This window comes from Triticum urartu, unplaced genomic scaffold (assembly GCF_003073215.2).
Source record: "Triticum urartu cultivar G1812 unplaced genomic scaffold, Tu2.1 TuUngrouped_contig_248, whole genome shotgun sequence".
NCBI classification, from domain to species: Eukaryota; Viridiplantae; Streptophyta; class Magnoliopsida; order Poales; family Poaceae; genus Triticum; species Triticum urartu.
The window spans coordinates 4,463-75,684 of NW_024112961.1; the positions used below are offsets into that span (position 1 = coordinate 4,463).

Here is a 71,222-nt window from a genome sequence, read left to right on the forward strand (position 1 = left end):
TGCAGGTTGACCCTCACACTAATCATATAGATGTATGATTGTAGCACAATATTGTACAATGACTAACGTCCACATTTTGCAGTTTTGGTTCTGGGAGAAGCGTCGTCTAGATAGATTAGACAGAACAATTGATTACAGCAAACGAGATAGACCACTCGTCCAATACTGGGACGAGCTGAAGGTGCGCAAAGTCTGTGCTATTTTTGATAAGCACGGCCTTGAGGCCGGAGAGGTACATAAATTACGTATTGTACAACATTTGTATTTATTCTTCCATATTTATTTTCATTATAAAATAGGAACCAATTTCATCAATTTATTTCAGACCGTACATGACCTAAAGGAGCCATGGGAGGTACCAAGGTCGCCGACACCTGAGTTGTTTGATGAATTGCCACCGACAGATTCAAAGGTAATTTGTTATTCTTCAGTTTTGTACTTCTTCGTGCACCAAAGGGTTAATAATTTTCTCATTAATATGCCTATAGATGGTGATGAAGCTTCATGATCTCGTTTGCCGAGTGAGAAGAGACTTGATGGAGCAGCACCTTCAGACCCGCGTACAAATGTTGCGCAAATTCAGGCACCTAGAGCAGGAAAATGCAAATATGAGGAACTGGCTATACACAAACCTGAACGGCAATGTAAGTTCCCTACCATCCAAACACGCACTTAATCACTCTTTCCTTCCTATGTACAAAATAATGACAACTAGGTACCTATGCAGGACTATTGGAGCCGACCAGAATACGAGTACAATGACAGCGACAAATTTGTTGCGTCGCCCCTTCATGGCCGTGACTTGGCCTCAGACTTTGATGTAATTTAGTAACTATATTTATTATATGAGTTATTTTTCTCATTTTACAAGCTCCTCCCTACCACTTGCAGGGTGCTCAGGATGACATCACTAGTGAGCAAAACTTCCAGGGTGCTCAAGATGACATCACTAGTGACAAAAACTTGCAAGCTGCTCAGGATGACATCACTACTGTGCAAAAGGAGTTTGAGAGAGACGATGCATGAAAATCAGACGTAAGTAAGTATATTAATTGTGCGAGTCACTATTTTTTTATTAAATCTCCTACCTTGGATACGCAGGGAACAGGAGGGTCTACAATGAGAGGGCAGAAGAAGAGAGACAGGAAATCCGCATTTGCAAATAATGAGGATTTTATTTATTTTGATGAACCCAAAAAACCTAAAAGAGGCAAGAAAACTCCGAAAGACATGAGTACTCCCAGAACAGGAACGGATGATGCTCCAGATGAGAAGATTGTTGAAGAGGTCATTGACTATGTCAATACGTCCCCCTCTTCGAAAGTGTTGGTACAAATTGATGAAATTCATCTATATCGCGCTGATCTTAGATGCTTGACAGCACCAACCTTTCCAAGTAGTACGGACGGATGGCTGCAATGCAAGGTATGTGCTAACATCTTAAATAGTTAACAAATTGTTATTTTCTATTTCGATTCCTTACTGCTTTGCGATTCAGATCTTGGATGCAGCCATAACATGGGTACGCCACATGCGCCCCAATCCAGATGTACGGGCCGACGGGAATATCTTCCTAGAGAGAGCATCAGTAAGCGGTGTGCTAGTCAGAGACGGAAGTGTTCCAAGTTATACCCATGCTTTACGGAACAAAATGTCTACTAGTACTTTAGGCAAAAAGTACCTTTCCCATGATATGGTAAGTCACAGTAGTCTAAGTCAATTACTAAATGGTACATAACTAATTATGTCTAAAATGCAGGTTTCTCTTCCTGTGAATATGATGAATAAGCATTGGTACGTGGCGGTTGTCAATGCCAAAAAAAGAGCAGTGCAAGTTCTGGATTCGATGCCATCACCAATAAAACAGTTTAAGAAAGGCCACCCGGAACTAGAAAACATGGTACATTTTTCAATGCTTAGTAACTACATACCGAGAGTCAATTCTCATATTATATGTCTTATGCTTCTTAATTTATTATAGCTCAAAGGCATGCAACTCCATATGGAAGCAGCATATAGGCATGGTGGCCGAAAAGTCGATACTTGGAAGGATTTCAACATCAGCACTTGGAAAGTTCAAGTTATCAAAAACATACCACAACAGAAAGACAGGTACTGTACACATCACTTAAAATCACACATTTAGTATTCATAGTAAAAAAATATTTATAACAATCCATATGATTGCAGCATGTCATGTGGGCTTTTTGCGGTAAAGAATATGGAAAAGTTTACAGGCAACAATCTAGATGGAGCCTACACAGCGGTACGATGTCCACACTTAATTTAACCATACCATTCCCGTTGTTACAACTATAAGACTGACTCAACCTATTACGCAGGATGACATCCCCGGGTTCAGGAAACAACTCACTGCCCTCCTAGTGAAGTCTCCACTGAACATGAAAGGACGGCGAAATGGCGAGGACTAAGATAGTGAAAGTCGTGAAGGAAGGATGAAGAGAGCTGAATGCTGTTACAATTTGCTACTTTTTCTAGAATAAAATTTGGATTATGATTTGTTTAAACTTTACGCTTGTATTTTTGAAGTTCTGATTGAACTTTAGAAAGTTTTACAATTTAGAATTTGCCACTTTGAACCATCCACTTGTAGGATTGCAGCTTACTTTGGGAGATGAACTAAATTTGTCTATGAACTATTGCATTTCTAGGCTTTCTGTAATGCTCTATCATGTATTTTAAAACGCATGCCTTGGGCAAGCTTCCATATCACCACCCTTCTCCACACAAGGCATGTTCAAGTCATAAGCTAGTGTTGGTGTTGCTGTAATTCGTATGGTCAATCAGGTAATCAGTGGGAACAGATACAAAGTGGGAACATATGTTGTGAATAAAATGTTGTAGACATCATTACAAAGTGGGAACAGATACTGCAACGATGAATTTATGTTTACCTGCTAGTACAAACCAATCATTACTTTCTGCATTTCACCATATCAGTGTTGCATTGCCTAGCCAAGCTCGTAGCTTTGTCGCATGACCAGCGTGTTACCGAGCCATGCTCTTAGCTGCGCCGCCTGGTCCAGCTCTGGAGCCGCCCCCTTCTCGTTGCTCACGCAAGTAACCTAGCAAGGTCTCAGCCTGCAAATCACACAACTGAACATATAAGTGGCTACGAAATTCAGGAACAAGTTTTAGCTTGATCTAAACTAAATAGAAGGCAGTCATGGGGTGCGATCCCTATTTTTGAATCATTTAGTCATGACAAAGTAGACAGACTCAACTGGAGAAACTTATAATTATAAAGCACGTACATGAGTATTTCAGTGGGAAATCTCAAGCACATGGTTTCGCACAGAATTTTAAGTTTGATCGGTTTCTAGTGACAGCAAGCATTGTTTGACCTGGAGGCCTCTTTGACTTGTAGGACAGAGAGCACTCATCCTCCTGTACTTGCAAGGTTTAGCAGATCCTGGACTGTAATTAATAAGTGTGAAGTTAAACAAGTGAATATCTCGGCCATGTGAACTGAATGTACAAGTCAACACCTTCTTGATCAGTACTAGCATGACAAAATACGCGTCGATTTAGGTATTTTTGAAGACCAGAGAGAAGAAATCTACCAAACACTCAAGTACAGCACGCTCTAACTGACGAATTCATTCGACACTGTTCAGTCACAGTTGCATCACAAGCTCAAACCTTAGACTGATATGTCAATAAGTACTCATACCAATCGCCAATTGTTGCAAATAGAATAAAACAAGAATTTTGGGACGAGGGAGTATATACTAACAGTCAGTATTTCTAATCAAGCAACCAATTTCAAAAAAATAGATGGCAGGAAAAATATGTTCAAAATACTTAGTAATTGTCTACGGAAAAAAAAATCTTAATGATTGGCTTTCCATCTCAGGTACTCAACCATGTGGTGTACTACCATGAGCCACAACTCAGGCTACATATTACACAGGTGTTGATCAATCCTAAAGTATTATTGTTGTTCAGATCAACGATAAAAATAATTACTTGAAAACCCTCTTCTCATAAAAAGCACTGAAAACCAGAGTATGCACGATATCCCTCCAACAGGATTTTCTTGGTGTGAAGATCAATTAATGACAGGAAAAAATGACACGGTGCAAACCTATATATAGAGGTACCTCATTTAGTATCACAAACAGGGAAGGCCCTGCTAATTACAATGTACATACATGGCCCCAAATTTCAGATGTGACATGAAGAAACTGCACGCACCCAAGACTGAAAACTACAGAAAAAACTTCGAAGAAGTCATGAAGAGACATTTTCCAAGTATGGAGTTTTCTTAGAGCAGAAACAAATGGAAGAAACATAGCAAGAGAGAGGCTCCAATGAACATCATTCTGTTTTCTACAGAATGCATTATATAGTATATCACAGATTCAAGAAATAACTATAGAAGATGGAGCTGAGCTGCTTCGTGATGCTTTTCGTCCATTTGCTGCTGGAGCCCAAGAGTGAGAAGGGAGGATAGCACATCCAAGAGCTGGAGTACGAAAAACTGATCACCAACAGATAATAAAATTCAGACACTAAAAAAGGTGTATGTATTTTGTGAGGAATGGTATTAGAGGTAGGCAAATACTGAACGACAACTATTCAAATTGGAAGTATTTTGCAAGAAATGGTACTGCATAATGGAAGTCGAACAACACCACCTCTGTTCTATAACTTCAGCAATAAGGTTTTTCTTTATTCAGAGATGTACATGTGAACTTGTACAATCAACGGCAAAATACATGTCGTAGTAGGTACAACTACTGCTCTAATAATCTCTCATACTACGTGCTCGTGCTATGAAATATATATTTCTCAGAAACTACTACTGGAATTAAGCAAATCACATCCAATTTCAGCCTAAGATTTGCAAGGAGGATTAGAACCGTATACCTAGAGCTTGGCACGAGCAGAGCCGGACTGTGAGAGCGCAATATTGAAATTGCCGACGCGGCCAACTGGGTTCGGGCGGCGCGTGCTGCCGGAGGGGAGGTCGGCCCAAAGCTCCGGCGTGGGCCGTCGGCAGGGGAGCTCCATGGAGAAGACGAGGCGAGAGAAGTCGGGGGTGAGCGCCGGCCTGTCCCGGAGCGCGACGGGGTCCAGGGGAGCAGCGGCGTCGGGGGACGGCGAGTCCTCCTCGAGCGCCTCAAATGGCAGGCCCTCGCCGGCGGCGGCCGGAAGGGGTGAGCGCCGGCCTGTCCCGGAGCGCGACGGGGTCCAGGAGAGCAGCGGCGTCGGGGGACGGCGAATCCTCCTCGAGCGCCTCAAATGGCAGGCCCTCGCCGGCGGCGGCCGGAACCCTAGAGCGCGGTGGAGATCGGGGCCAAACGATGGGGACGAAATCGGATTTTTTTTTTGAGGGGAGGGAACGAAATTGGATGGGAAGGGCGGGGGGGGCTAGTTGGACACGAGGGACGGAAGGGCCTGTTCGACACGCGGCCGGGCTGATTACCTCTGTCGATTTTTTCTTCCCAAAATGCCCTCAGGATATCTATACTGAAGGACGGGAGCTCACCAGTGCATGGTCTACCGCTCGCGAGAACTGGAGCAGTATATGTCACCACACACCGTACGATTTCATGATCTGACGGTCAGAATTTACCCCAGGGTACCATAAAAGAGCTCAAATTAAATGGACTTCTTTCTGGCAGAAAATTCTGAATTGTGTAGAAGACACATGGGGCCGCCATGTCCTCCACCTCAAACCAAATCTCGTTACATGGATTCGGAGACATATATATGTATGAGCGATTATGACTGATCAACTTCCTCTGACGGACGGCCCTACAGGACTGAAATTTGGTCTGAAAGCGATTCCTTGCTTGACGACAGTCTCTCTATCCATAATAGTGGGCGGAGGCGCCGACGCCGACGACGAGGACTGGCAGGAAGCTTCATCAACGCTGGGCGTACGCGCTCGACGACGTACGTAACACAGTTTGGACGCGCGTCCTAGTTGTAATTGGCCTCCAGACAACAACAGCATGTTGCACACGTCGAAGCCTATTCCCACACACATAAATCTCAGTCTCCTCTCCTATCCGCCGATATATGTTTTTTTCTGGCTCTCTGGTCTCTGCAAGTCTTCGGTCTTCACCAAAGGGTGAGGCTGTGTTTGACATTTCTAACGCTGGCCGCCTAATCAGCGCAGGTAAGCACCGGCGTACGGCGTTTGTTTATGCCAAAATAAATCTAGTCCAAACAGGAGGGGGGTGGAAGAGAAGAGAAGGTCGAGGCCATGGTCTAGGCGTCTAGCTAGCTGCCTCTCTCCCTATATATACAAGGCCATGGCAAGGCTCGTAAAGGGCTAGAGAAGAAAGGATTGGAAGGCTACGGAAGCTAGCTGGTGAGAGAGGAGGAGGAGAGGGACCTTTGCCTTGCTCTAAGGAGAGATAGCTTGTCTTCTGTGAAGGAGATCGAGATGATCAAGGGAGACCAGCGGCAGCTTGGAGCTCATGAAGAGCGGTTGAAAGATCAGGTTTGGAACTGATTAATTTCTTCTCTTGATTTTGTATTTGTGCTGTCACATATGCTTCAAAGAGTTTGATTTTTTTTATTGAATGCTTGTTCATTTATTTGGATAAGTATGGTTAGGACTAGTGGTTAGGATTTGGCTGAGTTTCTCTCTTCTTTGGGTTGTGGCTCTTGATCCATGAATGGAAGTCAGGGACTTCTCTTTCTCATGTCAAAATCAGTCAGATGATCATCTTTAGGGACCACAGATCCTGGTACTAGTAGAACAGTCAAATTAAACATATGGATCAGCCAGGAATTGGATTTTTCAACAGCTAGCTGCTCGTCATCCAATAAATTCATGGTGTTATTAATTTTTTGATCATCTTATGCTAATATAGACTTTCATGCTGGCGTTGCAGATGAGAGATGATCATCGGGCCTCAGATGGCAATTTTTTCAAGTTCTTGCAAAACCAGTCAAGCACAGAAAAAGAGGTACATAATTATCAAACATGTTCAACAAACATAAACAGCACAACTTTTCTTAATTTGTTACATAAGGCAGGGCCTGGTAGGCAGTAAAAACTAGTAATAAGTAGACTTTAAATTTCTTAATTATCCTGAAATTCCTCAACTTATTCATGAAAAAAGTACCTAAATCTATTAGCTATGTATATTTGCCTATAGTTTTTTTTCATCTAACTAGGTACCAAACTAGTTAGCTCCCAGTAGTCATATATACAAACCCAGCCAAGTAGCCAACTAGGCATTATCATATGTGATTTGCTTAACTAATGAGAAATGACTAATTGAAGTGTCTCTGATGTGATGGTTTCATTCATTCAGGCTCAAGAAGACAAGATTGCGTCCACAAGGGCAGAGATGGGCGAAGTGAGAAAAGAGAACGAGAGGCTGAAGATGATGCTATCACGGATGGTGGAGGACCATCGCTCCCTTCAGAAGCAATTCGACGTTCTCCACCAGCAAGGGCGAGGCAAGAACCTCGCCGTTGGCTCACCGGATCATACATCACCGGTCGACGGCCCCGGGTTCGTCTCTTTGCGCCTTGGAACGAGCGCCGTCATGAGCAGGCAGAACATGGGAGAAGAGATCAAGGACAGCACTAATAATCCAGATGGCAAGGGCATCTTTCTTGGACTTTCATCAGCCTGCGGAGCTGTTGGTGCAAGAACTGATGGAAGTGAGACGAAGGTGCGGCCAGATGTGGTGACATTGAGCCCTCGAGGCAGCTCCGAGGGGGAGGCCGCGGAGACGACAACGTCAGCCGCAGCAAGCAAGATGGCGAAGAACCCGAGAATCACCGTCAGCGGCGCGGAAACGGAGGAGGAGGTGGCCCGGCAGCCACTGGCCAAGAAGGCCAGGGTGTCGGTGAGGGCAAGGTGTGACACACCAACGGTACGTACATCTACATATACTCTAGGATACCTAATTAAGAACTTGAATGGTAAATGCATGAAAGGGATGTGGAAACTCATATGCGTATATATGATTTGAATGTATGGTTTGTTGGCGATCGATCAGATGAACGATGGGTGCCAGTGGAGGAAGTACGGGCAGAAGATATCCAAGGGGAACCCGTGTCCACGCGCCTACTACCGCTGCACCGTCGCAACAGGGTGTCCCGTCAGAAAACAGGTATGTATATTCACTGCAATACATCCAAAAGAACCCCAAAACATGGTACCAAAGAATCTGCGGCGAAGTGTGTTTCGCAAACCAAACATGATGAAGAACCTGTGTTTTGAATTTCGGCCGAATTTCGGCCATCTCGGCCTGGGGCGAAATATACTTTCCAGCGAAAAAATAGATTTTGGTCAAATTTCTGCCAAATTTTAGTCAAATTTTGGCCGAAATTCGGCCATCTCAGCCTGGGGCGAAAAATTTCACAAACCCAAAATCAAACCTTGCGAAGAACTATACATGTGTTGCTTCCAAACATTGCAGTGCAACTTAATTAGCACTCCCTCTATTTGTAATTAACCCTAAACCAAAAATGCTTCTATGTTCCGCAAACCAAACTTGACCAAGACCTATACATGTGTTGCTTTAATGTCAGGAAGTTGGCGCCGGCTAACAGATGTATTATATACAGCTCATAAAAAAAATTCAATGCTGAACTGTTGAAGCTCGACACTTACAGATCAAAAATGTATACAACCCCAAATACCCTTTTGTAAAATTCAGGGAGATCCTTTTTTTTATACATTGGTTTCCAGCGAGATCTAATTATGTCGTATTGGCAGAGCCATAGTACGTATTCTTATGTTTGCCCAAAATTAGCAAGATGTGTTCTCTTTTCTCGTATATTTCTCAAGTGGATGCCTAATACAATTCATATTTAAGGTTCAAAACTAGCCAGTATCAAGTTCCCCTTCAAAAAAGTACTAGTACCAAGTGGCACAATCAACTAAATTAAGCCGCCATGTGCATATGGTCCCAAATCCGGCGTCCAGACTCCATTAATCAAGCGTTGGAGCGCCACCGGGGAGGGAGGGAGGGAGCTAGCGGGCCTAAACAGAAGAGCACGTAGCCGGAGATCGGAGCCTGACCTGATCACGGGGGAGGGCCGGAGCCGCCGGGGCGGTGATCGGGTTCCCTCCCCTCGCTTGCCCGGGCGTGGCTTCTCCGGCAACGGCAAGGGCGCTATTGGGTTTTAGGGCGTGCTGGGAATGGTAGTAAGTAAATACGGGGGTGTATAGTTTACACTTGTATCTTACAGGCCGCGTAGCAAAATTGGGCTGGAAACCAAACGACGAGCCGAGACCTATATTTATTTTACACGTGTATTGGAGGAAACACGACAATCCAATCAAGGCCTTAGGCTGATCGCGTCGAAACAAATTGGTCCAGGTCCCACATGCCAGTGGCCGATGGGGGTTTAGTATGCTAGAGCCTGGAAAAGACTCTGATGGGCTTTGGGTTGGGCCAGCGTTGCCACATGTGTGTGTGTGCTGCATGCCATTTCAAGCAAGTCCAACCTTTTTCCCCTAAAAAAAGCAAGTCCAACCTTTCCCTCAAAAAAAAGCAAGTGCAACCTCCCCTCATGGAAAAAAACAATGTCCAAAATATATCCATGGTAAAAGTTCCCAATAACTTTGAAAAACACTGAGTTCATAGACATAGCATCTCTCTCTCTCTCTCTCTCTCTCTCTCTCTCTTTGTGGGTAAGACATAGCATATCTCTAACATGGCACAAGATTTCCAATATAAGTTCAGCTTGGGAAATAGATATGGCAGATTCAAATGCGGTAGCATTAATATGCACAGTTCACATATGTATGTGAATTTCTTCTTCATAGCATGATTTCTTTTTTGTTTCTCAGGTTGCCAGTTCAATATATAATTGAAAATTCATGACATGATAGACCTAAATTGTGTCTACGTGGCCGGAGGTCGCTCCCCCCCAACCCCCCGTGTCGCTCCCGCGAGCGGCGGGGGAAACCCTCGCCGCCACCGGTCCTAGCCCCCCTCCCCTCCTCCTCTCTCCTCGCCGCCGCCGCACTCGCTGGCGGGCAAAGCACGGCCGACCACGGCCGCGGCGGGGCCTCCTCTCCTTCCCGAATGGTGGTGGGCGGCGCTGGACGACCTCGCCGGTCGGGGATGCGGTGCTTTGTGGGGCACGGCAGCGCAGGTGGCTGCTGCCCCGGCGTGGTGGGCTACGTGCGGTGGTCGTCGGGGTTGCGCCCGTGGTGGCAGAGGCGGCGGTGCGGGCTTGGCGGCGGCGGAGGCCCAAATCGATCTGGATCTGGGGGCTCTCCTCTGGCTGGCGGCCCGGGGGCTGGCCAGGACCGGGCATGGTCATGGCGCTGGGCGTGGACAGCGGTGGCATGCGGCCAGCTACTACAGGCGGCTTCTTCCGGTGCGGCGGTTGTCCTCGGTGGATTTGGGCTGCCACGGCATGGTGGGAGCCCATGGTGGTGGCATGGGTCGGCTCGTGGCGGCGGTGTTGCGTCGGCGTGGTTCAGCTCATGGTGGTGTACAGGTCGTGGCGTTGGGCTCTCCGGCGTCGGCTCGTCTGCGTGTGGCCCTTAGGGATGTTGTTGGTCTCTCTCGTGGATGCAGACGGTTGTGGCCGGTACGGCTCCTCGCGCCGCTGAGTGGGTGGCCGGTTTGGGCCATGTGCTGATCCAGGCTGGGATTCCGGGTTGGTCGTCGGGGGTGACGTTTGGAGAGGTGGTGGGAGAGATGGGTGGCGCCGATGCGGTCGGGCCACCCGTCACCGGCAGGGGTGCCGGACGTTGACGTAGTCCACTCCCGCCTCGCCTCTTCTCCGACCTGGCCACTCTCTAATCGATTTGGCCATTCCTATCGCTGGCGGCTCTGTCGGTGGTAGGAGCTTGCCGGTCGGCTCATCGCCTATAACCATGAAGGACCTTTCAAGTGTCTTGTTTCTCGGGCGGCGGCACAGGTGGTGGGAGCCGCAGTGCTCGTGGGCTGATGCCACGGCTCAGGTGTGGGCGGCTAGCCGCCATGGCCGCGTGGGCGGTGTGGTGGTAGGCGTTTCATCGTCCTAACGAAGGCGGAGTATACTTACCGGGGTGAAAACCCTGTCTGGTTTAGGCCAGACCGACGGAGGTGGCGTCTGTGGGCGTCGTCATCTTCCTGGAGTCTCTGTTGTGGTTGCTCCCTCCCTTTGTCGTGCTCCGGATGAAAATCCGATCTCTGGATCGGGCGGTGGCGGCGCTACGGTGTCGTGCCCTTCCTGAAGGCACCGTCTTGGTGTGCATGGTGTCGGCGATTCTCAACTTCACCTCTTGGTGATCTCATCGGAAGGGCATCGGCGGCTCCGTAGTGATGCTTACTGTCTTCTCTTGTTGTCTGCGTCGAGTATGTCGGTGTGGTGTTGTTGTAGCCCTTTGGCACCTATGTATCTGTCCCTGGGAGAATGTGGTTCTCGTGTTGTGTGTTGTGGTTTGTATCGGATCCGTTTGTTGGTGGTTGGTGCTTTATATATAAGGCGGGGTGAAAGCCTTTTTCGATAATTGTGTCTACGTACGTACTCAACTATTTAAAGGATTTTCAATAACTTTTAGCATGGGTTTTTTAGCCAGTTGCACAAGAACTTCATGTATAAAATGAGTGTGCACATTGTGCGCTCGGTATAAGAACAAACAATCTTCTCACCATGCATTGGATTTGCACTTGAATTAATCAAGTTTTGAAGTAAAAAATTTAACTAATCAAAGATGCTTTAAAACTCTTGCTCATATTTCTTCAATGGCGCCATCCACACACACACTACACACATCATTCTTCCTTGCCATGATGACCAACCGAGAACTGACCGTGCACTCTTTTTTCCTAGGTGCAAAGATGCGGGGAGGACATGTCGATCCTGATCACCACCTATGAGGGTGCGCACAACCACCCGTTGTCTGCCTCCGCCACCGCCATGGCATCCACCACCTCGGCCGCGGCATCCATGCTCATGTCAGGCTCCTCTACCTCGCTCGGCTTCCCCTCTGCCGCCTCCAGCCTCCACGGCCTTCGGTTCGGCCTCCCGGGGGCGGCCAACAGTGCCTCCTCTAACAAGCTGGGTGGCCGACCGTTCTTCCTCCCGGCCGCCACCGGCGCGTCCATCAGTGCTACCCCATTGTACCCCACCATTACACTTGACCTCACCTCGCAGGCCGCCTCACAGCAGGCCTTCTCCCTCAGCAATAGCAACAGGTTCTCCTCCAGCTTCACCAGCTCTCATGGCCACAGCGGTAACACTGGTAGGTACCCTTCGACGAGCTTCTCCTTCTCCGGCTCCGGCGCCAGTAGCCTGCCCGGCGCCACCGCATGGCCGGCCGGAGTTGGATCGTACCTGAGCTACAGATCCTCGTCCGGTGCGCCCTACAACGGCGCCGGCAAGAGCTCGTTCGAGGCCGCGCTGAGCAGCATCAATGGAAGACAGCAAGGCTCGGCGGCATTCCTCCACCAGTCGGTCACTACCAGAATTTGATACGTTGCCGAGGCCCATGACCGTCGGCATAGGGCCAAAAGCCGTCGGCAAAGGGTTACGCCGACGGTCCCCGTCGGCAACTCGTACGTCGGCGTACCTCAGGTCGGCCGTCGGCATACAAAAACCGTCGGCATAGTGAGCTAAGCCGATGGGGGTCGTACCACCGTCGGCATACATACCCCGTCAGCAACATTTTCCACCTGACGAACGTTGACGGCGCCACCTGACACGTGGCAGCTTCTGGGCGACCGTGGCCTGGTGGTACGCCGACGGTTAGGCCGTCGGCATAGTTTTGGGCCTATGCCGACAGCCCAACCTTCGGCATAGCTCCGTGCCACGGCTGCCCAGGTGCTGCCACGTGTCAGATACGCCGACGATTAGGCCGTCGACATAGGCCTATGCCGACGGCCTAATCGTCGGCGTATCTGTGCGACAGGGTTTCCCAGGTGCTGCCACATGCCAGCTACTGGTATCACAGAGGCACTATGCCGATGGCCTAACCGTAGGCATAGATGCAAACCTATATTCATGAATGAATAATACAAATGATATTGCAAAAATTGAATAAAAGAACTATATTCATAATAAATGGAACATTTCAATTATTTGGTCTGAATAATAAACAATAGACTTTATTAATATAAATGTCAATTACAAGTATTTAGGAATTACACTTGGAGGAAAAAGAAATAAAAGAAAGGAAAAGTCCTAAACTAAACCTATACTAAACTATCTGGTTCTTCATCTTCTGCTTCTTTCTTCCAGTTCATCAACCTGCAAAAAAAGAAACAACATAACCGTCGGCATAGGTATGCACTGTTTTTATTTTTAAAATTTTTGTGCTGCATTTTTAAAATTTTTATATATGTAAAACTGTGTCTATCATAGCTTCCCACAGAACTAGTTAAGTGTCCCTAAACTTTTAACGGTTCAAAAGTTATCAAAAAATATGAAATAAATATGGGAGCATCTCTCTAATGTAATAAGATGATCCAACGGAGGGATTGTCAAAATATGCATCTGTGTGTCCTCGGCAAAAATAATATGTGTCCTCGGCAAAAATAATAAGCATTTCAGCTCACTGCGACATAAATATATACTGAACTATTTGTTTTTTTGTCCAGGACACATATAGTCGTATTTTTTTAATCCCTCCGTTGGATCATGCTATTCGTCACCCCGAGCGAGGAATAGTTATTGTTCACCCCCCTCTATTTTACCATCAATGCACCGTAATTTTACGTTCCGTAAGTTTTGTTTTATTTCTGATGCAAAAAAGGGACGGTAAGAAAATATATAATCTCCGTAAAAATATTTTATGTTACGTAAAATTACAAACATAAAAATATAGTGTAAAATACACATAAACGGCAAATTTTCCTATCTTATGACCTATATTTTTATTTTCTTATGTCAAATTTTATGTAGTGAATCAATAAGAATGTAACTATTTGAATTTCAAACATGATTTAATTATGAAATGATCGTAAGATTACCTCGGGTAAAGAATAACTTATTCTACATCTGGGTGATGAATAGTAACACTATATATATATATCATAAATCTCGAAAATTCTGACTAAAATCCATATATAATTTGTGTATGTTTAAGTTTATATAAATTAGATTTAAATTAATCAAATCTAAAGTTTAAAAAATGCAAAACGAGAAACATATAATATATACGCCGACGGCATGGCCGTCGGCATAGTGGGCCCACGTGGTTTTTTGCGGAATAAAAAAAGTGTACAAGCTATGCCGACGGCCTCCGTTAGGGCCGTCGGCATAGTGGTGACGGCGTCAACCCTTCGTCTGTACCTTGGTCGACGAACCCACCTGCATGCCGACGGCGTCTCTATGCCGATGGCCCCCGTCGGCATCGTGGAAGATACGCCGACGGCCCTCCTACGCCGACGGCCCCCGTCGGCATAGATGGAGGTTTGCCGACGGCTTTAGTATGCCTACGGCCTTTCCAAGGCCGTCGGCATACCACCATCTATGCTGACGGGGGCCGTCGGCGTAGAAAAAGCCGTCGGCAGCGGCTATTATTCTGGTAGTGGGTGCAGCAGAGGGTGGCTCCCGTGAGCGGCGGCAGCACGACGCCGACCGTGCTCACTGACACGATCGCCAAGGCGATCACGTCAGACCCGGGCTTCCACACAGCGCTCGCGGCCGCCATCACGTCTTATGTTGGCAAGCCGGCTGCAGGAGGCAGCAAGGGGCTCGAGTGGGGTGAGCACCTCGGGCTGGGGCCATCCAGTGCGGCAGCCGCGGCATGCTCGTCGGCAGTGCTGGCACGATCGTCATCAACGGGGGCCGCACAGAGCGGTTCCCCGAACGGGAGGATGACGTTGCAGGCGTCGCTGGCGTTGTCGGGCTCCACGAGTGCTACTGCTTCGACATTGTGAAGAACAGGGAGCACATTAATTTGGTAGCTGAAGGTTCTGACTTCTGAGTTATGTTTGTGGATTGAGTTGAACATTTCGTGTAGATATATACTGACTTAGCATAACTGCTGAAAATGTGTTGATTGATTCATCATTCACAGCCTAAACACACGCCACGAGTTCAGGCCTGCACGAGTTTTTGTACGCGACAAGTTATTTGCAAGTTGCCTGAAAAAAATATGTTTGCAGTGATCATAACTAGGCCTGCCGATTTCCCAAGTGTCCACCATTGCTTACAGCCCTCTGCCACTATCAATCTAGTCTCCTGTTGAATTAGCACGCAATTGTGGTATGAAACTGCAGCAGAAAATCAGGTCCAAAACATGAATCAAACGGAGCCTAAGATTACTTTGTTTTTAGCGCAGTGTATTTTCCACAGCCACATGCAGCCGCTCGACACTTGCTACCACCGCTGTGAGGGCATACATTTAATGAAAATTACCCACCTGCCATTCCATTAGTCATTGCTCAACATGAATTCAACTATTTAAGGATCGTTGCTCAAGAAACCATGGAGAACCTCCTTAGAAGAACTACCAATTTCAGATAATGACCAGTTTAGACGATTTAAACGTGTTTATAACAGGCGGGGCTCATCTGTCAGCACTGACGTGGCGTCAAAGCCAACTTCACAGGAGAGCGGACGCCGGTCGCCTCGCCTATCCCCGAGATCTGGGGCGTCAATGGAGTTTCGCCGGCGTTCCACCCGGCTGTGACGACCGGACCGCATCAGGGCTGTCCCCGACGACCTGCTCCTCCTCGTCCCCGCCCGCCTCCGCTGCGCCCGGGCCGCCGCGCACACCGGCCTCATCTCGCGTCGGTGGCGCGGCCTCGCGGCCCGCCTCCGCGAGATCGTCTTCTGTGGCGTCGCCCTCCACAGACTCGAAGCGGCTCGGTCGTGCTCGCTGCCTCCGCGCCGAACGCCACCAACGGCCTCGCCGACGTTGAGGTCGGCTCGGTGAGCTCGTACGGGCCGCGACCGCCGCCGAGCGTCGGCCTGAACGTCACCATCACGCCCAACCGGTCGTCGCCCGACGCCGACACCAGCCAGCTCGCCGTGCGGATCGAGTACGACGCCCCCGCGCACCGCCTCTCGGTCTACGCCCACGACACGGCCGCCGGCGACCCACCCGTCAACGACACAGCCACCCTGCTCCTCGACGCGCCGCTCGACCTGGCCGCCCGCCAAGGCCGCGCTGGTGGGGTTCTACGCCTCCACGTCCCACGCTGGCGTCCGGCAGGGGCGGCTGCGTCGGGGCCGGTGCGAGGAAGCGGCTGCGCGGGGGCACGATGCCGGGCCCTCCCTTCTAAGCCCGGTGGATGGCGGCAGGTTCAGCTGCTGCGCGTGGGCGCGACGCTGGGCCCTCCCTGCTGAGCCCGGTGGCAGCAGCACCATGGCTCTGGCCTCCCTCTCGCCTCCGGCGACGACCGCCGGGGAGCCAGGATGCACAGAAGTTGTTTGTGAAAATGCCAAAGAAAGATAGAGAGGAGGAAGAAGAATGACGTGTGGGTCCCACCTGTAATAACGGTCAACTGAACGGTCAACATGTTTAAATCGTTTAAACTGGTCATTATCTGAAAGTGGTAGTTTTTAGTCACAAAATTAGAGAATTTTGGTAGTTTTCGGTCACTTTTTTTAAACTGGTAGTTCTGTGAGACGCAAACCCCTAAAATGGTAGTTTTTTGTCAAACACTCCTAGATCAGGAGAACCTTTGAATTGTAGTCTGTAGGGTTGTATAGGCTGAATAGCTGAACAGTCACAAACAGTTATACCGTGACAGTACGTCTGATTTCAGATTCAGAAACAATCTTTGTTGCTAGTGCAGTAAAAACTTGGTAGGTTTCTGACTGATGCATTGCCATGTTTTTTTCAACTCATAAATGCTAGTGGACTCCGTAGGTCGAGTTACATGGAATCTAATATATGATAGAATGGGACTTTTCTTGCCATTTGACATCTTACAATTCCGTCATGCAGAGTTTAGTATTGAATTGTTAGACATTAGACAGTGAAACTCACACGGTCCTATCCTCAGAACCTGATAAGTACGGAAATTCTACAACCACGGGACAACTTGCAATCTTATATCATTGGTCTGCCGTGCCGTACATTGCCTGATTTTCTTATTAGAGGCTGAACTTGGTGGTTGACAATTACTAACGCCTAATTAGCAGAGATAATTTTGGGAATCATTGACATTTTGTATTACTAGGGGAGGACAGGACAGGACAGCTCAGTATGCTGCAATCTGCATGTTCAGTTGACCAAATTCAAAGAAGTGGTCCGCCAAGGATACACCTCGATTAACAAAACTCTGTTTGATTTTTTTTGATTTTTTTTTCAAAAAGGGGACTCCCCGGTCTCTGCATCAGAACAATGCATACAACCATCTTATTAAACCAAATAAATAAGTTCCAACAAGGTCTTAAAGTCTTCAACTGAAAATTGAAAAAACTCAGACAGAGCCAAAATGGGATAGAAACACAAACTAGCGAAATAAAGGACGTCACAACCGGCTGGCAAAAGAGAGATAGGTAAACTAATTGTCTATCCTATTACATGACCGCCATCCAAACCGGTTGAAAATATTCCGAGCTACCATCTCCCAGCGGATAGATCCAGTAACCAAACGCTCCCTGGCCTCCGTCGGAGTGAGTAGCGACCACGAACGGATCAACACCGTGGCTCTAAAAATAACCTGCAAAAAATGAATGTGTGTTGTCCTGTTAAAAACCAAATCATTTCTGCAATTCCAGAGCTCCCACACCAAGGCACAGACTCCTACACGAATATGTCTCGCTAATTCGGGCTCTACCCCGTTAAGCCGCATTCCAAATAACGTGTTGACTGAACTCGGTGGAGTAATATTAAAAGCAATATGGACCGTCCTCCATAAAACTTAGCTAGCGGGCAATCAAGAAAAAGGTGCTTGATCGTCTCATACCGATCACAGAAACTACACCTAGTAGGTCCTGTCCAATTACGCTTTGTCAAGTTGTCCTTGGTTAAAATAACTTGTTTATGGTGAAATCACATAAACACTTTGATTTTCAAAGGGACTTTGACAGCCCAAACATGTTTGGAACTAGGAATCGAGCTTGAATTGATAACATCAACATACATTGATTTAACTGTAAATACTTCAGACCTAGTAAGCTTCCAGCGTAATTCATTGGGTTGTTGGGAAAGCTGAACGTCCATCAGTCTACTTACTAGATGTAGCCATTCTTTCCAACGATTACCCACTAACGCCCTTTTGAACTGAATATTAAGGGGGATAGATTGTAAAACCGTTGCAACAAAAAACTCACATCATTGAACAATACGATACAAAGACGGGTATTGGATGGCTAAGGGTGCCTCTCCGAGCCAAGTATCCTCCCAGAATCGCGTACTGGCACCGTCACCAACAATAAACTTTGTCCTATTAAACAAGGAAAGCTTTACTTTCATAAGCCCTTTCCAAAAGGGTGAATCAGTCGGTCTTACTGTCACCTGAGACAAAGTTTTGGTTTGAAGATACTTGCTACGGAGGATTTGCACCCAAATGGCGTCAGTCCCACTTGATAACTTCCACAACCACTTGCTGAGAAGACATCTGTTCTTAACTTCAAGATTCTCAATACCAAGACCCCCTTGGTCTTTCGGTCTACAGATGATATCCCATTTGACTAAACGGTATTTTCTTTTTAGCTCATCACCCTGCCAAAAGAAACGCGGTCGATAGAAGTCCAGTCTTTTCCTAACTCCAACTGGGACTTCGAAGAAAGACAAAAGAAACATAGGCATACTAGTGAGAACCGAATTTATCAAAATTAATCGGCCTCCGTATGACATGAGCTTGCCCTTCCAGCAACTCAGTTTCTTTTCAAATCGGTCCTCGATGCACTTCCACTCTCTATTTGTCAGTTTACGATGGTGGATTGGTATTCCTAAGTAGGTGAAAGGCAAAGCCTCCAAATCACACCCAAACAATTGCCTATAAGCCTCTTGTTCATCATTGGCTCTACCAAAGCAGAACAACTCGCTTTTGTGAAAGTTAATCTTTAACCCAGTCAATTGTTCAAATAAGCATAACACCAGCTTCATATTTCTCGCTTTTGCCAAGTCATGCTCCATAAAGATGATTGTATCATCGGCGTACTGGAGGATGGACACACCTCCATCAACGAGATGAGGTACCAGGCCACCCACTTGACCAGCCTCCTTAGCCCTTCCTATCATAATTGCCAACATATCAACTACAATGTTGAACAGGATAGGGGACATCGGATCCCCTTGTCTCAGGCCCTTTTGTGTCTGGAAATAATGACCGATCTCGTCATTCACTTTAATTCCAACACTCTCTTTTTGCGTATATGATTCAACCTGGCGTCGCAAGACTTCATCAAAACATTTCATACGCAACGCCTGTTGTAGGAATGGCCATTTTAATTTATCGTATGCTTTCTCGAAATCCACCTTAAAGATAACTCCATCCAATTTTTTCGAGTGGATTTCATGGAGCGTTTCATGCAGGACCACCACCCCTTCTAGGATGTTTCTGTCCGGCATGAAAGCAGTTTGGGAATGCTGCACCACAGAATGCGCAATCTATGTGAGCCGATTAGTCCCAACCTTGGTGAAAATTTTGAAACTAACATTGAGAAGGCAGATCGGCCTGAACTACTCGATTCTCACAGCATCCGTTTTCTTAGGAAGCAGTGTTATTGTTCCAAAATTTAAGTGAAATAACTGAAACTGTCTAGAGAAAAGATCGTGGAACATTGGAAGTAAATCCCCCTTAATAATGTGCCAACATCTTTTGTAAAACTCCGCCGGGAATCCATCAGGCCCGCGAGCCTTATTGTTTTTCATCTGCGCTATAGCATCAAACACCTCCTTCTTCGAGAATGGGGCAACCAGAATATCATTATCATTAGTAGTTAGTTGAGGCACATCCTCAATCCTGGACTCATCGAGGGATACACAACTATCCTCTGGAGGTCCAAATAACTACTTATAATACTCGGTGATGTAAAGTTTCAGGTTGTCCTGCCCTACAATCGTTCCTTCATCTTGCTCAAGCTGAAAGATTCTCTTCTTTCTGTGCTTGCCATTAGCAATCAAGTGAAAGAATTGAGTGTTTGCGTCCCCCTGGACCACTCTGCGAACCTTCGCTCGCAACGCCCACTTCAACTCTTCTTCGCGGAGAAGTTCTTTCAATCTCATCTCCGCATCTAGCTTAATCTGGAACTCTGCAGATTGCAAAATTGTGGATTCGGCTTTTATATCTAGGGACTGAATCAGAGAAAGGAGCCTTTCCTTTTCAATCTTATAAATCCCACTAAGGTGTTTAGCCCATCCTCGTAGGAAACTTCTCAAATGCCTAATCTTGTTCTGCCAACGCTTGACAGAAGTCGTACCTCCTACATCTTTAGCCCATTCCCTGGCAACCAGATCCAAGAAACCTTCTCATTCAAACCATGCAAGTTCGAAAGAAAAAGGTGTTTTTGTTTCCCACGTGGTTTGGCTCACCTGAGTCCACGAATAAAGGTGTGTGATCCAAGATTTCGCGCGAGAGAGCCTGGACCGTTACGAGAGGGAACTTCTGTTCCCACTCGACACTCGCGAGAACTCGATCCAGCTTCTCATACGTCGGGTTTGGCAAAGCGTTAGCCCAGGTAAATTTTCTACCGGAAAGCTCTATCTCTCTCAAATCCAAGATTTCAATATTGGTATTGAACATAAACGACCATCTGCCGTCAAAATTATCATTATTCTTTTCCTCTCTCCTCCTAATGATGTTGAAGTCACCCCCAACCAAAATTGAGAGCTGCTCGGATTCGCATATTCGAACCAGGTCCGCCAAAAACTCCGGTTTAAGCTCGGGTTGTGCGGCACCATACACCGCCACCAGAGCCCAGTTAAACCCATCAGCTTTGGACCTGACCCGAAATTTAACCGCGAAGTCACCCATCACTACACTTCGGACTTCCAGTGAATTGCATCTCACTCCAAGCAAGATCCCACCCGATCTTCCTCGCGGAGGAAGGCAATGCCAATCAAAATTGACACCACCCGATAAAGTGTTGAGGAACTGTGGCGCAAAATTATCCCTACCAGTTTCTGAGAGAGCAATGAAATCTAATCGATGCTCAAGAGACGCCTTAGCAAGAAACCTTCTTTTAGCCAAGTCCTTCAGACCTCTGCTATTCCAAAAGATTCCTTTCATATGTCATCATGAAATTTTTTGGCCGTCCGAATCCTAGCACTCCTATGAACCGCGGAAGCAGGATAAACCTTCCGCTTCCACTTACGCTTGGGTTTACTATGGTCCTCCATCCGGTCCTCATAGCCGGGCTCAGTTGGTCTTGCTACTGCATCCTCTAGAATTACATCCTCTTCCTCAGATTCAAGAGTGGATGGTGCAAGATCCGCACAAAAATTATCGAGCACTCTTACCCTGTCGGGTGGTAGGTGCGACATATGCCAAAGGGTGGCTTATCATTGTGGGAGCCAGTAAGACGTCGCCGGTGCCTGGAAACGGGATGAGGCGAAGACATGCACGCCGACGAATCTTACCCAGCTTCGGGGCTCTCCGTGGAGATAACACCCCTACTGCTGCTCTGTGGGGTCTCCGCATGATCACTAGATGGACAAGTAGCTACACAATGCTCCTTGAGCTGTTCGGTGGGAGGAGGAAGAAGGGCACGGCTAGCTTGCTTCTTCTCCTTGTGTGGTGTCTAAAACTAGCTGGGGGCCCAACCCTTTGCATGGGTGCCCCGGGGGGTTTATATAGGCCTACCCCCCGGGGGTACAATGGTAATCCGACTGGGCGCGGGGCCCAGCTGTCTGTGACTGCGCTCGCCGGCTTCTGCGCCGGCCGCTGGGGCCCACCGACTGGTGGGTCCCGCCGGCTGCCGGCTCCTCGGTCGACAGGCAGGCCCCACTGTCCGGGACCTGGTCGGCAGCTGGCTACTGTTGCTCCATCTTGGTGACGTGGGCTTCGTCGTGGTAGGCGTGGCTACAGTACCGCCGCCCGGCGGGCGATTACTGTAGCCTCACCACGTCTTGTCTCCTTAATGGGGCGTCTCCTTCGAGGAAGATGGCAAGCCGGCTGCGGGAAGCCGGCTCTCTCTTGGGCCAACTGGGGGAGGTGTGGCCGCCTTCGGGTGTCTCTCTGCCTGAAGGGACCCACCGCGCGTGGGCCGCGCTGGTAGTCCGTCGTGGATGGCGTCAGGGTCGGCATGGCAACAGTGTTGCGCCGGGCGGGTCATGGTCACCCGTACGGCGCACTGTGCCGATCGTGCTCTGGGATTTGGGGGTGGCAGGCTTTACTATAGCCACGCCCCGTCACATCGCCGCTAGGTGGATGCGAACTTTGGGGGTACGGTCTCGACTGCTTCAAGGGAGCCGGCTTCTTGGAGTCGGCCTTCTCGCGGCCGGCGTCTCGAAGTCGGCCCTCCCGCGGCTTTCTTCGCGAGGGCTAAAGTCGGGCCGCCTTCCGAAAGCCGGCCTGGATGACAGCCAGCAAGGGGAAGGCGGCCCCACGTCTTGGATTCTTGAGAGTCGGACGGGCTCGTAATTTTTTCAGAAGGGCCAGGGGAAGCCGGCTAGGCTACCCATGGCTATTTACTCTGACATACCCCCAACGCATCAATCTCTGCATCATTTATAGGTTTTACTGTTGCTAGGTTTCGAATTGTTTCTAAAGCGCGTTCCGCTTCCAAATCTAGGAGATCATTAACCGAGTTGGAAATTTCACTATCAGTACTCCCTAGCGAAACTCCTAATTGGTTGGCATTATTTATAATCTCATCTTTAGAAAAATGCAATATAGAATTAGACATGTTGACGGACATACCAGTAGTGACCTCAATGTCACGAAGCTTGGCCGCCCTCATAGCGCACCTCTGCTGCATGTCATCAACCTCCGGGTGGTCCTAGAGACGAGAACTCATCCGTCGCCCCGCAGAGACCGGGTCGGGGATCCCACCAAAGGCAATGACCTCCTCCCGAGTAATACCTCGCGCTGAAGAATCAACCAAAGATACCGGAGGAGGCTGCGGAGGGCTCCCAAGCCCCACGGACGGTAAGCCGGGCGAGGGAGGCGCGGGCGCCACCTGCCCGAACACTCCCCCCGCCCCAACTCTCTGGCCTGAGGGCGTCGCTGTCCTGACTGCCGAAGGAGAAGGAGGGGTCAAGGCCACCTGCCCTAGACCCCCACCCAGCACCACTGGAGATGTGGCCGCTCTAGCCGCATCCGTAGGAGATGGAACTGGGGCCACCTGACCCAGACGGCCTCCCCTAAGGCCGGACATCGTCGATGTCACCGGCGTCGCCGGCGCCAGGATAGGAGGAGAAGAAGTCGAGGCCACCTGCCCCAGACTCCCCCCCCCCCCCAGGCACAACCTCCGAAGTAGACGACATCTCCCGGCATGTGACCATTGGGGGAGCAGGGGAAAGCGAAACCACCTGAGGCTCCACCTCCCCTCCCCCCTCCAAGGTCGTCGTCGAGTGCGTCCTCACCAAGCCTCCCACCACGGGACTATCAGCAGCATCAAACTCCAACACCGGAAGCGTGCACTCAAAAACATCATCAGATTCCACCCGGTCGCTCCAAAGTCTGGGAGGGGCAGACGCTGGCTCAAAGGACCCAAACCGCAAAGTACTCATCGGCACCGACGGAGCTGGGGCCGGCTCTACCCCGGGCCCATCCCCGGGCAACTGAGCAACAGGTCCCGATCCGTTGGACCTCTCTCGTCCAGCCTCATCAGTCGGTTCCCCACTAGCACCCGCGCTGTCGTCGCCCTCGTGCATATCCACATCAGTCCCATTAACCGCCTCAGCAAACAACTCTGTATCCTCAAACTCAATCTCAAGAGGAAACACCTCTCCCCTATAAGTCCAGTTGACCACATCCGGGACGAACTCAATGTCTAGAACACTCACTAGAAGTCAGGCCACCCCATGGGCGCGGGTGAATGCCATATTCATTTTCTCAGTTTTTCCAATCATAATACCCAGACTAGCCACAACTCGAGCATCCGTCAAAGGCTTAGAGGGAGCCCTGGAAAACCGCAGCCACACCTGAGTGAGGGGCTTTCCCTTAGGCTCCACCTTCTTCCACTCGTGAAATTCCAGAATGCATTTAGTGCCAGGGACCTTGCACAACCCAAAGCTCAGCAACCTCTGCAAATCCTCCACCGTTGGGAAGTCAGCCCTGAACACACTGTCCTCAATATGGACAAGCTCCCACTGAAAATCACCTGGAGCCGGTTCCTGAAGTCTCTGCACAATCTGAGCCTCAGAAACCGCTCCCTGGGTAGCTTTCACAATTCCAGTAGTCAAGCTCTGCGTCTCTACCGGAATCTCTCTCGCAGCCGGGGACTCAAAGAACATCAGCTCAGCACAATATACTCCATACATTGTAAGAGCCGGAGCCTGATCACGCAGAAGCGGGCAATCCCCCATGGCATGTGCTGGCTTACCACACGAATCGCACAGCTCCGCCACGCACTCAGCAATGAAGTGACCCTTCTCACCACATCGATAGCATAGCATCTTCTCCTTCTTACGCGCCCACTTGGACGCTCTCTCAGACTCTGTCCTGTCGCCTTCCTCAGCTGAAACACCAGTACCAGGAACCTCCGCGTTGGCCAATGCCGTCACTACCTCCATCACCTGGCTAGGAAGTTTGGTCGACTAAACGGGATCGGCTGCCACATCAGTAGCTTGATGGTCAACAACGACCGATAGCGGAGGCTGTCTGCGGTACCGACCACGACCACCACGGTGACCACAGTAGCCACCTCTCTGCCGGTAGTCCGGGCCTGAAGCTCCCTCGACAAAACCACTCGGAGGGCCGAGAAATGGTCTCTCAGCAGAACCATCACTCTGCCAGACAAAACCACGTCCACCTTCCGTAGACGACGATCCACGGTGTTGGCCATCCCCATAAGCATCATAGCCATCGTCCCCCCATTGTCCCCGGGGCGGATCATTAGACTCTCCAGCAACCGCGTTCTGCCTCGTCTGCGTTGGGCCCGATCGTTTTTGCATCGGCCTCACGACGTAGCGCGGCGGCGGCGCGGCACGAGGCTGCGGCGGAGCAGCACCACGCCCCACAGCCGCAGGTGTCGGTGGCCTCGGCGGAGCAACGCCACGCCCCACAGTCGAAGGCAAAGCAGTAGCCGGCGCCGGAGGCCGTAATCCACCATGCCCGACCGCCGGCGACACCCCCGCCGCCAGCGCAGGTCGCGGGCCGAGTGGAGTTCCCCGTCCAGCATTCCCCGGGGCCTGAAGCGGCGGCCAAGAACCAAGGCCAGACCCGCCCCGACCCGAGGGAGCAGCAGCCAGAGTCGGCGGTCTCAGGCCGTTCACTCCTCCACCACGACCCACGGCAGTGGGACTTGCACCGGCCAGCGCCGGCGGTCGCGGCGCAGCCTGCACCGCGCCCCCGCGTCCAGCCCCAGCCACCGGCAGCGTGGCAGTGGCACGCGTGACGGGGTCCGCCACCGGCTGTTTCTTCCCAGGCGGCCCGCCCGCACCTCGTCCTGCCATAGCCCTGAGGGGAGGGATACGAGTCGCACGCCCCGAACCACACGGCCGGAACCCCGGTTTCGCCCAACGCCAAGGAACCCTAGCTGCACGTGATGGCGAACGAGACGATCGAAGAACGATCGAAGACGTCCCTATGTCGGCGCCTCTCAGTTGGGTTGGCACCGGTTTAGCCTGGGCCTCATACCCAGCTAACCCCGGCCCAGCCGAACTCGGCCCATGCACAGAAAGGAACGGCCCAACAGAGCTAAGCAAAGAATTCAAACGCAGCGCTCGGGCTGCTGCGATCCCGACGGCCGGATTACCAGGCGTGACTGGCGCACACGCCGCGGGCGCCGATCTAGCCCCCGTCCGGCGGGCATTCTTCTTGCTCTTAACTACAATCCAAGATTCCGGCGGAATTAAATCGAAAACGGTAAGATTAGGAAGACTAACCTTCGGGAGAGGACCTTTCCAAATTCCAAGGACTGACCGCCGTCGCCGCCGTTCTCCGATGAACCACCCGGCGCACCATCTCCTTCTTCTCTCCCGCGTGCAGCCCTATCCTGGCCGGATCCTCAATAGGCAAAACGTTGTTAATGGTCGTCACCACTTCATCTTCGTTATAACCGGCGTGGAAGAAGTCACAGATGTGATCAGAAGCCGTCGGTGACGGCGGAGATGGCGGAGTCTCATCCTCGTCGTCGTCCGCATCGTCCTCGTCAGCATCCGCAAGCGCCCAAAACCGTCCCCCCACACGCCGTCGATCGCCGGAGGAAGGAGGCGGCACACCCGCGGCGCCCCCCCTGGTCGCGGACATCTCCCCTAGCACCACACTCATCTAGATGCACTGTGTGTCCAAATCCGGCGAACAGTCTGTCTGATGATGTACCTCATATGCTTTCAGCTTCTTATGCTAATTCAAATAATGGCATCCGTGCTAATCAATCAATTGAGAGGTTTTATCTAGCTAGTAGTCTTGACATGTACCATATGCACAGCTTCTACATGGTTTTGATGGGTTCAATCTTTTGCAATATGCCACGCTATCTATTTACTACAGCATCAAAGACTAAACTGATACTGATGTTCTTCAAACGAACAAGAATATAGTTACAGTACATGCATTTTCTAGTCCGGGATAAACAAATAATAAGCGTGGTGAAGAAAAAGGTTTCCTTCCACTAATAATACTGAACATTGAATATGTAAATTTGTGTTCATTCATGATGTGCTTTCGAACTAGATCTGTTTTGGAATTAGGATTTGCATTGTCCCCATCAAAGGAAGCAAACCATCTTCAGTTTATCCCTTGTCTGGAGGCTTGAGATAAGCACATGGAGATGGAGATGGAGATGACCTTCAGGTTTGTCATTTTCCGTTGAATAACACCCGGTCGAAAGGCTTCCATGGAAAGGGTTCAAAGATATCTTAGCTGGTTTATGCTTCGATGCTGTGGTTATAAGTTGACTCCTTTAATGTTGAATATCCACTTGTCATTTTCATATATATTATGTATAGAGCCAGTGAGTTTTCAACTTTGATAATTTACTTTAACTGTACGGAATCAAATCTAAAGTGTAGGTCTCTGCGATGCAACCAAGAGATGATTAAAGAAGTTTGTGCTGGTGACATCTCAAAAAATTCAATGCTTAATGGAAACATTGACCTTCGTCAGTATAATAGCTGTTGCGTGTCGGTGCAAACTACCGGGATGATTTTATTAATGAATCCGGATCGTCATTCCGGTTTAGAATTATATGAGGGCTGCTGTTTCATTCGCTCACTTTTTTTAACAGTCATTTTACCACTCTTGACTTTTAGAAAAACTGTAGCCTTGTATACATCAAGGAGGTTTAAATATATTGTTGAGGATGAACCTATTGGATGTACAGTTAAACTTTTATTCTTGAAATCGAGTAAACATGACTTCGATGAGTCATATTCAGGGTATGGTTCAGTTTGCGCCAAATTTCTGTATATGTATGTAAAAATGTACTAAATGCACAGGCATCCTTGTCAGGCACAAAGTAATCAGCAGCTATATATGGATGTCAATTCCTTTCTTTTCTTACTAGGTTCAGGATACGTATTGTGGTCAGGATTATGCTTTGATCTTGTCCATCATGAGCAGCTTCTGTTACATAATTCTATTTAGTTAAAAGTAATTTGGTGGACATTAAAAAAATGAATTATGTATACAACTAGCCACAGATGGTTTAACTGACAGCATGCGTTGTAGCTTTGTTTTCATACTGTACTGCATAGTCCACCTTGGGCACTACTCTCTGATATGCAATTCCCACATATTAAAAGTTCACAACCACTATAAGCGGCAGATACTAAATTTCGTTAAGGTCACGAAATGATCGATGATCGAAAGCAAGACTCCCCTTGATATATTCCCAGAAAAAAAATAGAAGGATTGAAAAACTAGACTCTTCTGACTCTATGTATACAACTGGACCCCATTTGGTCAATGATGTGAGATTCTATCATCGACGCCACTAGATCTAGTCTATTCAAGACACATGATGTAGATATATAGTCAAATAGGACGTTTGGATATATAGTCTCCGACTGCTACCAGCCAGAGCATCAAAATTCTACATTAAACTCTGTGGACTACCAAGTCATACATACCAACTCTCACATGGATCTACAGAGAAACGATTGCAAAGCCCAAACAAAGCAAAACCACCGCCATCACAGCCAACTCAATTGCACAAAACTCTAACAGCGAAAGAACATTAAGTTGGAACAGGGTCTGCATGGCCTAATTACCAGAAGAAGATACAATTTCCATGGGAAAAGGCGAAGAGCATGTTGCCCCGAAGCTAAAGGTCATGGCACGAGGGGAGATGCACAAATGATGAAACCACCTAAACGGTCTCATGCCCGGACAGGATTCAAATTTTTTAGACGGAATGATTTGTTCTTCATTCATCTCATCGATTTCACACATATACATGGCTCTTGATGCGGATGCACGCACCGGGAGAAAGGTATGGTTAACTATGGAAAGGCTTACTGAAGCTGAAATGTTGAAGAAATATTTTGGCTACGAAGATCACCAATATTATCTGTTGAGGAAACAAATTGTCATTACTACTGATGACCTGTCATGAACTGCATTTGAGAATGTTGAGCTAATAAACAACCGGAACCTCAGACTCACAAGAGAATTATGTAATGGGTGACTATGACCATACGATGGACGCCACTTGCGGTCGAGCAGTTCATGAGAGATGAACACGTCTTCTCATCAACTCGACCACCTACAATGAACCTACATAATTCCAATACGTACTCAGAATTCTAATTAAGTTCAGAACTAGCAGTGATTATCTTGACCATCCGATGCCACTTGCGCGCATTATAATGGAAAAAAATTAATCAATCAATAGTTGGCACATGGAAGTTGACAGAAGAATACAAAAACCAGGCATGTGTCATGGAGTCATGGCATGGGTAAGAGACTTGCCTTCAGCCAAGCAACAGCTTTGAAACTGGATGATTATTACCCCAAATTTCCCAATTGGCTGCCTACTTAATTCTATCCCACCAGTGGCAATGAGTAGCCCTTCCCTTGTCTCCATGTGGATTGCACTGTTACCAGGCTCCACTTGTTGACGTTATTGTTGAAAAACTCGGCCCCGAGTGCCGCTACATGATGCATCAATGTCGACAGAAGAATCAATATCGTAAGTTATATGATAAAAATCTGCATATATATTGGATCCTTTACACATTTTTTTCGCAAGGAGATTAATTATCAGCAAAGAAATTCTCAAGTTAATTATTCGTAGATTTGACCCCTCATCTCTGCCTTAATTCTCTAAAGAAGGGTTGCTTTCTGATCTCAATTTGTCCTACTAGCTAGGACACTTGCATGCATGTTGTGAAGCCAACAAGGGCACAGCTAATCTTTGATGCTAGCATAAAAAAATTGGTTCATGTCACATAAGCATGACATAGCTTGGGCATCAACTTGAAGCTTCCATCTCATCATTGTTGGCGCTTACTGATTTAATTAATTAATCGAGGACACGTTATTTCTGTCATGTCAATGTGCTCGTGTGAGCGATCTGTTCTACATGGAGGACCCAACTACCCTATGGTCTCTACTTTCCAAACTCTTGGTGACCTAAACAATATATTTTATCAAGATCAACTAATTAAGCTAGATATAGGTTAGCTAGCTCCTGAAAGATCACCATGGAGTAACTGACTGATATGTACACTTTTTGATACTATCATATTCATGACTACTACCGACTATTTTGCAGTATGATTATCATCAAAACCATTTGACTCTATTGTGTACACGTATTGTTGCTAACTTCTATTTGTGACCATGTGCATTTTCCAAGAAAATGAGGCAGCTTGCAAAGCTGCAGTTGCTGCATCTGAACAAGCTATCAGCCGTCCTAACTTTGTGTACCTAATACCTTACTCCTGCAGACTGCAGGTATATAATATAGATAGATATGTAGGTAGTTAGATACTTGGTGAAGTCACAGACATACAAAACTGAAACAGAGTGATATGGTCAACTTAAAGGATGAATCTGCATTTAATTGAACATGGTAACCGTACAATTGGTACATTAGGTCTACAGGTCAAATTGTTGCTGATTGTACACACAGCTAATCACCATGATCACCTCACTCAAGATATTATGAGTTGAGGTTCCTTTATAAGGAAAGAAGAGTTGACTTCTGAATTATGATCCATACACAGGCTGACAGGCATGAATGCGTACTACCACAGGGCCAATTTTGTATGTCTCATTGTAACAACTTGCAAGTTATTTTCCCTTCTTCCAAGTCAAACAAGTATATACGCACATGTGACGATAAGAAAAGTGAGAGACCAAGACATAATCAATCGGCTATAAGTATGAAATAATAATGGTTGTAAATAAAAGTCTAGACAAAAAGATCGAACTAACGACTGTATTGAATTTGTAATGCCACTTGTTACCTAGGAAAATAGAAGTTACCCAAAATTTCTTTAGGAGAAATAGAAGAGGAAGCAAACTTGAAAAGACCCATCACACGCGCATACTGTTTGGCAGAAGCCATGAATTTTTTAAAATCAAGGAACCACCTACTCCTTGAATTGCTGCAAATTTCAATCTCTGAGCCACCTAACTAGTAGTGTGTAAAATCTGGTCCGTATGTGTGCACAAATTCAAACACCAAGCTTGAACGGCACTTCAGCTCCCAAATGAAAAATTAGGGAAGTTGATTAAGCTTAGATTAATAAATAAAACAATGCACTTTCTCAAGCCGGGTAAATGCAAGATGCAATTACTGAGAATTTTAACGTCGGCTCTGTTGCAATTTGCAAATGGACGGCGAGAGCCATGAACTGTTGCATACGGGGGCAAGTAAGCAATTGAAAAATGAAGGTTTCAGCGCATCGGGATCTAAAAAGAATTAATGGTGGCACTAAATCCATGATAACTGTACCGGTAAGAGAGAGAGCACCAACGGGATCAGGTAGCCAGAGCTGAACTATACTACTCACGCGGTATTCTAGGCAAATGGTGCACCTAATTAACCTTGGATCACAGCACTGTGCCTTTTCTTAGTCCCCATGATGAGATTAGCCATGATTAAGGTCAATGGTCTTGCATCTGATTACTGTGTTGATATGTTGATTTCCCAAAGAATTCCATGCAAGTAGTCCACTACTGAACGTGCATGCCCTGTGGGTTGTGGTATAGGGAAACCTTGGATCTAGGGAGATATATCTAGTCGTAGTCCAACCTTTGCTTGCAGGTCCAGCCCAGTTCTTGATGATAGATCTCGCTTCGCTAGCCAGCGAGAAATCATTAGTTTTATTAAACTTTATTTTATGATTTCCGTTCGAAAAAAGAATTTCTGTGAATAAATTCGTTTTCTTACCATACTGACTCCAATACATTTTCCTGTAGACATATACTGTACTTACATAACTACAGTATACTGACAAGTACGCCGCCAAATTAAATGGACTTCTTTCTGGCAGGAAATTCTGACTTAGACTGGGAGACACATGGGGCCGGCCGTCTTGCCCTCCCTCTCACCAAATCTCATTACATGGATCAAAGACATATATGTATGAGCGAATATGACTGAACTTCCTCTGACGAATGGCCCTACGCAGGACTGAAATTTAGTCTGAAAGCGATTCCTTGCTTGACGACAGAGTCTCTCCAGCCATAATAATGGGCCGAGCCGATGACGCCGACGATGAGGACTGGCAGGAAGCTTCATCAACGTCGTCGGACGGACGCGCTCGACGACGTATGTAACACACAGTCTGGACGCGCATCTTAGTTATAACTGGCCTCACAACAGCAGCATGTTGCGCACGTTGAAGCCTATTCCACACACGTAATATAAATCTCAGTCTCCTCTGCCGATATATGTTATTTTTCTGGCTTTCTGCGAGTCTTCACCAAAGAGTGCGGCTGTGGTTTGACATTTCTGATGACGTTGACCGCCTAATCGATCAGCGTAGGTAAGCACCGGCGTACGGCGTTTGTTTAAGCCAGAAATATAGCTCGTCCAAACAGGAGAGGGCCGGGGAAGATAGAGAGAAGGTCGAGGCCATGGTCTAGGCGTCTAGCTAGTAGCCTCTCTATATATATACAAGGCCATGGCAGGGCTGGTGCAGGGCTAGAGAAGAAAGGGTTGGAAGGCTAGAGAAGCTAGAGAGAGGAGAAGGACGTTTGCCTTGGACCAACGAGAGATAAGCTTATCTTCTGTGGAAGGAGATCGAAATGATCAAGGGAGACCAGAGGCAGCTTGGCGGCCATGAAGATCGGCTGAAAGATCAGGTTTGGAACTGTTTAATTACTTCTCTTGATTTTGTGTTTGTGCTTTTATATGCTCCAAAGAGTTTGATTTTTCTTTTCTTAATGAGTGTTCATTTATTTGGATAAGTATGCTTTGGACTAGTGGTTAGGACTTGGCTGAGTTTCTCTCTTCTCTGGGATGTGGTTCTTGATCCATGAATGGAAGTCAGGGACTTCTCTTTCTGATTGATGTCAAAATCAATCAGGTGATCATCTTTAGGGACCACAGATCCTGCCATCCTGGTGCTCGTACAACAGTCAAATTAAACATGTGGATAAGCCAAGAAATGGATTTTTCCACAGCTTGTCCTCCAATAAATTCATGATGTTACGAATTGTTTGCTCATGTTATAATAATATAGACTTTCATGTTGGTGTTGCAGATGGGAGATGATCATCGGGCCTCGGATGGCAAGTTTTTCAGGTTCTTGCAAAACCAGTCAAGCGCAAAAAAGGAGGTACATAATTATCAAACACGTTCAACAAACATATAAAAGGCACAACTTTTCGTAATTAGTTACATAAGGCAGGGTCTGGTACTACGTATCCCCCTTTTATTCTTTTTTATTTCAGAAGGGCAGTAAAAATTATTAATTACCCTGAAATTCCTCAACTAATTCATGAAAAAAGAACCTACACCTATCAGCTATTTATATTTTCCTATTGTATTGTTCATCTTCCTACTTGCAAATGTAGTTAGTGCCAACTGCCAAGTAATACATACACACTAAGCCAAGTAGCCAAGTAGCCAATTAGCCATTATCATATGTGATTTACTTCATCAATGAGTATGTAACTAATAACAGGTTTCGCTTTCATCCATTCAGGCTCAAGAAGACAAGATTGCGTCCACAAGGGCAGAGATGGGCGAAGTGAGAAAAGAGAACGAGAGGCTGAAGACGATGTTGTCACGGATGGTGGAGGACCATCGATCCCTTCAGAAGCAGTTCGATGTTCTCCACCAGCAAGGACGAGGCAAAAACCTCGCCGTGGGCTCACCGGAGCACACATCGTCCGCCGACGGCATCAAGGACCCCAGATTCGTCTCTTTACGCCTCGGAACGAGTGCGAGCACGAGTAGGCAGGACATGGGAGAAGAGATCCGGACCGGCACTAATAATGCAGACGGCAAGTGCATCTCTCTTGGACTTTCATCGGGCAAAGCTATTGGTGCAGCTGGTCAAAGTGAGATGAAGGTGCAGCCAGATGTGCTGACGTTGAGCCCTGGAGGCAGCTCCGAGGATGACGCCGCCACAGAGACAACAACAACATCGAGCAAAGTACCGAAGAACCCGAGGAGCACCGGTGGTGGCGCGGAGGCTGAGGAGGAGGTGGCCCAGCAGCCCCTGGCCAAGAAGGCCAGGGTGTCGGTGAGGGCTAGGTGTGACACACCAACGGTACGTACATATACGTAAACAACGTACACAAGTGACTAGAAAATTAAATGACTGGGATACCTGTATATGTGTGATTCGTGGTTTGTTGGTGTTCAGATGAACGATGGGTGCCAGTGGAGGAAATACGGGCAGAAGATATCCAAGGGGAACCCATGTCCACGCGCCTACTACCGCTGCACCATCGCAACAGGGTGCCCTGTCAGAAAACAGGTATGTTATTCACTGTCATACATTGCAAAACAACCCAAACACATGGTACCAAAGAATCTGCGGCAAGGTGTGTTTCGCAGACCAAACATGACCAAGATACATGTGTTGCTTCGGAACATCGCAATGCGACTTACTTAGCACTCCCTCTATTTGTAATTCTCGCACACTACTTGAGCGTTCAAGAAAAGTCGAGCTTATACCTGCAAGATGTTGGTGCATCATACAACTCCTATTAGAGATTCGATAACAAATACTTCCTCCGTCCCAAAATAAGTGTCCCAACATTAATAATATTCAGTGTAGATTCATTCATTTTGTTTCGTATATAGTCTACAGTGAAAGCCTTAAAAGGTCTTATATTTAGGAACGGAGGGAGTACAACTTTGTGTACATACATGGTCCCAAATCCGGGGTCAAAACTCCATAAATCAAGCGATCGAGCACTAGCGCCACCAGGGAGGGAACTAGCGGATCGAATCGGGCGGGCACTGGGGGTCGGACTCGGAGATCGGAACCTGACCTGATCGTCAGGGCCGGAGCCGTGCAGGGAGGTGTGCACCTCTCCTGCCTTGGCAACGGTGTCGCCGTCGGGCTCTCTGCCTCTCTCTGGCGGCGATGGGAGCGCGACTTCTCGATCGGCGGCGGCAACGTCAACGGTGTTGTTGGGGTTTAGGCTGATCGCATCGAAACAAACTACTCCCTCCGTTTGGAAATACTTGTCATAGAAATGGATACAAATGGGTGTATCTAAAACTAAAATACATCTAGATACATCCATTCTTTGGACAAGTATTTCCGGACAGAGGGAGTAATTCCACATGGCCGATGGGGCTTCAGAAATGCTGGAGAGTATGATGGGCTTTGGGTTGGGCCAGCGTCGCCACATGTGTGCTGTCTGCCCACTTGATCAACCAAGTCCACTCAAAAATACAAAGACCCTAAAAATATCTTCTTATTCTTTTACCTTATACTATAAAACCTACTGCAAACATTACATGTCTTTCCAAAATGTCTAATGATCCACCATATGTCTTCTCAATTCATATTCGAGTATTTAACAAATACTACCTCCGTCCTGGTTTATTAGTCTTTTTTGTAATTTGTGCTAAATTTTGACCAAAGATTTAACTGACAAAAATGTCAATGCATATCATCAAAAATTGACATGCGTGAACTTTTTGTTAGTTAAATTTATGGTCAAAATACGGCACAGATTATAATGGAGACCAATAAATCAGGACGAAGGTAGTATATGATGTGCATTTAGGGCTCTCATATGACCGATGCACCTAATGCCAAAAATACATCCATGCTCAAAGTTCTCAAAAACATCTGAAATTGCCACTAACTAATAACAAAATTTTAGATATACCTTCACATTCAAAAATAATAAATATACAAAATTCAAATGTGGAAATTGGTACACCAGTTGCACAAGAACTTCATGTGCAAATGCGTGTGCACATATGTTCGCTCGGTGTAAAAGAAAAGACAATCTTCTCTTTGGTAATAGCAGTAGCGGGGATTTGCACTTGAGCGGACTAATCAAAAATGCTTCAAAACTCGCGCTCGGCTTTCTTTTCAATGGCAGCATCCTTCCTCGCCATGGTGACCGACTGACATGAACGTACATTATGTTTCCCAGGTGCAGAGATGTGCCGAGGACATGTCGATCCTCATCACCACCTACGAGGGCGCGCATAACCACCCGCTCTCCCCCTCCGCAGCCGCCATGGCCTCCACCACCTCCGCGGCCGCGTCCATGCTCATGTCAGGCTCCTCCACCTCGCTCGGCTTCCCCTCCGTCGCCTCCAGCCTCCACGGCCTCAGGTTCGGCCTCCCAGCGGCGACTACCTTCGACCCCTCGAGCCATCTGAGCGGTCGGCCGTTCTTCCTCCCGGCCGCTGCCGGCGCGTCCATCAGCGCCACCCCGTCGTACCCCACCATCACCCTCGATCTCACCTCGCAGACTGCCTCGCAGCAGGCCTTCTCCCTCAGCAACACCAACAGATTCTCCTCCAGCTTCCCCGACTCTCACGGACACAGCAGCAGTGCTGGTAGGTACCCTTCCACGAACTTCTCCTTCTCCGGCTCTGGTGCGAGCAGCCTGCCCGGCGCCACCGCGTGGCCGGCCGGCGTTGGATCGTACCTGAGCTACGGACCCTCGTCCGGCGCGCCCTACAACGGTGTCGGCAAGAACTCATTCCAGGCCGCGCTGAGCGGCATCAACGGAAGGCAGCAAGCCTCGGTGGCGTCCCTCTACCAGCCGGCGCAGGTGCAGCAGAGGGCGGCCCAGTTTAGCGGCGGCGGAACATGCACGACAGCGCCGATCGTGCTCACCGACACGATCGCCAAGGCGATCACGTCGGACCCGGGCTTCCACACAGCGCTCGCGGCCGCCATCACGTCGTACGTCGGCAAGCCGGCTGCCGGAGGCGGCAAGGGGCTCGAGTGGGGGGAGCACCTCGGGCTGGGCCCGTCGAGTGCGGCGTCCACCGCCTGTTCGTCGCCGTTGCTGGCACGGTCATCGACGGGGGCGACACAGAGCGGTTCTCCGAACGGGAAGAAGATGTCGTTCTTGCAGCCGTCGCTGGCACTGTCATCGGGCTCCACTAGTGCTACTGCTTCCACCTCACCTGTGAAAAGCAGGGAGCACATTAATTAGTTAGCTGAAGGTTCTGAGTTGTGTTTGTGGACTAATTTGATCATTTGGTGTACATACATATATAGTGACTGTAGCATAATTGCTGAAAATGTGTCGATTGATCCCCATTTTAGGCGGAGCTTGCTTTGGGACTGTGGATACACGACCTTTTTGAGGACAATGTCGCCTTGGAGAATACTCGCTCTTTAACTCGGAGTCGTAGAAGCTAGTGTTGTCTTGCTTGCTCAAACGTGCTTGAGGAGTGACGTGTCTCGTATTCAGATCTCCGTTACTTCCAGAAGAGAATATCTATGTACACTAGCTTTGATCCAGTTACAAAACTGCGAATTTCATGGTCATATGATGCGTGTGCAGTATGCAGACACAGTTGTAACCTTTGCTAACGACCAAGTGCATGCATGCAAACCATTGTTCTGAACTTCTCTGCTTTCTGAACAGCAGTAGCGTGTAGTCCCTGCCCACGCAATGAAGTTGCCCAAGAACCACCATATCCACCGTGCGCCTGAACCAAATCCTCTTTGGCGGTGCTTACGATGGCTTCAAATGTGGAGAGAACTGCCTGGGATTTTCACTTGGAGATGACTCTCATAAACCGGCTCACGGAGCTAAACGCGGCCATGACATTGGTCATCATTGAAGGCTCCTCTTCAGGTTGCTCACTGGCGCCGCCACCACCAAATATTATCTGCAGATTAGAATGGTGTCACTAATCTCTGCAAAATGCAAAAAAATTATGGGCAACACTAGCATTTGGTGTAGATATTTGCAAATGGATTTCTAAAATGATGTTCTCTAACTTGTACTATTAAAAATAATGGCTGGTCGTCTAGCTAGTAGGCCCAGGGTGACTTCTTGTTCTCTGTCTTGTATAGAGTGTCAGTTGTTTGACAGCTTAATGTGTCTGTGGTCAGTCACACAATGTCACAATGATTCCTAGAGTTTGAGAAATCAGTTGGCTCTTGGGTGCTTGCAGCTTCTATACATGGTCCAATATCAGACTCGTTTTTTCGACAGTAGTGATTCAACTTACCAAGTACTAAAAGGAACACACACGCAGCATAGTGATGGACAAAAATCTAATCATGCAGATCAAATCAGATATACAATGTCTAACCTCAATATCTGTTGCATCAGGACGACTCGAAGATTCTCTGGCGAGCAAATACCGATTGGGTCTTTTTGGATCATCATAGAACACTTTCCACTTTCTGAAACATGAATAACAGATATCTTTAGCCTATTATTTTACTGAACATTTATTTGGATTGTAGAAAAAGGCAACAAATATCGACGCACTCAGGATAGCATCTGAAGATTGCACCGGTAGGCAGCGGCCTCATCGAGTAAACAGTGGTAAAAGTACTGCAAAATGGGTGATGGATGTTAGAAAAAGACACAGGGAAATACAGTGGGCAAAAGAGACCATAAATATTTTAATAACATGAAATTTGTAAAGATGACCATCATTTATAGGTATATTATAGTTGACCATACTTCAGAGCTTTTCGGTATGGTTTCATAAAGATGCATCACTAATTCACTATTCATAACTCTTTGATGGGATCTGTTTCTGTAACTTGGTACTTATTTATGTTGAGGCAACTAGAAACAGTTACATATAGTGGTAGACAAGATGTTTCTCAGTCCATATTCTCATATTTTTCAAGACACATCCATACTCTGATATCCACAATCAACAACTGTTTATGTCCCGGAAAATACCGATAGTACACATAGAGAGGCAACAATGTACAGATGTTTCCATTCACTTACCTTAAGAAATTTCTGCGTAGATTCCGAACATTATATCCCACTCCAACATCTCCACTAACAAGACGTGGGTTCCACATGACAAGAGGTCTTATCTTCAGTGGATTAAAACTGGAAGTTATTTTAAGATACCATATTGAGTGGAACATACATACAAATGATAATTGTGATATGCAGACTGTTGAACAAATTATACAAGATGTGAACATAGATGGATGTGCTTGCGCAAATGAAAAATGCCATGCGATGGCTATGCTAAGCTGATGTGCAAATGAATATAGATCCTACAAATATACATGCATGCCAAAATGACCTGTAAATACACATGCTGATCCTATCCTACCAATTTTGCTTGGGACACAAAAGATGGAATTCATTTTCCTTACTATAAACTAAAGCACATGTATCTGCGAACATTAAAAACTTGATCAGGCATAAGTTACATACGGGATCATCAGCGAGTTGAGATGCGATGCGTTCAACAGATTCAAGCATCTGGTGATCAGGGATAATCATAACAACAACTCCGTCATCAGTATCAACTGGCTTTCGGTCACTAAGACTGCAAATCAAAATAAGAAAATAGACAGATTTTAGATTGACAAGAAATCTCATGGTAATCATCTTTTATGCCTTCAAGACAGAAGCAACTAATAACATCTACTACTTCTCTAAAGAAACTCAAATTGGTCCACATCTTGTCCTATCCTGCGAACCTGTCTAGAAAAATATGATATCCACGCCACGAATCATTTGGGGAGAATTTACTGGAAAGATCTTAGCAATAAAATTAATGCGCTTCACTAAAAATTGTGCTAGCAGCATGTAACATGAATAGAAAAATGGACCATTACATATAACATGTGCACAAAATTTGAATAAGGAATCCATCCACCACTATGGCTGGGCTACTGAAAGCAAGGCAATACCTAGCACACTTGAACTTTGCATCTTTCCACTGATGCTTCAGAAGGGCAGCCACTCCAGCGTCAGGGAAGACGGCCTTAACTACCTGTTGTAGACAGACAGCAAGTTGAATGTAAAGAACAGATATTCAAGGTACTTAAAGGACACGATTCACTGTGGATGGAGGCCTTTAATCAGGGACATTTAAAACAGAGCTCAAAATGGGAGATAACTGGCCATTTATTATCTGTGTGGATGATAAAATCAGTGAGCTAGGGTCATGCAACTGCAGATGGATCAGACAGAGCAAAAGCTGCATTTATTCATCGCTAAATGACCTTGCATCCAAACCTGGCCAGTCTCTTCCGCGAGTGTGTCGAGGAGTATCCTCGACAGCGCCCAGACCTCGGCCTGCGCTCCTTCCTGGTTGAGGAACTCCAGCTGGGGGATCAGCAGCTCTGCCTACAGCAATGATGATAACACAAGAACAGATCATCAACAGTGAGATCGCGATGCGAGATGGCAAAACTGTATGAGCGACACAAGAATATAATGGTGGATGGGACTTGAACACTGAAACTGTTCCATGGCATTCCAAGTAAAAAATGCAGAAATTTCACAGCAGGTTAAGGTTGAGCCAAAATCAGTGTATATGGACAATCGGAAACCTACAATTCCTCGCATGCCGCCGGAGTTGACGAAATCAGCGCTGGCCTTCCCCGACTGCCATATGGCGCCTTGCAAATCCGACGGCAAGCAACTGAAACCACAGAGACAGCGCACGCGGTCAGTCAGACGCGCCACAATCCAAAGCAACACGGCGGCGTTTCCCGCGTGCCTGACCTGTCATCCTCCTGCACCGCCTGCTCCACCGCGCCATCGGCCTCCGATGTCGCCGGCTCGGCCTCCGTGGGGGCTTCCGCGGCGTCGAACTTGCCGAACTTGGCTTGGGCTGGGGAAGGCCCGCGGCGGACGCGCAGCCGCACCGGAGGGAAGGCCGCGGCGACGGGCGAAGGCGCGAGGGGCTGGCGGGGGAGAGGAGGAGGGGAGGGGCGCGCGTACTGCCGCGAGAGCAGCGCCGGCGAGGTCGCCATTGCTTCGTGCGGCGTAGGGGAAAAGCAGTACGTGGCCGAGCTGTGACTGGCTGCTCCTCCGTGCTGCTTGGATAACGGTGGGTTTGCTTCGGAAACGGGATCGCCGTCCGATGGAGAACTCAACGCTCCAGATTGCTTGGAATGATTTAGTTGCGTTTAGACTTTGGGGCCTCGCGAGTTAGTCGACTTAACCAAGTCTCATTCAAGTGGCCCGCTATTGCCCTTCGACCTCCGTCGACCCGAGCTCCCCACCATTGACTAAACCATCATCCCGTCTGTAACGTCCTCGATGCGGCTATATCTCCTACGTGTCGAAGTACGACTTAGAGGCATAACCACATTGAAAGCAACGTCACAAATGAGGTAATCTTCACAACAACCCATATAAATAAATAAAGGGGAAAAGTACATAGTTGGCTTACACTCGCCACATCACACAAATACATAAATAAGTCATTACATTCATCCAATACACTCAGGGTCCGACTACGGAACCAAAATAAAGATAAACCCCAAATGCGACAAAGTCCCCGATCGCCCCAACTGGGCACCACTACTGATCATCTGGGAAAGACACATAGTAACGACGAGAGTCTTCATCGAACTCCCACTTGAGCTCGGTCATATCATCTAGAGCGGAATCATCGGTCCCTGTATCTGGTTTTGCAAGTAATCTGTGAGTCACGGGGACTCAGCAATCTCACACCCTCGTGATCAAGACTATTTAAGCTTATAGGTAAGGCAAAGGTATGATGTGGAGCTGCAGCAAGCGACTAGCATATATGGTGGCTAACATATGCAAATGAGAGCGAGAAGAGAAGGCAAAAGCACGGTCGAACAACTATGATCAAGAAGTGATCCTAGAACAACCTACGTCAAGCATTACTCCAACACCGTGTTCACTTCCCGGACTCCGCCGAGAAGAGACCATCACGGTTACACATGCGGTTGATGCATTTTAATTAAGTTAAGTTTCATGTTATCTACAACCGGACATTAACAAATTCCCATCTGCCCATGACCGCGAGCACGGCTTTCGAAAGTTCAAATCCCTGCAGGGGAGTCCCAACTTAGCCCATCACAAGCTCTCATGGTCAACGAAGGATATTCCTTCTCCCGAGACATTCCAATCAGACTCGGCATCCCGGTTACAAGACATCCTCGACAATGGTAAAACAAGTCCAGCAACACCGCCCGAATGTGCCGAGAATCCCGATAAGAGCTGCACATATCTTGTTCTCAGGGCACACTCAGATGAGACTAGCTACGAGTAAAACCAACCCTCAAGTTTCCCCGAGGTGGCCTCGCAGGCAGCTCAGTTCGGACCAACACTCATAGGAGCACTGGCCCGGGGGGTTTAATAAAGATGACCCTTGGGCTCCGGAAACCCAAGGGAAAAAGAGGCTAGGTGGCAAATGATAAAACCAAGGTTGGGCATTGCTGGAGGAGTTTTATTCAAGGCGAACTGTCAAGGGGTTCCCATTATAACCCAACCGTGTAAGGAACGCAAAATCCGGGAACATAACACCGATATGACGGAAACTAGGGCGGCAAGAGTGGAACAAAACACTAGGCATAAGGTTGAGCCTTCCACCCTTTACCAAGTATATAGGTGCATTAAGATAAACAAGATAATATGGTGATATCCCAACAATAAACATGTTCCAACAAGGAACGATCTCCAATCTTCACCTGCAACTAGCAACGCTATAAGAGGGGATGAGCAAGGCGGTAACATAACCAACCAACGGTTTGCTAGGACATGGTGGGTTAGAGGTTTGACATGGCAATGTGGGAGGCATGATAAGCAAGTGATAGGTATCGTAGCATAGGCATAGCAAAAGAGCGAGCATCTAGCAAGCAAAGATACAAGTGATTTCGAGGGTATGGTCATCTTGCCTGCAAAATTCTCGGAGTTGCCTTGATCCTCGTAAGCGAACTCAACGGGCTCCTCGTTCACGAACTCGTCTCCCGGCTCTACCCAAACAAGAACAACAAGCAAAAGGAACACAATCAACCACGTGCAATGCTCAACCAACATGATGCAAACATAGTAATGATATGCGGGATGCGATATATGATGCATATGCATGATTTGGAAAGGAATGATTGAATCTGGACTCAACTTGGAAATCCAAGAGTGCCACTGAAAAGGTGAGGTGATTTCCGTTGAAATCGATATAAAGATCACCGGAATCGGATGCACGGTTTGGAAATGGCAAGCAAAACAAATATGGCACCGATCTGCAATAAACAGCAAGTAGCCTTCTAAATGCAACAAGAACAACATGCTACTGCACCCAAACATGACAACAAAATACATGGCAGGGATCCACTCATGATGCTTGACAAAAGATGAACACTTAGCTACGGCTAATTCATCCATTAACAGGTTCAAACAAGCATGGCAAAAGTGCAAATGATTACAGGTTCCAGACTTGGTGAAATTAACAGCATATCAGGAATTTATCATCAGGAGGCAATGTTTAGAGCATGATAACTATATGCTACAGGAACATATCATGGCAAAGCAAGGCATGGCATGAAGCTACTCTAAGCATATAACAATAGTCCCTTAGTGACCATAAGCCAAAAGGGGTCATAAAATACAATTGCAAGCATGTGAACATAGCAAAAACATAAACAGATTCAGACTTAGTGAAAAACTGGAGCATACAAAACAGATTAACAAGTAGGCATGTTTACAAGCTCGATGCACTCACTACGAGGCATTGCGTGACAAACTAAGCATACACCCATCAAGAAGACATGGTATAGAAGCTACACATGGCAAGAACAACAACATAGCATGCACGGATCAATATCAACAACCTCGGCAAAATCGCTAAACATGTTAACAATCTGCCAGGAACATTTTGTAGCAAAAGTAGAGCTCGATTGACTCAAGCTAAGGTGCTCCATAATTGTAAACAAAGACATGGATGGATAGAGCACCACAATATTAACAAAACATCCTTACTGATCATCCTCAAAAGAGGCACGGATCACTAGGAAACAACATAAACATATGGCATAAAAATAATATCAGGACAAGGACTTAGTGAAATTCTAAGTCCCTGAAATCAGCATCACCGAGTAAGCTACTTTGCATGCTTGTGCTAGTCACCACAAAGATCGCAAAAATACATGGCATACACCCCTGTAAAGAGGGCATGGCATTCATCAAAACACATGTAGAGCTCAGGATCATAGCATGCACACATTAATCATGGCAAAAATGACAAAAGGCCATTTGCTGAAACAGATCTGACATAATCATCACATAGCCCTCTTCCAACAGCATTTCGGGCATCAAGATGAGCTTAAATGAAAATGATGCAATGAGATGAAATGATGTACTCGTCGAGACGAACATTTTGATATGCTACACGCACGAATCAGAACTACGGATGCAGAGTTATGGTATGTGGAAGAATGCAAAATAATTAGGATTTCGGGGCAAAAGTCAACCGAGGTGGATCTCAGATTCAGATCCAACCGGCGCGGATCCCGAGGTTCGCCGGAGTTACTGTTCGCCAGAGTTGTCGAGGGTCGCCGGATCCGAGGGAGAGGCGGTGGAGCTCGCCGGACTTGGGAACGGAGACGACGGAGGGGCAGTGCCGCGGTGGTGGCCGGTGCCGGAGACGGCGGGCAGTGTCGGAGCGGAGGCTCCGCTCGGGCGAGGCGGCGACGCCCTGGGCCGCGGGGGCCGCGCGCGGGCTCTCCTGGGCCGGCGGCGAGGAGATGCGGCCGGGCCAGTAGGGGCACGCCACGTGGCGGCGGTGGTGCAAACCGGACGTGTCTGTCGGCGGAGTTGTGTCCGGCGGCGCGGGGAGCGGAATTTTAGGGTTTCGCCCGGATTTGGAATGTAGGGATCTTTATAAAGGGGTAGAGGGAGCTAGGAAGCTCCAAATGAGGTGCGGCTTTCGGCCACGCGATCGTGATCGAACGCTCTAGATGATGGAAGGGGTTTAGGTGGGTTTTGGGCCACTTTGGAAGGGTGTTGGGCTGCAACACACACGAGGCCTTTTCGGTCCCTCGATTAACCATTGGAGTATCAAACGAAGTCCAAATGGCACGAAACTTGACAGGCAGTCTACCGGTAGTAAACCAAGGCCGCATGGCATGTCTCGGTCCAATCCGGAAACGTTTAGTACCCGCACATGAAAGGAGGTAGAAAGGACCACCGGAGGACATAGGAGCGCCGGAATGCAAAACGGACAACGGGGAAAATGCTCGGATGCATGAGATGAACACGTATGCAAATGCAATGCACATGATGATATGATATGAGAGGCATGAAAAAGAACAAAACACACGGAGACAAAAAACCGGCAACGAGGAAATAAAATAACTTAGGGCCGGAAACGGCAAGAGTTGGAGTACAAATAAGGTAAATTACATTCGGGGTGTTACAACACTCCACCACTACGAAAGGATCTCGTCCCGAGATCTAGGACTGGAAAAACTCTGGGTACTCAGAACGGAGGTGATCCTCGCGTTCCCACGTGGCTTCACGGTCGGAATGATGTGACCACTTGACTTTGAGGAATTTGATTGACTTGTTAGGAGTCTTGCGCTCAGTTTCTTCAAGAATAGCAACGGGGTGCTCACGATAAGAAAGGTCTTCTTGGAGATCAATGTCTTCGAAGTTGACGGTGCGGTCAGGAGCCTTGAAGCACTTGCGGAGTTGAGAGACATGAAACACGTCGTGCACGTTTGCAAAGTTGGAGGGAAGCTCAAGTTGATAGGCGAGATTGCCTCTTTTGCTTAAGATCTTGAAAGGACCCACGTATCTAGGGGCAAGCTTCCCTTTGATACCAAAGCGACGAGTACCTTTCATTGGAGAGACGCGGAGGTAAACATGGTCTCCGATCTCGAAGGCCAAGTCACGATGCTTACTATCATAGTAACTCTTCTGGCGCGATTGTGCGGCTTTGAGATTATCACGAATGACTTTGCACATCTCTTCTGCCTTTGTGATCAAGCCATTGCCAAGAAGTTGACGTTCACCAGTCTCTGACCAGTTAAGAGGAGTACGGCACTTCCTGCCATAGAGAATTTCAAATGGGGCCTTGCCCGAACTCGCTTGGTAACTGTTGTTGTAGGAGAACTCGGTATATAGAAGACAATCTTCCCACGTCATGCCGAAAGAGATGACGCAAGCCCTGAGCATATCTTCAAGAATCTGATTGACACGCTTGACTTGACCACTAGTTTGAGGATGAAAAGCTGTGCTGAAACGGATGTTGGTGCCCATGGCCTTCTGAAAAGAATCCCAAAACTTGGAGGTGAAGATGCTGCCACGATCTGAAGAAATCAAATGCGGAATGCCGTGCAGAGAAACAATCCGAGAGGTATATAGCTCTGCCAATTGAGCTGCTGTGATAGATTCTTTGATAGGCAGAAAGTGTGCCACTTTAGTGAGTTTGTCGATGACAACGAAGATAGCATCATTGCCACGCTTGGACTTTGGAAATCCAGTCACGAAGTCCATCTCAATGTGGTCAAACTTCCATTCTGGAATGGCGAGAGGTTGGAGGAGACCAGCTGGTCGTTGGTGTTCTGCCTTCACTCTTCTGCAGACATCACATTCATTCACGAACTGAGCAATCTCGTGCTTCATTCGAGTCCACCAATACGACTGCTTGAGGTCATGGTACATCTTTGTACTTCCAGGGTGGATAGAGAGGAGTGAATTGTGAGCCTCGTTCATAATGACTTTACGAAGGTCACCTTTAGGCACAACAATGCGATCCTCGAAGAATAGAGTATCCTTGTCATCAAGGCGATAGCACTTGTACTTGGGTTGACTCTTGACAATCCCAATCTTCACCTTCTTCACCATAGAATCAAGAAGTTGAGCCTCGTGAATCTGATCTTCCAAAGTAGGAGAGACTTGGAGGTTGGCGAGGAAACCTTGAGGAACAACTTGCAGATTGAGTTTGCGGAAAGCTTCACAAAGCTCGGGTTGGTAAGGCTTGAGAATCAAACTGTTGCAGTAAGCCTTCCTGCTCAATGCGTCAGCAATTACATTGGCCTTGCCTGGAGTATATTCGATACTCGAATTATACTCTTGAATCATTTCGACCCAACGAGTCTGCCTGAGGTTGAGGTTAGGCTGAGTGAAGATGTACTTGAGACTCTTGTGGTCAGTGATGATATCCACTTTTCTTCCCAATAAGAGATGTCTCCAAGTCAAAAGAGCATGGAGAACTGCCGCCAACTCGAGGTCATGAGTGGGGTAGTTCTTTTCATTGGGCTTCAACTAGCGAGAAGTATAGGCCACAACTTTCTTCTCTTGCATCAACACTACACCAAGACCTTGAAGAGAAGCATCACAGAAGACCTCGAACGGTTTGGATTCATCAGGAGGAGTCAGAACTGGAGCAGTGACTAATTTCTCTTTCAGGGTGTTGAAAGCGATGTCACATTCAGGAGACCAAACGTACTTCACATGCTTCTGGAGAAGGTTGGAAAGAGGCTTTGCGATCTTAGAGAAGTTCTCAACGAACCTTGGTCAATAGCTTGCGAGACCAAGGAAGCTGCGGAGTTGCTTCACGTTCTGAGGTGGTTCCCAATTCACAATTGCAGACACCTTCTCAGGATTCACCGCTATGCCCTTGGCAGAGATGATATGCCCAAGGTAGATGTAACACCCTCGATGCGACTATATCTCCCACGTGTCGAGGCACGACTTAAAGGCATAATCGCATTGAGGGCATATGTCGCAAGTTAGGCAATCTTCACAACATCCCATGTAATATAAATCATAAAGGGGAGATAACATAGTTGGCTTACACTCGCCACATCAATCAAGTACATAAATAACATTACATCAACCAATCACTCATGGCCCGACTACGGCGCCAAAATAAAAGATAACCCAACAAGCGACACGGTCCCAATCACCCCCAACTGGGCACCACTACTGATCATCAGGAAAGGAAACATAGTAATGTTGAGAGTCCTCGTCGAACTCCCACTTGAGCTCAAACGCGTCTCCTGGAGCGGAATCATCAGGCCCTGCATCTGGTGTAATAGTAATCTGTGAGCCACAGGGACTCAGCAATCTCGCACCCTCGCGATCAAGACTATTTAAGCTTATAGGAAAGGCAAGGTAAAGTATGTGGAGCTGCAGCAAGCGACTAGCATAGTATGGTGGCTAAACTTATTCGCAAAAGAGAGCGAGAAGAGGAGGCAAAGCGCGAGCGAGAAACTAGAGAACAACCTGCGCAAACATTACTCCAACACCGTGTCCACTTCCCGGACTCCGCCAAGAAGAGGCCATCACGGTAACACACTCAGTTGATTCATTTTAATTAAGTTAAGGTTCAAGTTATCTACAACTGGACATTAACAAATTCCCATCTGCCCATAACCGCGGGCACGGCTTTCGAAAGTTCAAATCCCTGCAGGGGAGTCCCAACTTAGCCCATGACAAGCTCTCACGGTCAATGAAGGAATAGACCTCCTCCCAAGACGTTCCGATCAGACTCGGTATCTCGGTTACTCAAGACACTTCGACGGGTTAAAACAAGACCAGCAACACCGCCCGAATGTGCCGAAAAATCCCGATAGGAGCTGCACATATCTCTTTCTCAGGGCACAATCGGATAAGCAATCCGTACAACTAAAACCAGCCCTCAAGTTTCCCCGAGGTGGCGCTGCAAGAGGCTCTAGGTTGGACCAACACTCAGAGGAGCACTGGCCCGGGGGGGTTTAAAATAAGATGACCCTCGGGCTCCGGAAACCCAAGGGAAAAGAGGCTAGGTGGCAAATGGTAAGACCAAGGTTGGGCATTGCTGGAAAAGCTTTAAACAAGGCAAACTATCAAGGGGTTCCCATTATAACCCAACCGCGTAAGGAACGCAAAATCCGGGAACATAACACCGATATGACGGAAACTAGGGCGGCGAGAGTGGAACAAAACACTAGGCGAGAGGCCGAGCCTTCCACCCTTTACCAAGTGTATAGATGCATTAAGATAACAAGATAATATAATGATATCCCAACAAGTAAATAAACGTTCCAACAAGGAACGACCTTCAATCTTCACCTGCAACTAGCAACGCTATAAGAGGGGCTGAGCAAAGCGGTAACATAGCCAAACAACGGTTTGCTAGGACATAGTGGGTTAGAGGTTTGACATGGTAATTTGGGAGGCTTGAAAGCAAGTGGTAGGCATCATATCAATGGCATAGCAAAAGAGCGAGCAAACTAGCATAGCAAAGATAGTAGTGATTTCGAGGGTATGATCATCTTGCCTGCACAGTTGTCAGAGTTGAATGGATCCTCGAAAGAAAACTCAACGGGCTCCTCGTTAGAAAACTCGTCTCCCGGCTCTACCCAAACAAGAAAAACAAGCAACAAGGATACAATCAACCACGTGCAAGGATCAAGCAATATGATGCAATGATGGTATGCTATGCGGGATGCGATGCGGGATGCATATGCAAGATATGACAGGAAATGCAAGAACCTGGCCTCAACTTGGAAATCCAAGTGTGCCACTGGAAAGATGAGATGAAATCGCTTGAAAACGATATAAAGATCATCGGAATCGGAGTTACGGTTTGGAAATGGCAAGCGATTCAAAAATGACACCGGTCTGCGATTTACAGCAAGTAGCCAACTAAATGCAATGAGATGAACATGCTACAGCACCCAAACATGACAACAAAATACATGGCAGGGATGAATTCAAGATGCTTAACAAAAGTCTAGCACTGAGCTACGGCCAATTCATCCATCAACAGGTTCAAACAAGCATGGCAAAAATGCATATGGTAAACAGATCTCAGACTTAGTGAAATCAACATTTGTCTGGAATTTCAGATCAGATAGCACTCTTCGGAGCAACAAACCTACATGCTACAGGACCTGAACATGGCAAAGTAAAGCATGGCATGGAGCTACTCAAAGAGCTTAACAAAAGTCCCTTAGTGACCTTGAGCCAAAAGGGATCAGAAAATACAATCGCAAGCATGTGAACATAGCAAAAACATAATCAGTTTACAGACTTGGTGAAAACTGGCACATGCTGAAACATAACTCAAGTAGGCATGTTTGCGAGCTCGATGCACTCACTACGGTGCAAGTCATGACAAACTAAGCATACATCCATCAAGAATACACAAAATGCAAGCTAGACATCGCAAGAACAAAAGCATAGCATGCACGGATCAACTACAACATCATCGGCAAAATTGCAAACAAGTTGACAATCTGTCCAGATTCACAAAGTAGCAAAAGTAGAGCTCGATTGACTCAAGCTAGGGTGCTCCATAATTGCAAACAAAGACATGGATGGATAGAGCACTACAATATTAACAAAACATCCTTACTGATCATCCTCAAAAGAGGCATGGATCACTAGGAAACAACATGAACATATGGCATCATGAGATAAACAGATCAAGGACTTAGTGGAATTGCTAAGTTCCTGAAAACAGAATTACCGAGTGCACCACTTTGCAAGCTTGCACTAGTCACCACACTCATCACAAAAATACACGGGTTTCACCTCTGGAAAGATAACAAAACCTTTAACAAAACATATGTAGAACATCAGGGCATATCATGCACACATTAATCATGGCAAAAATGACAAAAAGCTAAACGGAGTAGCAAATCTGACAATTATCTCAAGTAGCCCTCTTCTAACAGCATTTCGGGCATCAAGATGAACTCAAATGAAAATGATGCAATGGAATGAATGATGTACTCTCTGAGATGAACATTTTGATATGCTATATGCATGAATCGGAGCTACGGATGCAAAGTTACGGAGCTAAGAACATGAGCATATGGATCCGCAATTTCGGGACTTAGAGAAAAAATCAACCTCCGGATTAGGGTTTACTGTTCACGGATCTGGATCTGGCGCATGGATCGAGGACCGCCAGATCCTCACCGGAGTTCGTCGCCGGAGTAGGAGGGGCCGGGCCAGAGCTTGCCGGCGAGGAGAGGTTGCCGGGCGGCGGGGCAGCGGACCCGGGCAGCGAGGGAAGGCGGCGGGGCGCGGCCCCGGGCGGCGCCGGCTTGGGCGGCGTGGAGCTCCGGGCGGCGATGGCGCGCGGCGGCGGCGCGGCGCCGGCGCGGTGGCGGCGGGGAGGCGGCAAGCGGCGCGGGAGGAAGTAGGAGGCGGCGGGCGGCTCGCGGGGCGGCTCGGCCGGGAGGGCCTGCCCCGGGCCCAAGCGGGCTGTGGCGGCGGCAGTGGAACGTCGGCCACGTGGGCGCTGCCACTGGCTGTGGGCGGCGGCGGCGGCGTGTCCGGCCTGAACGGACACGTCCGGCGCGGCGCGAGGTGGATTTAGGGTTTGAGGACGAGGGGGATCCGGAATTTCATAGGAGGGGCTAGTTTTATAGGTAGAGGGAGCTAGGAGAGTCCAAATGAGGTGCGGTTTTCGGCCACGCGATCGTGATCGAACGCTCTAGATGATGGAGAAGGCTTAGGTGGGTTTTGGGCCAAAATGGAGGGGTGTTGGGCTGCAACACACACGAGGCCTTTTCGGTCCCTCGGTTAACCGTTGGAGTATCAAACGAAGTCCAAATGACACGAAACTTGATAGGCGGTCTACCGGTAGTAAACCAAGGCCGCTTGGCAAGTCTCGGTCCAAGCCGGAAATGTTTAATCCCCACACACGAAAGAAAGGTAGAAATGACCACCGGAGGAAAACGAAGCGCCAGAATGCAAAACGGACAACGGGGAAAATGCTCAAATGCATGAGACGAACACGTATGCAAATGCAATGCACATGATGACATGATATGAGATGCATGACAACGAAAACAACACACGGAGACAAAGACCCGAACCCGAGAAAATAGAATAACTTAACGCCGAAACGGCAAGAGTTGGAGTACAAATTGGGAAAGTTACATCCGGGGTGTTACAGTAGAGAACCTCATCGAGCCAAAACTCGCACTTTGAAAACTTGGCATAGAACTGATGTTCTCTGAGCTTATCCAACACCAAACGCAAGTGCTTAGCATGATCTTCCTTATTCTTGGAAAAGACCAAAATGTCATCGAGGTAGACCAAGACGAAGTCATTTGTGTAGGGGTTGAAAATGAAGTTCATCATGCGAGAGAATGTTGGAGGAGCATTGACGAGGCCGAAAGACATGACAGTGTATTCATATGAACCATAGCTTGTTCTGAATGCTGTCTTAGGGATATCTTGCTCACGAATGCGAATCTGATGATAGCCCATACGGAGATCAAGCTTGGAGAATACTTGAGCACCTTTGAGTTGTTCAAACAGCTCGTTGATGTTGGGAAGTGGGTACTTGTTCTTTATGGTCTTCTTGTTCAATGGACGATAGTCAACACAAAGTCGGTCCGTTCCATCCTTCTTCTTCACAAAAATAACTCCACAACCCCACGGAGAAGAACTAGGTCAGATGAGACCCATTCGCTCTTGAATATCAAGTTGCTTCTTCAGCTCCTTCAACTCTTCAGGTCCAAGCTTCTAAGGATATTTGCAAACAGGTTCCGTGCCAGGCTCAAGATCGATGACGAATTCAACTGGCCGGTGCGGAGGCATTCCTGGAAGCTCTTCTGGAAAGATGTCTTGATATTCGCAAACGACTGGAATTTGAGAGATGGCATCCAGCTCGCCCTTCTCATTGAGAGAAAACAGTCGAATGGTATCATCCCTTGCGGCAAAGACAATTACATCCTCAGACGAATGAGTCAATTGAATCTGCCTAGCAGCACAATCAAGCTGAGCCTTGTGCTTAGAAAGCCAGTCCATTCCAAGAATAAGATCAATATCCGAGTTACCAAGGACCACTGGAGAGGATAGAAACTTATAGTCGCCCAACGTGATAGTAACATCCGGGACGCAATTGTTAGATGTCATTTGCTTGCCCGGGGACACAATCTTCAACGGGAAAGGAATCCTTTTGGTCACAAATTCATGCTTGGCAACAAATGGTCTTGAAATAAAAGAAAGCGATGCACCAGTGTCAAAAAGAACTTTTGCAAGAACATCATTAACAGGAAGGTTACCCATAATCACATCTGGCGAGTCCTCTGCCCGAGCTGCGTTCAACAAGTTGACCTTGGCGTGCTTGGGGTTATGCTTGACCACTTCATTGCTAGCAGATCTCACAGGAGGAGGAGGAGGAGGAAGGCGCCTCTGATTGAAGCATTTGTTGGCATAGTGACCCTTCTGTTGGCACTTGTTGCACGTGACCTCTGAAAGCGGACGGTGATACGGAGCACTTGATCTTGGAGCTTAAGACGAAGTCTTGTTCTGAAAGCCTGGGTTGGGTGAGTGGGAAGATCCATTGCCACCTTTGCTTTTTTGCTGATAAGGCTGATGGAACAGAGGAGGAGGCAGCCAATACTTTTGCTGCTTAGAAGCCACTTGAGTTGAGGAAGAAGGAGTTGCATCTCTGACTCGCTTCTTGAAAGCATCGCACTTGAGTTGAGCAGTCTCTTGTTTCAGTGCCATGTTGTAAAACTCATCGTACTTCTTCGGCTCAAAAAGGACGAGAGCTAGTTGAAGATCTTCTCTGAGGCCACCCCTGAACTGATAAATCATGCTCTTCTCGTCAGGGACGTCTTGCTTGGCGAAACGAGCGAGCCTTTGGAACAGAATGTTATACTGGTAAACAGACAAGCTGCCTTGCTTCAGGTTGCGGAATTCCTCACGCTTGGTTTCAACAACACTCTGAGGAATGTGATGAGCTCTGAAGTCTTGACAGAATTCATCCCAGGTAATCACACGGCCTCCTCTGGAATCTTTGTATTGTTGAAACCATTCTGCGGTTTGGTCTTTGAGTTGGAAGGAGGCAAACTTGACAAAGTCCTCAGGCCTGACGTTGCTGCACTCGAAATGCTTTCATATATCCACGAGCCAATCATCAGCGTCTGAGGCCTCGACATAGTTGCTGAAGGTCTTTGGCTGATTAGCGAGGAACTGGTTGAGTGTAGCAAACTGATTCTGATTGTTGCCATGGCCATGATTCCCTTGATTGCGCTCTTCCAGAATTTGCATGATCAGCTGCGTGTTTGCATTGGTAGCGGCCATCACAGCTTGCCATGCCTCCGGAGGTGGAGGTGGTGGTGGCGGATCCTGATTCTGATTGTTGCCCTTAGCAGGAGCCATCCTGAAGAGGGTGACATCCGTTAGCATATTGACAGACAAATATTCAAGCTGAATCAAACGGATAGAAATTGCAACTTATAGTCTTCACATCCGAACAAAATGAATGAATGCATTTCAATTGAAATGGTCACATTTCCATAAATTGAGAAGCCACTTAGAAAGAGGTAGAAGAATAAATCAACAAGGTACAGACAAGAACGAATACTTGGTGAGGATTGCCCAATCCCAAACCAAATATCCGCGGAAGAAGAACTAGAGTTACAAGAATTCCCACCTATGAAACTCCCGAACCTTTCCGGTTATGCAATCAGGTGTTGGGGATACAGGGGAAGCATAATATCTCACCCAAATCTAGCAAATCCTACATCCAGCTGCATCCATCCTTCAACACATAACCAAGAAACCTTCGGAAATCATTTACCTCAACCTTCGAAAAGCATCCGTTATACAAGTTATGGCAATACTCCCGAACTCCCGCCCCAGTATTGGGTGGCGTCGAGATTATCTCACCAACAGCTGCATAAAAGAGATTTTCAATGTCGGCGAAACTCAGGTATTCCAGAATCTCAACGATAAAATTGTGATGACAACACCTCGGAGCTCAACTCCCCGGGACACTGCCACAACCCCTAAATGTCAGGAGGCACCAAGAACAATGTTCTCGTCACAAAACTATCGGAATGATTCCAAGATACCCGCGTGATCCTAAATTTTTTTTAGTGAAATTTGAGAAGAGAAGAGTCAAAACTCTACGTCAGGATGCCTCACCAGAGCGACGAAGGGACTGAGGAGTAAAAAGAATTCCTAACTCTCCGATATATATAATTCCTAAATGACTCAAAACATTTTTCTAGACTCAACAACGCCAGCAATTCGATCAAGCAGGGGGCTCCTAAGGTCGGGGAAGGCTCTGATTACCAACTTGTAACACCCTCGATGTGGCTATATCTCCTACGTGTCGGAGCACGACTTAGAGGCATAACCGCATTGAAAGCAATGTCGCAAGTGAGGTAATCTTCACAACAACCCATGTAAATAAATAAAGGGGAAAAGTACATAGTTGGCTTACACTCGCCACGTCACAAAAATACATAAATAAGTCATTACATTCATCCAATACACTCAGGGTCCGACTACGGAACCAAAATAAAGATAAACCCCAAATGCGACAAAGTCCCCGATCGCCCCAACTGGGCACCACTACTGATCATCTGGGAAAGACACATAGTAACGACGAGAGTCTTCATCGAACTCCCACTTGAGCTCGGTCATATCATCTAGAGCGGAATCATCGATCCCTGTATCTGGTTTTGGAAGTAATCTGTGAGTCATGGGGACTCAGCAATCTCACACCCTCGTGATCAAGACTATTTAAGCTTATAGGTAAGGCAAAGGTATGATGTGGAGCTGCAGCAAGCGACTAGCATATATGGTGGCTAACATATGCAAATGAGAGCGAGAAGAGAAGGCAAAAGCACGGTCGAACAACTATGATCAAGAAGTGATCCTAGAACAACCTACGTCAAGCATTACTCCAACACCGTGTTCACTTCCCGGACTCCGCCGAGAAGAGACCATCACGGTTACATATGCGGTTGATGCATTTTAATTAAGTTAAGTTTCATGTTATCTACAACCGGACATTAACAAATTCCCATCTGCCCATGACCGCGGGCACGGCTTTCGAAAGTTCAAATCCCTGCAGGGGAGTCCCAACTTAGCCCATCACAAGCTCTCATGGTCAACGAAGGATATTCCTTCTCCCGAGACATTCCAATCACACTCGGCATCCCGGTTACAAGACATCCTCGACAATGGTAAAACAAGTCCAGCAACACCGCCCGAATGTGCCGAAAATCCCGATAGGAGCTGCACATATCTTGTTCTCAGGGCACACTCAAATGAGACTAGCTACGAGTAAAACCAACCCTCAAGTTTCCCCGAGGTGGCCTCGCAGGCAGCTCAGTTCGGACCAACACTCAGAGGAGCACCGGCCCGGGGGGGTTTAATAAAGATGACCCTTGGGCTCCGGAAACCCAAGGGAAAAATAGGCTAGGTGGCAAATGGTAAAACCAAGGTTGGACATTGCTGAAGGAGTTTTATTCAAGGCGAACTGTCAAGGGGTTCCCACTATAACCCAACCGTGTAAGGAACGCAAAATCCGGGAACATAACACCGGGGCGGCAAGAGTGGAACAAAACACTAGGCAAAAGACCGAGCCTTCCACCCTTTACCAAGTATATAGGTGCATTAAGATAAACAAGATAATATGGTGATATCCCAACAATAAACATGTTCCAACGAGGAACGATCTCCAATCTTCACCTCCAACTAGCAACGCTGTAAGAGGGGCTGAGCAAAGCGGTAACATAGCCAAACAACGGTTTGCTAGGACATGGTGGGTTAGAGGTTTGACATGGCAATGTGGGAGGCATGATAAGCAAGTGATAGGTATCGTAGCATAGGCATAGCAAAAGAGCGAGCATCTAGCAAGCAAAGATAGAAGTGATTTCGAGGATATGGTCATCTTGCCTGCAAAATTCTCGGAGTTGCCTTGATCCTCGTAAGCGAACTCAACGGGCTGCTCGTTCACAAACTCGTCTCCCGACTCTACCCAAACAAGAACAACAAGCAAAAGGAACACAATCAACCACCTGCAATGCTCAACCAACATGATGCAAACATAGTAATGATATGCGGGATGCGATATATGATGCATATGCATGATTTGGAAAGGAATGATTGAACCTGGACTCAACTTGGAAATCCAAGAGTGCCACTGGAAAGGTGAGGTGATTTCGGTTGAAATCGATATAAAGATCACCAGAATCGGATGCACGGTTTGGAAATGGCAAGCAAAACAAATATGGCACCGATCTGCGATAAACAGCAAGTAGCCTTCTAAATGCAACAAGAACAACATGCTACTGCACCCAAACATGACAACAAAATACATGGCAGGGATCCACTCATGATGCTTGACAAAAGATGAACACTTAGCTACGGCTAATTCATCCATTAACAGGTTCAAACAAGCATGGCAAAAGTGCAAATGATTACAGGTTTCAGACTTGGTGAAATTAACAGCATATCAGGAATTTATCATCAGGAAGCAATGTTTAGAGCATGATAACTATATGCTACAGGAACATATCATGGCAAAGCAAGGCATGGCATGAAGCTACTCTAAGCATATAACAAAAGTCCCTTAGTGACCATAAGCCAAAAGGGGTCATAAAATACAATTGCAAGCATGTGAACATAGCAAAAACATAAACAGATTCAGACTTAGTGAAAAACTGGAGCATACAAAACAGATTAACAAGTAGGCATGTTTACAAGCTCGATGCACTCACTACGAGGCATTGCGTGACAAACTAAGCATACACCCATCAAGAAGTACACATAATGCAAGTGTCGGGTGGTAGGTGCGATATATGCCAACGGGTGGCTTATCATTGTGGGAGCCAGTAAGACGTCGCCGGTGCCTGGAAACGGGATGAGGCGAAGACATGCACGCCGGTGAATCTTACCCAGCTTCGGGGCTCTCCGTGGAGATAACACCCCTACTGCTGCTCTGCGGGGGTCTCCGCATGATCACTAGATGGACAAGTAGCTACACAATGCTCCTTGAGCTGTTCGGTGGGAGGAGGAAGAAGGGCACGGCTAGCTTGCTTCTTCTCCTTGTGTGGTGTCTAAAACTAGCTGGGGGCCCAACCCTTTGCATGGGTGCCCCGGGGGGTTTATATAGGCCTACCCCCCGGGGGTACAATGGTAATCCGACTGGGCGCGGGGCCCAGCCGTCTGTGACTGCGCTCGCCGGCTTCTGCGCCGGCCGCTGGGGCCCGCCGACTGGTGGGTCCCGCCGGCTGCCGGCTCCTCGGTCGACAGGCAGGCCCCACTGTCCGGGACCTGGTCGGCAGCTGGCTACTGTTGCTCCATCTTGGTGACGTGGGCTTCGTCGTGGTAGGCGTGGCTACAGTACCGCCGCCCGGCGGGCGATTACTGTAGCCTCACCACGTCTTGTCTCCTTAATGGGGCGTCTCCTTCGAGGAAGATGGCAAGCCGGCTGCGGGGAGTCGGCTCTCTCTTGGGCCGACTAGGGGAGGTGTGGCCGCCTTCGGGTGTCTCTCTGCCCAAAGGGACCCACCGCCCGTGGGCCGCGCTGGTAGTCCATCATGGATGGCGTCAGGGTCGGCATGGCAACAATGTTGCGCCGGGCGGGTCATGGTCACCCGTACGGCGCACTGTGTCGATCGTGCTCCGGGATTTGGGGGTGGCAGGCTTTACCGTAGCCACGCCCCGTCACATCGCCGCTAGGTGGATGCGAACTTTGGGGGTACGGTCTCGACTGCTTCAAGGGAGCCGGCTTCTTGGAGTCGGTCTTCTCGCGGCCGGCGTCTCGAAGTCGGCCCTCCCGCGGCTTTCTTCGCGAGGGCTAAAGTCGGGCCGCCTTCCGAAAGCCGGCCTGGATGACAGCCAGCAAGGGGAAGGCGGACCCACGTCTTGGATTCTTGAGAGCCGGACGGGCTCGTAATTTTTTCAGAAGGGCCAGGGGAAGCCGGCTAGGCTACCCATGGCTATTTACTCCGACAGTAGTCCCCGAAGCTGATCGAGCTTCGAGGCGGTCAGAGGGACGAGAAGCTTGGTCAGCTTCCTACCCTGAGGAGCCGGCTTTGCTGGTGTATGCTGATTTCAGAGAGCTCTTGTGTCTTGCAGGCGGGATGGTGGTTGACCCGCGTGCTGACCGCGGGCCCTCCCGTGGGCCACGTGGCAGCGGAAACCTGCCAGTGCACGCGCGCGACGGGACGCCGCGGCAGGCCCGGGCCCGCCACTCCTAGGCCTCGGCCCGAGCGCTGATCTTCTGCGGCCCAGGTGGACCGCTCGCCTTCCCATGGCGATTTTATTTTGCCGTTAGGGCGTAATAAACGCGGGACGTGGGGGAGTGGGCACGATCGATCCCCACATTCCCCCACGCCGCGCCTCCTCAGCTCCGCCACGCGAGCCTATAAGTAGGGGGAGGAGGGGGAGAGACAGAGGTTCGCACGCTCTCTCTCACTCCGCCCCTCTTTGTCCTCCTTTCTTCCTCTCGCTGCCGTCGCAGCTTCCCGTCTCAGCGCCGCCGTGCCGCCGCATCGTCTTGCTCCCATGGCGCTGTCGAGCTCGTGGGACGGCTCCAACGTCCATGAGGACCATGTTGAGTTCCTCCGCCAGACTCGGCGCCTGCCCGACGCCAACCTCATGCGGGTCCGCCTGGCGCCGGAGACGGAGATCTCGCCGGCCCCGGAGGAGGGCGAGCGGGTCGTCTTCCGCTCGCACTTCCTGCGCGGCTTCGGCCTTCCGGCGAGCGGATTCCTGCGCTCCTTCCTCGAGTTCTACAATCTTCAGCCGCATCACCTCACGCCCAACGCGGTGATGCTGCTGTCGGCCTTCGTCTCTCTCTGCGAAGGTTTCTTGGGGGTGCTCCCCACGCTGGAACTCTGGGGGGAATTCTTCCAGAGCAAACTCGGCACCGTCGTCGCAGGCGTGCCCGCCCCCTGCGGGGCCTACATCGCCATGAGGAGGTCGGGCGAGAACAACCCGTTCCCGTCCATCCCCCTGATCCAGTTGGTGAAGATCTGGCAGAAGTCGTACTTCTACGTGAAGAACGTCGCCCAGCAAGGAGACCACGTCAACCTGCCGGCTTACGTAGCCGACCCGCCGGCTGGGAGGCAGCCCTCATGGAGTTTCCGGTCCAGGTCACTGTCTCAGGCCGGGAACGCTGCCGTCTCCCGGCTTCGGGTGATGATCCAGTCGGAAGGCCTGAGCGGGGCCGACTTGGTGGCCGCCTTCGTGGAGCGCCGGATACTTCCTCTCCAAAGCCGGCCCCACATGATGTGTCAGATGAGCGGCCGCTTCGACCCAAGCCGGCTGAGCACCAGGGAGATGCCTCATGCGGAGGTGTCGTACATGGTAAATTATATCTCCAATTGCAAGCTCGCCGAGGACTGGCGATACGGCAAGGTGTCGTATTCTCGCGCCAACCCTCCGCACGTGGTAAGCTTTCCTCTATTTCTTATTTTTGTTGGTAGCCGGCTTTATGATGGCCGGCTTCTGATCGGTCGGTTCTTCTTAGCAGAACCCCCTTCTTCCGCCGACGACCGGGGCAGCAGGGATAGAACGCCAGTACGTCCCCGACTGCATGGTGGACGACGTCGACGACCTGGATTTGGGGGCGGCCGCCATGGAAGACGCCGTCGTGGGGGACGACGCCGAGCCCGAAGGCACAGGGCTTACCGCCAGCTTCGAGGACTGGCCGGATGATGCCGAAGCCGAAGTCGCCCCGCGTCGCCAGCCGGCGGCCGACCATCAAGGCGCGGGCTCGTCCACCACACCGGCTGCCAGCGCCGGCGAACAGAAGCGCCGGGCCGCGTCAATCCTCTTCGGCACTTGGCCGAAGAAGTCCAAAGCCTCCACCGCGGCAACCAAACGAGATGAGGCGGCCGCGAAAGCGGCCCGCTTCCGCAAGGCGGTGAAGCAGCCTCAGGCGGTCTCAGCGTAAGTCGTCGATTGCCTGGTCGCATGCTTTTCATCGTTCTCTCCTGTTCGAACATTCTTCCTAACCTTTTCCCGCTCGCTGGACAGGGCGCCGCTTTCCCTTGAGCGGGGTCCGGGCGGCTCCGTAGTTGGGCCGACTGGAGGGTCTTCGGGCTCCCGCCGCGTGGACCCCCGCGCCGACCTTAGGGAGGCCACGGAGCGGAACGCCCGTGAGGCGCGGGAGGAGCGTGAAGCGGCGGAAAAAGCGGCCGCCCAGGCGGCGAGGGAGCAGACCGACGCGGCAGCCAAGGCCCAGGCGGAGGCGGCGACCGCGGAAACGGAGGCGGAGGGTTCACGTAACCAGCCTCCGCTGCTCGTCATTCCCCTCCGAGCCGTGGCCCCTGACACCCCATTGCCCCTAGCGGAGGAAATCGTCCAAGACCCGCCGCTGATGGAGAGGAGGGAGGACCTCGTGGTCTTCGCGGGGAGAGCGCCGCCGGCAGCGCCAACCGGAGCGGGCCAAGGCGGCCAATCGTCAGCGGCGCTAGAGGAGCCGGTCGGGGGTGAGCCAAAGGACGGAGCCGGCCTCGAGGTGCAGCCGGTGACGCGTCGGCGCGCAGGGGGAGGCGCCGCTCCGCCGGAGTCGCGCCGAGTTGCGGGCGCCGGCCAGTCGGCGGAGGCTCTGGAGGCGGCCAGCACCGCCACGTCCGAGTGGACTCCCAGCGTGGGGACTGGCGAGCTGAATGTGGCGGCTCAAGAGGTCCGGAGCCGGCTTCAAGCTCAGGCCGCCCTGCTGCAGCAGTACACCCAGGAGTTCCTGTCGACGCGGGCCGCCATCCGGGTGAGTCTTTCATTCTTGGCCGCTTTGGTCTCTTGATTTCTTCCGTGGGGGCGCGTTAGCGCACCCACTGGGTGTAGTCCCCGAGATTCGGGCCGACTGCTGAGCAGTCGGGTCGGATCTTTCTTGACGACTACCTTATTTTTGCTTCCTGTCTGAACTTCCAGGAATATCATAACTCCCGTGCTGCCGCCTTCAACTCTCAGGCTCAGGAGTTGGGTCGGAAGACCGACGACCTGGCCAACAGCCGAAGTAAGTGCTTGATTTTGTCTGTCTCCTGTGGGGGCGCGACAGCGCACCCACTGGGTGTAGTCCCCGAGATTCGGGCCGACTGCTGAGCAGTCGGGTCGGATCTTCCTTGACGACTTTTTCCTTATTGGTTTTTTCTTTCGTCTTTCGTGCTTTCAGGGGCCAACGCCGACTTGAGGAGGGAGCTCGGCGAAGCGCAGGCCGCCCTTCGTACCAAGGATGCTGAGTACGCTGCCTTGGTCCAGGAGCGTGACCGCCTGGCCAAGAAGCTGGCTGACCAGGAGGAGAGCCACAAGGCGGCCCTGCAAAAAGCGCAGGATAGCGAGGCCGCCCTGAAGGCAGAGTTTGAGACCGAGGCGGCAAGCTGGGCTGAGACCCGGCAAGCGCTGGATGAAGGCTTCGGCCGCATCGAGGACTTGATCGACGGTAAGCCGCCTTCCTCGCTCCTCTCCTGCCCCTTGCCGCCTGGTTTTTGGCCTGACTTGTGATGTTGCCTATTTTCTTGTGCAGACTACTTTCCCGGCTACTCCACCTTCGCCGCCCAAACCATCGAGGCCCATCGCGAGGCGCACCGTCAGGCGGGGGTCAACATCGCGCCGGACGCGAATCGGACGCTTGAGGAGCAGCTCTTGGCTGTCCAAGCGCGGCTGCAGCCGGCTCACCGAATGCTTCGCCGGCTCCAATGTGCCGGGGCACGGGTGTTGGCCGCACTCTGGCCCGGCGAGACGATCCCCCACACCCCAAGCCGGACTGCGGCTGGCTGGAGGTCGCAGTCGGTCGCTTTGAAGCTTGGAAGGCATCGGCGGCCCGTCTTGGAGCCGGGCGGGCGTTGGAGTTCGTTCGAGCTTGGTACCCAGGGCTGAACCTGGACCAGCTGCGCACTTGGCGGCTGGAGGCCGACGCGGAGCTGGAGGAGGTGCGGCCGGCTATCGCCCAGCGTGCTTCGACGATCGCCGAGTGCACCGACATCAGCGTTTTTGTGCCTGAAATCAATGATGACGGCGTTGCCCAGCCGGAGGAGTGGTTCGGGCTGAACCCGGAGGTGGGCGAGGACTCGGCAGAGGAGATCGCCTCCAGCGACGAGGGCGAGGATGACGAAGAAGAGGACGGTGAAGACGTCGAGCCGGCTAGTGGAACAACCGGTCGGCCTCAGGCTGACCGTGCCTCCAGCAACGAGGCGCGTGGAAGTGCGCCCTCTGCGGGAGGCGGTGATCAAGCCGAGGTTCGCCAGCCGGCCACTCCTTCAGCCGGCACAACCGTCTCCGCCGACCAGCCCGGCTCGTCGGTCGCTCCCCCAGCTTGACCTGCCGTCCTTATTTTTCCTGCTTGTTGCCTTTTGAACAATCTTTATTAAGCTTTCGCAGTTCCACCCACTGGGGGTGTATCCAAACTATGTTGAATGCTGGCCTCTTGGAGGTATTTTATGTAAATATTATTATGTGCATGTTTGGTTTCCATTCGCATATGCTTTTTATCCTTAGGCTTTTTCCTTTGCCGCCTTCCCTCTTTGGGGAGGCAAGTACTCGAGCTTTCTTGGATTGAAGTGAAGTGAATGGAAACCGGCCGGCCGGCTACTTTGGTAGTCGGTCGGTGGTAGGCGGCAAACCGGCTTTCGTTATATTAGTCCGTTGGTCCCTGGCCATTTTTCGTGTGGGCATCCTTTCCTGATTTTGACTCTTGCCAGCCGGACAGCCGGTTCTTCGAACTGCGACTTTGGCAAGAGCTAAGCCTGGGTGTCGGCACACTACTTGTCTGACCGCGGGTAGGACTTCTAATATAACTCCAGTCGGCCAGTCCCTGGGCCGACTAGTCGAACCCGGTGCCGGACGGAACAAGTAAATGAAATGACAAGGTCATAAGCATGATACTTTTCATTCATAGATAAAAGATGGCAGTCCCCGAGCCCTCCTCGGGGGGCCTATTGTCTCGTACTTAGTACAAAAGTTAGCGTGATACATACTGCATTTCAACTGTAAAATCTTCGAAGGAGGTTGGCGTTCCATGGTCGTTCCGACTCCTTGCCGGAGTCGTCTCTCTTGCGTGCCTTGGGCTTCTGCGCGTCGATTAGGTAGTAGGAGTCGTTGCCTAGAGCTCTGCTGATGACGAAGGGACCCTCCCAAGGGGCCGAGAGCTTGTGCTGGCCGGCTGTTCGCTGGATCAGCCGGAGCACAAGATCGCCCTCTTGGAAGGATCTTGGACTGACCTTCCGACTGTGGTAGCGGCGCAAACCCTGCTGGTAGATGGCAGACCGGCTGAGGGCTAACAGCCGGCCTTCTTCCAGCAGGTCGACGCCGTCTTCTCGTGCTTCCTTGGCCTCCGCCTCCGTGTACATGGTTACCCGGGGCGAGTCGAACTCGATGTCGGTTGGGATGATCGCCTCGGCACCGTACACGAGGAAGAAAGGAGTGAAGCCGGTTGACTTGTTTGGGGTAGTGCGCAGACTCCAGAGGACAGCCGGCAGCTCATCGAGCCAACAGCCGGCTGAACGCTCCAGTGGTACGACCAGTCGGGGCTTGATGCCGGAGAGGATGAGGCCGTTGGCTCGCTCGACCTGGCCGTTTGACTGCGGGTGGGCGACGGACGCTAAGTCCAGCCGGATACCTTGCGCTGCACAGAAACGTGCCAAGGCTCCTTTGGAAAAATTCGTGCCAGAAACGTGCCGATGCTGTGTGGCACGCCGTACCGAGTTGTTATGTCTGCGATGAATGTCACAGCAGTTGGCCCATTCAGCTTCTTGATCGGCTTTGCCTCAATCCACTTGGTGAATTTGTCCACGGCGACGAGCAAATGCGTCATGCCGCCGCGCGCCGTCTTGAATGGGCCCACCATGTCCAGTCCCCAAACGGCGAAGGGCCAGGTGAGGGGAATGGTCTTGAGTGCCGAAGCCGGCATGTGTTGCTTGGAGCTGAAGAGTTGGCACCCTTTGCAATATTTAACTAATTCTTTGGCGTCATCCAAAGCAGTCGACCAGAAGAAACCATGGCGGAAAGCTTTGGCGACGAGTGATCTTGAAGCCGCATGGTGGCCGCATTCTCCTTGGTGAATGTCTTTGAGGATTGCAATGCCCTTCTCTTGCTCGACGCACCGTTGGAGGACTCCAGTGACACTGTGCTTGACGAGTTCTCTGTTGACGATTGTGTATGCTCTGGCTCGACGTTGGACTTGTCTTGCCTCTGTTTCGTCAGCCGGCAGATCTTGGTTTACTAGGAAGTTGAGGATGGACTGAGCCCATGACGGAGCCGCGACTTCTCCTACTGCCAATGTGGCTACTGCCACCAGGGTGGGCGGGCTGGGTGGTGAAATGCTGGAGTCGGCCACCGGCTGTTGTGTTGGTGCAGTCCCCGGGCCGGCTACTGCAGTCCCCGAGCCGGGTGTGGCAGTCCCCGAGCCGGTTGCCGAAGTCCCCGGGCCGACTACTGAAGTCCCGGGGTCGCCTGCTTGGTTCTTCGAGCCGGACCCGGCCGCGTCGGGGTCAGGCGGTATGAAGATGGAATCGGACTCTGGAGATGGCTTGATGGACGGCTTGAGGAGGCGTTGTAGAGCGACGCCGGTTGGTATTGCTTGCCGAGTGGAGCCTATTCGAGCCAGGGCATCGGCTGGCTCGTTGTCGGCTTGCGGTACGTGGAGGAACTCGCATCCTTCAAAGTATCCGCTGAGTTGTTGAACCAGGAAGCGGTAGCTTGCCATATTTGCGTCCTTGGCGTCCCAGTCACCGGATGATTGCTGAACCACCAAGTCTGAGTCGCCATAACATAGGATCCGGCGGATGCCGAGTTCCTTGGCAAGTCGGAGCCCGTATATGAGTGCCTCGTACTCGGCTACATTGTTGGAGGCGGCAAAGTGAATCTGCAGCATGTATCTGAGCTTGTCGCCTTTGGGAGAGGTAAGGACGACGCCGGCTCCCAAGCCGGTGCGCATCTTGGACCCGTCAAAGTGCATGCGCCAATGGGTGGAGTCGGGAGCCGGCGGCAGGTACTGGGTCTCGGCCCAGTCGACGAGGAAGTCGGCCAGTGCTTGGGACTTGATGGCGGTGCGGGGCTGGTAGAAGATTATGTAAGGGGCCAGCTCAATGGCCCATTTCGCCACCCGGCCGGATGCGTCCCGGCTGCCTATGATCTCGGCCAGCAGGGCGGTGCATACGACCGTGACGGCATGCTCTTGAAAGTAGGGCTTCATCTTCTTGGCGGTGAAGTACACGCCGTAACACATCTTCTGGTAGTGCGGGTAGTTCTGCTTTGAAGCGGACAGCACCTCGCTCAAATAATACACTGGCCTCTGGACCGGCTGGGCTCAGCCTTCTTCTGGGCGTTGGACTATGATGACGGTGCTGACCACCCGGCCGGTTGCGGCAATGTAAAGGAGCATGGGCTCTTTCTCAGTCGGCGCCGCTAGGACGGGCGGCGTGGCCAACATCTTCTTCAGCTCGTGAAAAGCTTGGTCGGCCTGGTCGTTCCACTCGAAGTGAGTGCTCTTCTTCATGAGGCGGTAGAGGGGGAGAGCTTTCTCTCCGAGCCGGCTGATGAAGCGGTTCAAGGAGGCCAAGCATCCGGTGAACTTTTGGATGTCTCGAAGCTTGGTGGGGATCGCCATTCTCTCGATGGCCTTGATCTTCACCGGGTTGCATTCGATGCCGCGTTCGGAGACCAGGAAGCCTAGGAGCTGGCCGGCTGGCACTCCGAACACGCATTTCTCGGGGTTGAGCTTGATTTGGAACCGGCGTAGGTTCTCAAATGTTTCTTTGAGGTCTTCCAGCAAGGTGTCGCGCTTCTCCGTCTTCACCACAATGTCGTCCACGTAGACGTGAGCGTTTCTGCCGAGTTGCTTGAGGAGGCACTTCTGCATGCAACACTGAAAAGTGGCACCGGCATTTCTTAAGCCGAATGTCATAGTCAGGTAGTAGAAGGCTCCAAATGGCGTGATGAAGGCGGTCTTCAGGCGGTCGTCCGGATCTAGCTTTATCTGGTGATATCCTGAGTAAGCATCCAAGAAACTCAACAGCTCGCATCCGGCCGTGGAGTCTATCACTTGGTCAATCCTCGGCAGGGCAAAGGGATCTTTAGGGCAGGCCTTGTTGAGGCTTGTGTAGTCTATACACATGCGCCACTTGTTGTTCTTCTTTAACACGAGGACCGGGTTGGCAAGCCACTCTGGAAAGAAGACTTTCATAATGAAGCCGGCTACCAGAAGCCGGGCTATCTCCTCCCCTACAATCCTTCTCTTTTCCTCTGATAGTCGGCGGAGGGGCTGCTTGACTGGTTTCGTGTCTTCTCGGACGTGTAGTTTGTGCTCGGCGAATTCCTTCGGAACACCCGGCATGTCCTTGGGGGACCATGCAAAGATGTCCCGATTCTCACGGAGGAAATCGGCGAGCTCACCTTCCTATTTGCTATTCAGGCTTGCCCCGATGACGGCAAACCTCTCGGGGTGCTCGGGGTCAAGGGGTGTCTTCTTGGTTTCTTTGGCCGGCTGGAAAGATCCTTGGGCATCATACTCCTTGGGGTCGGGGGACTGGTTCGGCTGCTTGCTGGCCATGGCCACGACCCGGTCCAACATCTTCTTCTCTTCGGCAATCACAAGGGACTCGGCCAGCCGGCTGCTGGCGGCAGCGCACTCGGAAGACTTCTTGTAATCGCCGGCTACGGTGATGACGCCCTTGGAACTTGGTATCTTCATCTTGAGGTATGCATAGTGGGGAACTGCCATGAACCTGGCCAAGGCGGGTCGGCCAAGCAACGCGTGGTAGGGGCTCTCCAGGTCCACCACTTCAAACCAGATTGCTTCCCGGCGGAAATGCTCCTTGTCCCCAAAGAGTACATCAATCTTGATCTTGCCAATGGGGGCGCAGGACAAGCCGGGTACGATGCCATGAAACACTGTCCGAGTAGGCATGAGCTGCTTCGTCTTGACATTTAGCTTCTCCAGGGTGTCACAGTACAGGATGTTGATGCTGCTCCCGCCGTCTATCAACACGCGGGAGAAGCGGGCAGCGCGTTTGTCCGTCGCGAGGGTGGCTTCCAGGACCAACGCATAAGAGCCGGGAGACGGCATCACCTCTGGGTGGTCGGCCCGGCTCCAGCTGATGGGTTTTTCTGACCAATGCATGTGTCTGGCGGGGTTGGCAGCGACCACGCTGACTTCCTGGTGCTCTCGGCGTTTGCCATGCCGGTCTTCGAGCTGGCTTGTAAAGACGATGTAGGTTGCTTGCTCGTCGGGGAATTCGTTGTGCACGGCTCCGACTGCTGGCCGAGCGGCCGGAGGCGGCGGAGCCGGAGGCGGCGGGCGGGCAGGCGGAGGCTGTAACGCCCCAGATATACTTTCCATATTTGTATCCAACTCTTGCCGTTTCCGGCGTTAAGTTATGTTTATTTCCTCGGGTTCGGGTTTTGTCTCCGTGTGTTGTTTTCGTTTTCATGCATCTCATATCATGTCATCATGTGCATTGCATTTGCATACGTGTTCATCTCATGCATTCGAGCATTTTCCCCGTTGTCCGTTTTGCATTCCGGCGCTTCGTTCTCCTCCGGTGGTCATTTCTAGCTTTCTTTCGTGTGTGGGGATTAAACGTTTCCGGATTGGACCGAGACTTGCCAAGCGGCCTTGGTTTACTACCGGTAGACCGCCTGTCAAGTTTCGTACCATTTGGACTTCGTTTGATACTCCAACGGTTAACCGAGGGACCGAAAAGGCCTCGTGTGTGTTGCAGCCCAACACCCCTCAAATTTGTCCCAAAACCCACCAAACTCCGCTCCATGTCCTAGAGCGTTCGATCACGATCGCGTGGCCGAAAACCGCACCTCATTTGGACTCTCCTAGCTCTACTTATGCCTATATATACCCCCTCCAATTTCGGATCTCGTCTTCCTCCTCGAACCCTAGTTTTAAAAAAAAAACATCTCCGCGCCGAGCCGGACACGTCCGACCCGGCCGGACACCGCCGCCGCCCTCTCCCGAGCTGCCACGTGGCAGGCGCCGCCTCCCACCGCCGCCAGCCCGCGGAGCCCAAGTCGGGCCCCCGCGCGGCCCGATCCGGCCGCCGCCTCCTACTTCGTTCCCCGCCGCGCTCTCCAGCGCCGGTGGCCGGCGCCGCCGCGGGCCACCACTGCGCCGCCACGGCCGCCTCGCCCCCGCCGCCTGCCGCTGCCGCCGCCCGCCGCCCCAGGCCGGCCCTGCCGCGCCGCTCGCCGCCGCCTCCCGGCCCCGCCGACCGCCGCCGCCTCCCGGCCGCCTCCTCCACGCCAGCCGCCGGCGAGCGCCGGATCCGGCGAGCTTCGGTGAACAGTGCCGCGCTCAGATCCGATCCACTGCTACAGTAACCCTAGATCGGGGTTGACTTTTGCCCTCTTCGTTAATTTTTTTATGCCTACTTTGACTGCCCGTAACTTTGCATCCGTAGCTCCGTTTTGGACATATGATATATCAAAATCTTCGTCTCGACGAGTACATCATTTCATTCCATTGAATCATTTTAATTTGAGCTCATCTTGATGCCCTAAATTCTGTTAGAAGGAGGCTTCGTGAGTTAATTGTCAGATCTGCTAGTTCATCTTAGACTTTTGTCATTTTTGCCATGATTATTGTGTGCATGCTATGCCTGTGAGTCCTTCATATGTTTTGTTAAGCATTTTGTCTTCTTTCCAGAGGTGCAACCCATGCATTTTTAGGATGTGTGTGGTGACTTGTGCAAGCTTGCAAAGTAAGGCACCCGGGAAATCTGTTTTCAGGGACTTAGTGATTTTCACGAAGTCTGGGATATTTTAGTTCATGATGCTATATGTCCAGCTTGTTTCCTAGTGATCCGTGCCTCTTTTGAGGATGATCAGTAAGGGAGTTTTTATATTTATGTTTTGCTCTATCCATCCATGTCTTTTTTTTCATATGTGGAGTGCTCTAGGTTGACTCAATCGAGCTCAACTTTTGCTTCGTTGTTAATCTGGGCAGATCGTCAACTTGTTTGCAATTTTGCCGATGCTACCGTTAGTGTTCCATGCATGCTATGCCTTTGTTCTTGCCATGTGTAGCTAGAATATTGTGCCTTCTTTCTGGTTATATGCTTGCCTTGCTATGACTTGCACTATGGTGAGTGCATCGAGCTCGTTTATATGCCTTCGTGAGTTAAATTTCTGCATGTCTCAGTTTTCACTAAGTCTGAAAACTGATTGTGTTCGAGCTATGTTCGTGAGCTCGGTAGAGTATTTTGTGAACCCTTTTGACCCCAGGTCACTTTGGGTGTTTTGTTAAGCTTTTTGAGTAGCTCCATGCCATGTTCTTACTTGTCATGTTCAGGTCATTTATCATGTTGTTTTGCTGCTCCAAAGAGAGCATCGTGATCTGAAATTTCAGGCTAGTGTTAATTTCACAAAGTCTGGAATCTGTTTTGCATATTCATTTTTGCCATGCTTCTTTGAACCTCTTAATGGATGAATTTGCCTATGTCTCAGTGCTAGTGTTTTGTTAACCATCTTGTGTACATCACTGCCATGTATTTCGTTTTCATGTTTGGTGGCTGTAGCATGTTCATTTCGTTGCGTTTAGATGCCTACTTGCTGTAAATCGCAGACCGGTGTCATATCTTAAAACGCTTGCCATTTCCAAACCGTAACTCCGATTCCAATGATCTTTATATCGTTTTCAAGCGATTTCATCCCCTCTATCCAGTGGCACCCTTGGAATTCCAAGTTTAGGCCAGGTTCATGCATTTCCTGTCATATCTTGCATTTTGCATCCCGCATCGCATCCCGCATAGCATATCATCATTTCATCTTGTTGCTTGGTCTTGCACGTGGTTGATTGTAGTCTTGTTGCTTGTTTGTATTGTTGGGTAGAGCCGGGAGACGAGTTCGCTACCGAGGAGCCCGTTGAGTTTGCTTGTGAGGATCCAGTCAAATTTGACAACTGTGCAGGCAAGATGATCATACCCTCGAAATCACTACTATCTTTGCTATGCTAGTTTGCTCGCTCTTGCTATGCCAATGCTACGATGCCTACCTTTTGCTTGTCAACCTCCCAATTGCCATGTCAAACCTCTAACCCACCTTGTCCTAGCAAACCGCTGATTGGATATGTTACCGCTTTGCTCAGCCCCTCTTATAGCGTTGCTAGTTGCAGGTGAGGTTTGGAGGTCGTTCCTTGTTGGAACATCTTTTATTTACTTGTTGGGATATCATTATATTGCTATGTTATCTTAATGCATCTATATACTTGGTGAAGGGTGGAAGGCTCGGCCTCTCGCCTAGTGTTTTGTTCCACTCTTACCGCCCTAGTTTTCCGTCATATCGGTGTTATGTTCCCGGATTTTGCGTTCCTTACGCGGTTGGGTTATAATGGGAACCCCTTGATATTTCGCCTTGATTAAAGCTTTTCCAGCAATGCCCAACCTTGGTTTTACCATTTTCCACCTAGCCTTTTCTTTCCCTTGGGTTCTGCAGACTCAAGGGTCATCTTATTTTAGTCCCCCCCCGGGCCAGTGCTCCTCTGAGTGTTGGTCCACCTGTCAGCTACCGGTGGCCACCAGGGGCAACTCTGGGCTGGCCTACCCGTACCTAGGACAATCTGAGTGTGCCCTGAGAAAGAGATATGTTCAGCTCCTATCGGGATTTGTCGGCACATTCGGGCGGTGTTGCTGGTCTTGTTTTAACCTGTCGAAGTGTCTTGAGTTACCGAGATACCGAGTCTGATCGAAACGTCTTGGGAGGAGGTCTTTTCCTTCGTTGACCGTGAGAGCTTGTCATGGGCTAAGTTGGGACTCCCCTGCAGGGGTTGAACTTTCGAAAGCCGTGCCCGCGGTTATGGGCAGATGGGAATTTGTTAATGTCCGGTTGTAGATAACTTAAACCTTAATTAATTAAAACGAATCAACCGTGTGTGTTACCGTGATGGCCCCTTCTCGGCGGAGTCCGGGAAGTGGACACGGTGTTGGAGTTATGCTTGCGCAGGATTTTCCTTTAGCTTCTCGCTCGTGCTTCGCCTTCTCTTCTCGCTCTCATTTGCGTATAAGTTAGCCACCATATATGCTAGTCGCTTGCTGCAGCTCCACATATACTTGCCTTATCCTTCCTATAAACTTAAATAGTTTTGATCGCGAGGGTGCGAGATTGCTAAGCCCCTGTGGCTCACAGATACTATAATTCCAGATGCAGGTCCAGGTGATTTCGCTTCAGGTGACGAGTACGAGCTCAAGTGGGAGTTCGACGAGGACTCTCAGCGTTATTATG

At 49.5% G+C, this 71,222-nt stretch overlaps 3 protein-coding genes across 4 annotated transcripts; 2 read left to right on the plus strand and 1 right to left on the minus strand.

Moving 5' to 3' along the window:
- The first annotated feature begins 6,091 nt into the window (after positions 1 to 6,091).
- LOC125526992 (WRKY transcription factor 72B-like) lies at positions 6,092 to 13,460 on the plus strand. 2 transcript variants are annotated; one of them, XM_048691573.1, is made up of 5 exons: positions 6,095 to 6,478; positions 6,876 to 6,950; positions 7,302 to 7,871; positions 7,998 to 8,111; positions 11,782 to 13,460. In XM_048691573.1, the coding sequence occupies exons 1-5, from the start codon at positions 6,422 to 6,424 to the stop codon at positions 12,421 to 12,423; spliced, it is 1,458 nt and encodes a 485-aa protein (XP_048547530.1). In that variant the 5' UTR covers positions 6,095 to 6,421; the 3' UTR covers positions 12,424 to 13,460. The 2 variants fall into 2 exon arrangements, with proteins under 2 accessions (XP_048547531.1, XP_048547530.1); XM_048691574.1 differs by lacking the exon at positions 6,876 to 6,950 and having other exon boundaries at positions 6,092 to 6,478.
- Positions 13,461 to 31,772: 18,312 nt separating this feature from the next.
- Positions 31,773 to 36,853, plus strand: LOC125526989 (probable WRKY transcription factor 61). The gene is made up of 5 exons (XM_048691571.1): positions 31,773 to 32,225; positions 32,627 to 32,701; positions 33,071 to 33,640; positions 33,737 to 33,850; positions 35,496 to 36,853. The coding sequence occupies exons 1-5, from the start codon at positions 32,169 to 32,171 to the stop codon at positions 36,513 to 36,515; spliced, it is 1,836 nt and encodes a 611-aa protein (XP_048547528.1). The 5' UTR covers positions 31,773 to 32,168; the 3' UTR covers positions 36,516 to 36,853.
- Positions 36,750 to 40,344, minus strand: LOC125526991. The gene is made up of 9 exons (XM_048691572.1): positions 40,035 to 40,344; positions 39,864 to 39,951; positions 39,543 to 39,653; positions 39,215 to 39,297; positions 38,733 to 38,847; positions 38,289 to 38,380; positions 37,812 to 37,877; positions 37,630 to 37,723; positions 36,750 to 37,200 (listed from the first exon to the last, which is right to left on the minus strand). The coding sequence occupies exons 1-9, from the start codon at positions 40,283 to 40,285 to the stop codon at positions 37,084 to 37,086; spliced, it is 1,017 nt and encodes a 338-aa protein (XP_048547529.1). The 5' UTR covers positions 40,286 to 40,344; the 3' UTR covers positions 36,750 to 37,083.
- Between the last annotated feature and the right edge of the window lie 30,878 nt (positions 40,345 to 71,222).

Excerpts from the sequence above, each read along its gene's own strand:
- LOC125526992 (XM_048691573.1), top strand. The coding sequence starts at position 6,422 with ATGATCAAGGGAGACCAGCGGCAGCTTGGAGCTCATGAAGAGCGGTTG. Across the intron at positions 7,872-7,997 it reads CAAGGTGTGACACACCAACG|ATGAACGATGGGTGCCAGTG; the intron begins GTACGTACATCT and ends GCGATCGATCAG. Across the intron at positions 8,112-11,781 it reads GGTGTCCCGTCAGAAAACAG|GTGCAAAGATGCGGGGAGGA; the intron begins GTATGTATATTC and ends CTTTTTTCCTAG.
- LOC125526989 (XM_048691571.1), top strand. The coding sequence starts at position 32,169 with ATGATCAAGGGAGACCAGAGGCAGCTTGGCGGCCATGAAGATCGGCTG. Across the intron at positions 32,702-33,070 it reads AGTCAAGCGCAAAAAAGGAG|GCTCAAGAAGACAAGATTGC; the intron begins GTACATAATTAT and ends TCATCCATTCAG. Across the intron at positions 33,641-33,736 it reads CTAGGTGTGACACACCAACG|ATGAACGATGGGTGCCAGTG; the intron begins GTACGTACATAT and ends GTTGGTGTTCAG.
- LOC125526991 (XM_048691572.1), bottom strand. The coding sequence starts at position 40,285 with ATGGCGACCTCGCCGGCGCTGCTCTCGCGGCAGTACGCGCGCCCCTCC. Across the intron at positions 39,952-40,034 it reads GCGGTGCAGGAGGATGACAG|TTGCTTGCCGTCGGATTTGC; the intron begins GTCAGGCACGCG and ends CTGTGGTTTCAG. Across the intron at positions 38,848-39,214 it reads GCAAAGTTCAAGTGTGCTAG|TCTTAGTGACCGAAAGCCAG; the intron begins GTATTGCCTTGC and ends TTTGATTTGCAG.